The 72,089-nt window shown below is 42.3% G+C and overlaps 1 long non-coding RNA gene and 1 pseudogene across 1 annotated transcript, besides 1 other annotated feature; one reads left to right on the top strand and one right to left on the bottom strand.

The window, feature by feature from the left end:
• Positions 1-16,208: 16,208 nt before the first annotated feature.
• BPESC1 (blepharophimosis, epicanthus inversus and ptosis candidate 1) lies at positions 16,209-37,191 on the bottom strand. Its single transcript, NR_026783.3, has 3 exons — positions 34,955-37,191; positions 32,071-32,164; positions 16,209-17,395 (listed from the first exon to the last, which is right to left on the bottom strand). It is a non-coding gene; the product is annotated as a blepharophimosis, epicanthus inversus and ptosis candidate 1 (long non-coding RNA).
• Positions 51,719-52,443: an enhancer, noted in NCBI's record as "H3K4me1 hESC enhancer chr3:138807775-138808499 (GRCh37/hg19 assembly coordinates)". NCBI's record gives its function as "activates a minimal SCP1, AML or CMV promoter by ChIP-STARR-seq in naive H9 embryonic stem cells {active_cell/tissue: H9 hESC(naive)}" and the evidence as "EXISTENCE:reporter gene assay evidence [ECO:0000049][PMID:30033119]".
• RPL7L1P7 (RPL7L1 pseudogene 7) lies at positions 58,949-59,885 on the top strand (annotated as a pseudogene).

Below are 72,089 nucleotides of genomic sequence, written 5' to 3'. Positions count from 1 at the left end.
ACTGTATGCAATTTTCACAAATTTCTTACGTGTACTTGAAAATAATGTGTATTCTGCAAATGTTGAACACAATGTTTTACCAAAAGACTTTTTTCATATCTTCACTTTACTGCTGAGAAACCTCCAGGAATTGCCATTGCCCCTTGCTTCCACCGATGCTCAAAGATATGCCTTTAAGTATCTTGCGTGGGCCACATAGTTAATAAATGTGAGTCAGATGCAGGTCTTCTGGTGCCAAATCATGTTTCTGTTCTTTTCCCCTTTTCTACCTTTCCCAAGACTTTGTTTGGTGGGAAACATTTTAGAGATGAAGCAAGAGTTCCATAACCAAAGAATCTGTGGTCAAGCAGGTTTGGGAAATACTGCAAGAACCCAATTCGTTTGTTCACTGTGGGACTCTGTAGACCTTACTATGCTATTGTGCCTTGTGGATCTCCAAAAGGCAAACATAGTATAGTTTCCCCAAGTTGTTTACACAGGAGCACTTTTTGTTTTATATAACTGCTATTAGGATTTAGCTATGTGAGACATGCTCTATGATGCCATGTTGCTTCCTGTAGATGACATATGAATGTCTATATGTGGGTTTGTGTGTACACAATGTACTGTCATATATATGGCAGTAACATCATCACTGGTTCAGACTTCAGGTGTCTGACAATTAGATTACTACATACTCCAATTAACTGGTTTACTACATAATCAGATGACCTTTATACATCTGTGTAATTTAAAAACATGGAGAGAGCAGAACAAATGTGACTCTGGTTATAAAAAGGTGACATGAAGGATCCTTGTGATGTTGAAAATGTTCAGGTGGAAATACAAACTTACTCAGATGATAAAATTGTATAGAACCTAATACGCACACACACACACATGCACACACACACACACACGAATACAAATAAAACTAGGGAAATCTGAATAATACTGATGGATCGTATAAGTGTTAGTGTCCTTGTGATACTATACTATAGTTTTACAAAATGTTGCTACTGGCGGAAACTAGGCAAAGTATGCAACAGATCTTCCTTTATTAATTCTTATGACTGCATGTAAATCTACAACTATCTCAATAAAAATTCAGCTTAAAAAATGGAGCCACTGGGTGCAGTGGCTCACACCTGGAATCCCAGCACTTTGGGAGGCCAAGGCAGGCAGATCACCTGAGGTCAGGAGTTCAAGACCAGCCTAGCCAACTTGGCGAAACCCCATCTCCACTGAAAATTTAAAACTTAGCTGAGCGTGGTGGCAGGCCCCTGTAGCCCCAGCTACTCAGGAGGCTGAGGCAGGAGAATCGCTTGAACCTGGGAGGCGGAGTTTGCAGTGAGCCAAGATGCGCCACTACACTCCAGCCTGGGCGACAGAGTGAGACTCCATCTCAAAAAAAAAAAAAAGGAGAAAGAAAAGGTTAAATTATATTCTCAACTTCAAAAAGAAAACGAAAACAAATTATATAAAACATTTTCCAAAATTTCCATCAAAAAAGTCAAACTCATAGAAGCAGAGAGTAGAATGGTGGTTCCCAGGGGCTTGGGAGTAAGAGTAGAGATGAGGGAGATGTTGGATAAAAAAATACAAAGTTGGATAAAAAAATACTGGCCAGGCACAGTGGCTCACGCCTGTAATCTCTGCACTTTGGGAGGCTGAGGCAGGTGGATCACAAAGTCAGGAGTTCAAGACCAGCCTGGCCAAGATGGTAAAACCCCATCTCTACTAAGGATTAAAAAAATTAGCCGGGCGTGGTGGCACACACCTGTAATCCCAGCTACTCAGGAGGCTGAGGCAGGAGAATTGCTTGAACTCAGGTAGCAGAGGTTGCAGTGAGCCGAGATTGACCACTTCACTCGTCTGGGCGACAAAATGAGACTCTATCTCAAAAAAAAAACAAAAAAATACAAAATCTCAATTAGATAGGAGATATAAGTTCAAAAATTCTATTGTACTACATGTTGACTGTAGTTAATAACAATGTATTGTAAACTTGAAAATCACTAAAAAAGTAGATGTTAAGTATTTTCATTGCAAAAAAATAATAAGTATGTGAGGTACTACATATGTTAACTAGTTCAATTTAGCTATTCCACAGTGTATACGTGTTTCAAAATATCGTATTGCACAACATAAATACATATAATTTTATTTTGCCAGTTAATTTTTTTTTACTTCCATCAAGAATGGCTAAATATTTTGGTGTTTTCAAAAGTAAGCTGCATTTCTTTGGGAAATATTCACTTATGCAGAATAAATTTTGCCTTAACAATGGTGGAAGCATGAAATGTCCACTTAATGTTGCAGCCAGCACAGGCCTCCCCAGTCAGCTCCTGCTCAGAAAACAGGCCAAGGAAGATTGTGCAAAAATATCCAGAGCACGGGCTTGAAGAAGGGAAAATTCCGAAAAATAAAGGGTGATCACAGTGTGGCATATGAGTTTATTTATTGTCTGCTTGTCCTATTTTTTTCAAGAGTATAACCTCACTGATAAGAACACAAGCTCAGAATCAGACAAATGTAGAACTGAGTCCCAGCTCCACCACCTACAAATTAGATCGTGTTGAACAATTACTATTCTCAGTTTTCTCACTTAGAAAGTAGGAATGATAATAGTTCTTACACCATTGTGCTATTGTGAAGAGTAAATGAGAACATGAACTTAAACTACTTAGCCTGGTGCCAGACACACAGTTTGTGTTTATTAAAAGTAGCTATCATTATTTCTAGAATCTAAAATCACATTTCTGAGGATGAATACAAGCTACCACGAGAGAAAGTAAACAATAATATAATTATAAAATAAAAAAGGAAACCAAAGAATTTATGTTTTTCTAGAAAAAATATAACCACAATGTTGGATCAGGAAAATATACAAGATATTAATACACCAATATCCATAGAAGCTACAGAAAAGATAGTCAATGATCTATCCCCTTCTCCCAAAAAAAAAAAAAAAAAAAAAAAAAAGGTATGGGCCAAGAAGATAGTATGCGTAGATAAATAGTCCCAAGACTTCAGCAAGCAGATTATTCTCAGGCTATCCAATCAGAGTATAGTAAAGAAAGTTTTGGCCAGGCATAGTAGCTCATGACTGTAATCCCAGCATTCTCGGAGCCAAGGCAGGAAGTTTGCTTGAGCACAGAAGTTGGAAACCAGCCTGGACAACATAGTGAGACCCCATCTCTATAAAAATAAAAATTAAAAAAAAAAGAAAAGAAAGTTGCCCAGCTCTTTTACAAGGTTAGGTTTAACCCATATACCAAATCTGCCCCCATACACATACACTCAAAAATGGACCAACCACATCTGTGGACATAGAAGCAGAAATCCACTGTAATATATTATCAAATCAAATTTGGCAGACTATTAAGAGAATAATAAACAATGGATTCGTGGTAAGCAGACAGCGGAGCTGGTGTAAGCAGAATTGAGAGGCTGTTTTGCCATAAGTCTTCCCATGTCCTGGGCATCAGCTGCTTTGTTAACAGAAGAAATAGAGTGTCAGTTAATCCAACTACTCAGTTCCACAGATTGGTCAACCAAGTGTACTATTAAAACAGAGTTAACGTATGCAGGTGTGTGTATGTGGGGTGCACGGCTTGGGGGTGATAGAGAGAGAGTTGAAAGAATTTATGCTGTATAAAGTAATTCATACCCTTTTTAACATAATATTTTCACATAAGCTTATCTTTCATAAAGATCATTTGAAACAACTGGCTACCATTTCTTCTTCTTATGCATATACCATTATTGATTTACTAATCCCTTCATGTTAGGTATTTAAGTTCTCTTTTTCAATGCTAAAAATTATATTGCAATAAACATAGTCCTGGCTAATTCTTTGTTCATATTTCTGATATTTCCTTAGGACCTACTTTTAGAAGTAAAATTATTATACCAACCATTGCTACACTGTTTGAATTCTTAATACACGTTAAAAATCTTGATGCATTTGGCCTAAGTGCTCTTGAAAAAGTTGGCATCGTATTATACTTCTGCCCGTGGTGCATAAGCATGCCCTTTCTACTACAGACTTAGTAGCATTTAAGTGTTCTCTTTTCTGAACCCGTGTTAATGCAATGGGTCAAAAATGGTGATATCATGTTGTTCTTTTAATTTAGCACTGTTTGATAAGCAGCAGAGGTAAACTTTCTTTCCCATGTTTGACAGCCAGTTTCCTTGCTATGCATTGTCTTTACTTGAGTGAAGACAAACTCTGAAATATGCTGCCTTATAGAAATCTCTCTACAGGGTGATTTTTCTCAGTACGAAGTCTCCAGAGCATACGTGCTGTGACACACGCAGTCCTGAGCCAGCCATCAGCCAAGTACCTGGCTGGTGTAATGATGGAGAGCTGGAAACCCGAGTACCTCTTTGCAAAACCACTTTCATAATGACCAGCCCCCTGAATGGATGCAGATACAGGCAGGATAAGCCAAGAGAAGGATAAAGTGAAAAGGCCATATGTGAGGGCTTTTAATTGCCACAGACTGGAAACACTATTACACTTGTTTTTAATCTCCCTACTCTCTGTTCATCTCTCTCCTTTTAATTTCCCTAAATGGCCCAGCCGCTGCTGTTGAGGAGAAGGTATTTAATATGGGTGAGGATTTAGCTGTTCCTCCAGGAACAGGCTGGGCCACCGCTTTTGAAATGTCATCTTGATTTGCTGCTTCCTCACTAAGTAAGAGACTTAATAAGGCTTAGGAGATGATTCTGAAAACAAACCTCCCTAATGAAATGGCCCAGGGCCTCGCCCACTACTGTAGCTCTAGGGACAGCTGCCCTGGGAACAAGAGCTACTGATAGGAAAGGAGGCTGGAAACTGCCCACCTTGGCTCCAGCCACTCAGAACCACACCAAGTTCCCCTGGCCTGCCCTGTGTCTGTCTGTCTCTCTCTCTCTCCCCTGCTCCTACCTCCCCTCTTTCTCCCTGGGTCAGATGAGTCTCCTCCAAGTTCACCCAGCACTCTATACTTATATCTCTGCTAATATTTATTCCACAATGTTGGAATTATCTGTTGACTCTCCCACTTTCCCTTCCTCCTACATCCACTCCAAACCATGAGTTCTTTGAGAATAGGAATATGTCTAATTTGGCAGGATACCTTGGTACCAGACAGAGTGTTCATTCCAGAATAACTGCTCAATAAGTAATTGGTGAATGAATTAATTAATTACTCACCAGATGACCTTTAACATCTCTTTGTTACAAGTCAGCTATGGCTCAATTTTCTTATCTATCAAACAGGAATACATATTCCTGCTGGAATCCCTTAGAGAGGTACTGTGAACAACTACAAGAGGGCTATGAACAGCTTGTTTTCAAAGGATACAGTCATGCAGGTGGTGTACTTCCCAGAGTATCTGAACAAGATGGTGTGTGGGATCTAGGATCAGGCCTGAGCTCTGCCTACCAAACCATGTGCCCTAGTTCATGGCTGTGTTTGGCTCAGGGTACCACCAAAGAGACACTGAACAATCAAGTGGCAGAATTACTTGGCCATTTTGCATGAACCAGTCTCTGTCATTGGCTGCTTAATTGCTAGCTCCACAGAACCTATCAGGTCAAATGATGCAACTGGCAGGCTGCTTGCATCACAGCCTGGACCTGCTTCAAACCCCTTTCATGCTCTGGGCCCCACTAAAAGCTGTGGGCTTCCCTTATCCCCCATAACTGGATCAGGCTAGTATTCCTCAGTGCACCAAAAGCTACCTCTAGAACCAACAGGAGCCTGCCAAGAATTGTACTGTTTCTGCCAGGAGGTGCAAGAGACAATTGTCCTTTGGAAGGATATTCCAGCATGCCTCTGACCACTAAACCCCTAGAAATTCACAGATGTAGAAGGCCTCTGTACCTTCATAGAATTAATCTCCATGTGTCATTCCAACACCTCCAATCTACTTGCCATTTCTTGCTCATCCAGTTCAATTAACATGTTGTTATCAATACAGTGAACCAACATGATGTTCTTCAGAATGCCCACATCCCTTTGGACTATACTATAACATAAGGTGAGAGAAATAACATCATCCTAAGGCAAGACCATAAATGTATACTGTTGACTGTGCCATGTCAATCCAAACTGACTCTACTCCTGCTTCATGATGGCTATGGAGAACAACATGACTGCCAGACTGATGTTCATACATCACCCACTGTAGACTGTGTTTCTTATCTACCAAGGACAGCACATCTGGCTCCGCAGCTGCAATGGGAACTATACTTAGTGTTGAAATAAAAATAAGACTATCTGACCACAATTTGATGACTGAGTTTTACTGCCAAACAAGGAACCTGCTCTGGCACAAATTCTAGGTGAGTTGTAGGAAAGAAGAGAAAAAGGGAAGATCTGTCAAAGCCAACAGACTGAGAATTGTTTCTGTCCTGTATTAGGAAATCAAAATTTGAGTGAGGCTGATTGGTGGAAACTAACTGGGCTCTTCTGTTGTGCAAGCATTAGAAGTGGTTTGCTGTATGCTCTGCTGAGTACCTGTGGACCCTGCCTCAGGATCATGATGTCCCCTTGCTTTGTGATATTCCTGAGTCAGGATGATCTCATCCCCAGGTCTGACCAGTTTCAACAGGCTAGGTGGCCCGGTCAGACTTTATCATTGGTTAAGTGTGTGGTAACAGTACTGTCCCTCAGAATCCAGCAATCCATACTATAGTAGGTGTTGGGCTGGTGAATAAAATAGGGTATGGCATTTTTTAGGTTCTTTGTCTTAGCACAATCTCAGTCAAATGTCAGTACCTCCCAAGATGAGGTATTTTTTTTAAATATACTATCTTGGTCAGGGAGAAAGGCAGTTTCAGAGCCTTTTACTTGTCTTTTCTCACTAGTTGAGTTGTTACTCAACAGGTCAAGGATCCCATGTGAGGGTTCTGCAAACTACCAAGAGGTCCACTCTAATTATACATTTAGGGCCTGGGGAAATGGCCATCAGCTGGATCCACGGATCCAGTGGACCCACTGTGAGCTAGATCTAGGCAAGGACTTCCTTTATTAGATGGACTTCATGCATGGACCTCATGTGTCCCCATTCTAGAAGAGTTATTATGGCCCACTGGGTCCCTGGGTATCAATGTCAGTTCAGACCCTGTGAAAAGGCTGAAAAATGTTTTCAGGTTTTTGAGAAGTCTGAGTATTCTTCCCAATGCATGGTTACCTCAGTAAATGGCCATAAGCCACTTTGAGAAAGATCTGGCATCATTACTACTGAGTATAGCTGCTTCAGAGTTGCAGGGTCCTTACTCACAGGGACACAGGCTTTCCTTCAGTCAATGGAGTTTGGCCCTGAGAAGTAGCTCAGGTATGAAAAACGGGCAAAATCAAAACTTTTTATTGGGCCAGTTGCTCTCCACCTCCCAATCAACCCCTAAATTTATACTGATATACAGTGTATATACATTAAAGAATTCCTGCGTTTGCTGCCCCTCTGTCTTGGAAGGAAGACCTTGGTCCTTTAACCATCTCCATAGTATTACTCAGGCAGGGCCTTCCTGTGCCACTTGGGCTTTGCCGCTCATTGCCATAGTTAGGTCCATCTTGCTTCTGATAGTTAAGCACTGCTGTTTGGCCTCTAGCATTTGGGATTCTATCCTTCCCCACTGCTACAAGGGGGCCCAGTGCTGTAACAGCATCTGCTAGCCTTAGCCCTGGTCTGGTCCACTGAGCTTTTCAGTGATGCCAAATGTCCCTCTCAGCACATTCCTTATCACTCTGGTAAAGAGAATGTCCTCTTGGCCCTCCCATGGAACATAGTTGACTTTTTCCAACTTTACATAGTACATCCACTCTATTCTGTAAGCCTTTTGATTCCTTCTGCATTGTCTGCCACAGCAGTTTGCCATGTCTACTTAACTTAGTGGGGGTTGTCACTTTTGCCAAATTTCCAAAAGCCATCCTGGCAGCATATTGGCATCATCTCCTGGGTTCTTTGCCAGTATATTAAATCCCATATGTGCTGCCATATCAATAAATTCTCCCCTATCTAGCTATATATTCTGCCTCCCATAATGTAGCACCTTGATCTAATTCATGCACACTCTCCCACCCCCTTCCACTCATGGAACAAATGAGCCAGATCCTGCCACCAGCGTACAGTCCCTCTCCTCCCTTAGCAGGCCCAGCTCCTCCCTAGTCTGGCTCCTCTGAGATTCTACCCTTGTTATTGGTCTGGTTGGAGGAGAAGAAGTGTGGATGAATCCCAAGAGGATTAAGCATTGTTTTATGCAGCATCTGCCTCATTTAACTGGAGGCTTCTACATAAGCCTCAAACAAGGTGTGGGAGGGGAGGGAGGATAACTGCCTTCTAATAACAGAGAGAGGGCACTTCTGCCTAGCAGCTTCAGGAGAATCTGGAAGTTCAAGGTTCTCAATTGTATCTACCCAGATTTCCCCATCTCAAGAACCTGAGGCTTGGTGTGCAAAGCTCACTGGGATTGAGAATTTGACTTCTGTAGTTCTGCTACTCTTATAATTAAGCCTAGTCTTCTGCTTTGTCTGCCCTCTGGCTGCATAAGATTAGTGTTTGCTTAAATGATGCTAACAAGGCTCTCTTGCTTTTCCATTTTGCCTTAAATTTGTAATTAGTTACCCAAAGCCTGCCATTATCTCTCTTCAACAAATGAACGGCACTCAACAACAACCACACAATTCTATAGTCCCCATAGTTATCATTTCCCTCATTCCTCTTAAGTGCCAGAAATAATACATCAACCCAAATTGCCTGCCAACAACATTCTACCCCAGCTCACCAATGTGCAAGTTTTAGCAACTGCACCTCTACAGCACACCAGGGGCCATCTGTGGGCCCACCTGTGATGGGGTCCTCATTGCCAGCCAGCTGACAAGGGACCATATTTTAGAGTCTAAGTCACAGGACCACTCTGGGAGCCAATGGTTTTAGATTGGATTTCCTAAAAAGACTTTGAGACAGAGCTGTATGCAGAAGTTCTCTTGGGGGTGTTCTTAAGAGAGATGTCAGGAAGGATGTAAGGAAGGAAGGCAGAATAAGGCAGAGAAAGAAACTGACCACAGTGCAATTTGCAACCAAGGCCTCAGCTGATCCTATCAGCTGGGCCTTGGTATTTCCATACCAGCTAGTCACTGGCCCATGGGCCACCCTGGGAGGGGACATACCCTTAGATAAGACAGTTTTCTACAGTAGAGGGCAAGGCTCAGTGAGGGATGCAGCTGTGAGCCATGAGCAGCAATATCTCCAGCAGCTGGGGGATGACGTGTCAGCCCTGAAGAGATCTGGGTGGAGCACAATGGCACCCCACAATAATGTCAGTAGGAGTCTGTGATGGCAGGGGTTAATGTGGCTCCAGGGCTCATCCCAGTTTTCAGCCTCCCTCACCCAACTCCCTAAAGGCCCTGCTGTCTGTGGATTCCTGGCCCCTGGGGCCTTGGCCTACAAACCACAGGGTAATTGCACATTTGGTTTTAGGGATTGGTGGGATTTCAGGAACTTATCCCTAAGCAACTGCCATCCAGATGGAGATACTAGGGCCACTGGTCTCTGAGTGAAATCACAGTATAGGTAGGGCGAGAGACAGCACTGGGAGTTTCTGTCCCCACACGTATGGGTAAACAGAAGCTCCTGCCACTAACAGCTCCCTGCAGCGTTTTCACTAGGGAACGGGAAGATCCAGGCTAAAGGCCCCTCTTCCGGGTGTCCTCCCAATGCCTATGACTCTAACACTGTTTGGGTGCTCCCTTCACTATCTCCTACAATGTGACAGGACCTACCCTTCATACAGCACATGAAGTTCTGCTGTTCCCCAGACAATGAGCTTCTACCTTGCACCGAGCCCTAAGCCAAGCACCCCACACATATGATATCATTTAACCCTTGTAACAATCCCTTGAGAGCATTATTATTGTTCCCATTTAGAGATAAAGAAACCGAGGCTCCAAAAAGTGAAATGACTTTCCAGCTAAATTTTCTCCCCCGACTCCCCCATAACCTGCACTGCACTCTGAAAACCTACCTGGTCAGAGTGTGAGCTCCCAGGGCTGAGGCCCTGTCCCTTCACTCTCTTGGTCTTGTGTGGCCACCTATCTGGCTCAGGCATAGCTCAGCGAAGCCCTGGAGGATGGTTTAGGAGCATCCCGATGATTGTGAGGGCAAGACCGCTCTTTTAGGATGACCAATCATCCCAGCCTGCCCAGGAATGATTGAGTTTTTCTGGGACTCTGGACTTTCACCCTACTCTTTTCCCACTCTTGTCCCCATTCTCAAAAGAAAGAAGGCAGTTGGTCTGTGATTATGGATGTGGTTGGCCTCAATGAGGGGACCACTGTCCTCAAACCCAGGCACTGCTCTCCCACCAACAACCTCCCTCTCCAGCAGCCTGACCAACTCTTGCTCTACCTTTCAGTTTCAACACATGTCATCACCCCAGAGGCTGTGTCATCTTCCCCAAAAAGAACCTTGTGCTTCTGTCTACTCCTATACCAAGCATGCACCCACCTCCACCTCCAAACCAGACCATGAGCTCCAATAGGCAGCGCCAAGGACATTGCTGGCCTGGCAGAGAGAAGAGGCTCCAAGACATTTGCTGAGTAGATGAATAAGTGGATGGGCAAATGGTGTTTAATTGCACCTTAATTGTTGTCTGTTCCTTACCTATTTATCCATGTAGTATTTTTTGATGCCCCTCCCCCTAGCCAGACTACCAGCTCAACTGAAAACTGAGGCTGGATCTTTCTTTGGGTCTTCCCCACAGTGCTGAGCACATGCACACAGCAGGGCACACTGTAGGTGCTCAGGAAAGGCTTTGAATGGATGCTTAAGGACACTTGCTGCCTGCAGTAAACTTTCTCAGGCTCCCTAGAGCATAGCAGATACGACTGCAGCTTTTTAAAATACTTCACACCCTGATCTGCATCAGTGGCTGCCTTTGAGCCCAGCACCCAGCGTGGCTGCTTCTCTGCAGGTCAAGGCTGTGCCTGATTGAAGAGGTAGGGGGTCAAGTACACTGGGCAGAGCTGGAGGAGTTCCTGTACTGTTTCCTCTGATCAGGAGTGGAACTTGTGTTGGGAGATGCCAGCACCTGCCATTTCAGCTGGCTGCACCTCTTAAATGATAGTGGTCTTGGCATACCTGTTCATCTGTTCGTCTATCTGTCTTGGGGCATCTCCAGCTTTTTCACCCACTCCCTTCCCCACACATCTCATTGGCCCTCTGTAGGCACCAGGTCCCATCCATATTCACAAAGATGAAGCCAGCAGAGCAGCTGTTCTGTTCCCTGGGGCCTGATGTTCTAAAGGGGAATAATGACTACTCATGAGTGTGCTTAACTGAGTTGACAGATGCTCATAGCAGACTGGACTTACTGTTCCTTGCAGTCTTCACTGACTTCAGTGTATACGGAGAAGACCAAATTCCACCCCTAGGCAATACTCTGGTTTCAGACTGAAATTTGAAGACAGAGTTAAGAACCTAGTTCAAGGGGGGCCACTGGAAGCACCAAAAGTTGTAGCAACCGTTGAGTCTACCTGTTCAGATGGTTTGTTTTGCAGGAACCACACATACACACACACACACACACACACACACACACACACACACACACACACTGCCTTCAAACTCCTCTGACTTGTCTTCATCACCTAACCAGTTTTCAACATACCCCACCCGTGTCTACCTGCTCAGCTCAAGTCAGGGGTGTAGCTCAGCACATTCATGGGTGATCGTACCTCACCATCATTCCCAGTAGTAAGCCCCTGTCTCCTTAAATTGCTTACCTGCTTATCTGGATTAAATCGAGCACCTGAAATGGGCCAGACACCATGCCCATTTAATTTAGTGCTCAAAGTTTATATATTAAATAATTTAGTGTTCAAAAAGAGTACTCTGTGTATTAGCTCCATTTAACAGATAAGAAAATCGAGTCTCAGAGAGGTTAAGTGACTTACTTAAAGGTACACAGTGGTGAAACCAGAATTTAAAACTAGGTCCTCTGATTCCAACCACTGCTCTTTCCACTACACTGCCCTAATTACATTTAAACATCACACATAACTGACCACCACTGCCTCTTTGTGCACCAAGACCTCCTCCCACACACCTCTCACTTTGCTCTGTTACCCAAAGTCAGGTGGCAACTCTAACTCTGAGTCTTCTTCATGCCAGTCATTGAGTCCTTTCCAGACACCTCTCCAGTTCCTCTCCCATCCTTCTCATTCCATTCCTACTGCCTCTGCATGGGAGAGTCCTCACCAGCTCTCCTTGTGTAACCATCACAACCTGCCCTCCCCACCCTTCCAATGTCATCACCCCATTCATTCCCTCCCCACAAAACCTCAGACTTTCTGCCTCTCTGTACTAGTCCTGCCCCTCCTAAGTAAGCCTTGCTGTCTCACAACTCTGCAGATGACAACAATGCTGCCCACACACTCTGCCTGTGAATTCCTAGTCATCCTTCAAAATTCAGTTCAAATGTTACCTCTGCTGAGAAGCGCCCGCCCCAGCTCTCCCAGGCAGAGATGGGTGCCCATCCTTTGACCTTTTTCAGTATCCTTATACTTAGCCCTCCCTGTCTCATGTCCTTTGCCACACACTAATGCAATCATTTAGTGTATGTGTATGTGTCTTCCCTATTACTCTCTGACTATCTCTTATCTGTCTTTGGCATTTTGTTTTGTGTGTGTGCATGCAGGCATGCATGTTTGACCTTGGGTGCAGACAGTTGTGTTAAACGTGCTTCTTGGTTTCATGGAACTCCATCATCACTGGCCCATGAAGGCCTCTCTTTTATCCCTATTCCCACCCTCCTTCCCCTCCTCCTCCTATTTGTCTCTGTGTGCCCAGGGCCTAACACAGCACACAGAAGGGTGCTCAGCAAATGCTGCTGGGTGCAGGAGATGGATGACAAATTAGTCATACACCCCATTTAATCCCATCCCTTGGAGATTTCATCAGTCAGCCAAAGTGGAGAATGGTATGGTTTAACTGGCACAGCCAAGGAAATGAGAGTTATTGAACAAGATCAAGTCTTTGTTGTTTGAAGTCCTGGCTGTTGCAGAAGAAATAAAAAAGGTCAAGAGTTTGAGACCACCCTGGCCAACATGGTGAAACCCCGTCTCTAGTAAAAATACAAAAATTAGCCGGGCATGGTGGCATGCATCTTATAATCCCAGCTATTAGGGAGGCTGAGGCAGGAGAATCACTTGACCCTGGGAGGGAGAGGTTACAGTGAGCCAGGATTGCACCACTGCACTCCAGCTTGGGTGACAGAGTGAGACTCCATTTTTTAAAAAAAATGTACACATCAGAGGCCAGTTTATCATTTGGGGACTGCAACGTAAAATTTTTGATGCAAAATTATTTCAATCCAACAAGCCCAAGATAGAACTCTCAGCTCTTCATCCAAAAGGGCACTGGCCTCCCCAGGAGTCACCTGAGAGGTCATTCCCTTCCTTCTAAAGATGCTGCTATTGTCCATAGATCTTGCTATTGATCTATAGACGCTCGTTATCGTCCGTGATCTTGGCTCATTGCGACCTCCGCCTCCCAGGTTCAAGCAATTCTCCTGCCTCAGCCTTGAGTAGCTGGGATTACAGGTGCCCGCCACCGCGCCTGGCTAATTTTTGTGCTTTTAGTAGAGATGGGGTTTCGCCATGTTGGCCTGGCTGGTCTCGAACTCCTAACCTCAGGTGATCCTCCCGCCTCAGCTTCCCAAAGTGAAATATGTCCCATAGTTTAATCAATGTGGCAGACTGTAAAAAAAAAAAAAAAAAAAAAAAACGAAAGTCACAATTCTTCACTCTTCCTTGTATCCTTTGCCATGAAACCTGTTTGGGCCAATAGGATGCTAGCAGGAATGAAGCACAGGCTTGAAATGAACTTGCAAACTGGAGTTTCCTTCTCTTTATGCCTCTGCCATTGCCAAAAGAACATGCCCCAGCTAGCCAGCTGGAGGATGAAAGACAAATCAAAGAAAGCTGAGTAGCCCAGATAACCCAGATGAGGCCATCCTTGCCTGGCATCATCCAGCTCCACCCTAGATATCTCAGCAAGCTCAGCCAAGATCAGCTGATAGCAGATGCATGAGTAAGTCCAGCCCACATCAGCTGAACCACTGCAAACTCATGAGCTAAATAATGTTATTGTTGTATGTCCCTGAGGCTTTTGTGGTTTCTTTTGCATCAATACTGTGGTAATTGATACCCAAAACAATCAACACACACACACACACATACACATACACACACACACACACACACACACAGACTTAATCGATCTGACCTTTGGGACTTCATAAAGGCCAAATCTGCCAGATTTGCCTCAATTAAAGGCACTGAAATGAATTTGTTAAAGGTTCTGAAGGTGGTCACTTAGGGGAAACCACCCAAAAGCATAGCATAATGACAACTTCTTTGAACAAGTGTAGAGCCTAAGGGGAACTACTTTAAAAAGGCAACATGTAAATGCTGGCATTTTTGCCTGTTACCTGTGAAAATACCTCATATTTGCTGAGTATCCCCTAGTGTGACTTCTGGAAGCACCATTTTTTTCTGTACCAGAGATAGCCCAATACGGAAGTCTATGTGAATACAATTAATGAACATCACCATATCTAAACCATGGGCTAATGTTTTTCTCTTTGGAAATACTAGATGCCTATGGATATCTGCAGAGGACTGCTGGATTAGTGGAAAATTACTTGAAAATCTGTTAACAGGCTACTGTGAAACTCAACTAACCATTATCTTTGGGGTTTGGGGCACAAGTGACAGAAACTAAGGCATATGTTTTCCATCCCTGCACCCCATCACACACACAAAAAAGGAAGGTCCTTGTGACCTAAAAATATAGTCTGCAAATGTTCAAAGCCTGCTTGTCTTTACATCTCCTCTGAAGATGTGCAGAGCTTTCACTTTTAAGTGCAAATGTCTAAAGGGTCTCCAGCCTGGGAAGAGCCATATCTCAGTCAGGCTGGGTGCTGGTGCCTGCACACTCTGGCTGGTGCCCTTCCCAGCAGGCAGCTGTACCCACAAGCTGGACTAATGAGGACCTTGTACCACCATCCCAAGACCAGGTCCACATACTGGGACAAGGAAGGTACTGCTCTTGAGGAGCCAAGGGGGGGTCTTTAGAAGGTTAGGGGACCACTGGATAGAGAGCTGATAGAGTTCTGTGGCCATGCACATGGGCTTTGGAATCACACCTGGTTCTAAACTGGTCTGCCACTTACTTGCTGTGTGACCCTAGGGAAGTCACTACATCCTTTCAGCCTCAGTCTCCTCAGCCTCAGTGTCCTCAAACATGAGAACAGTGACACTTTTTGGAGGGTTGTCACAGTAGTTAAATCAGAAAATGGATGTGGAGTAATTAGCATTGTCCCTGGCACACAGTAAACACTCCATAAAAACTGTTATTAGAATTATAGACACATTTTGGCTTGACTGCGATGAGAGCTGTTTTAAGCAAAGAATTACTAACCCACCAACAGTGTTATTGAAACAAGCCAAGGACCCACAGGATATATCCTGTAGCTAATGATGCATTGACTGTGCCAATCCATAGGTCCCCACTTCTGTCTGCTCAGCAGGCCCCCACCTGTCTCCTGTCCATTTCTCAAGAGCCGCAGACTGAGAAAACGGCCAAATGAACAAAAAACACACTCGTTAGAATTGTGTCAAAAGTAGGAATAAAATTGTTCTGAATGAGGTTTGAACTTGTGAGGATCATGCTCAGACCATGGACTCTGAGGCTCAAAGCTGTACTTTCTACTTCTTTCTTGAGCACATTCCATTTATTAAGCACCTGTTACATGGCAGGCGCTGTGCTAGGTGCATGACAAGCATTATCTCATTTAATTCTTCCAAGGACATTTTAAGATGTTTTGTATATGAGGAAATGAGGCACAGAGCAGGTAAGTCATGTGCCCAGTGTCACACAGCCATTATATGGCAGAGTCAAAAATTGAAGAGAGGTCTGTGCATCTCCAAAGCCCACACTCTCATTTCTGCCTCTTGCTGCCATGACCCCCACGCTAAACCGTCTAGATAAATGACCCTGTAAGGCCAACACAATGTGCACTCAGAGTAATGAACATGAGCCCTTTCTCATCAGTACTTTAATGATGTTTCCTAAGCTGTAGCAGTCCAATTTCTACCTCCACAATGTTTGCAACATCCACATACCTTTTCCTTTTACATTATCTCCCAATTGCTTTCATCAAATCATCTCACTTTTTTGACTGAACTTTATTTTAAAAGGAAACCTTCTGCATTATCACAGTTCATATCACTTGCTATAATTAATTAAATTTTAAATACATAATAATTAAATTTAAAAGGCCATCTGAATATCACTTAAAATCAGCTTGTGCACTACATGCTACATACCATGTCTAGTGAAGCTCTGCTATAAACATCATTTTCTCATATGTATGTATATATTTATATATATATAGAACTTTTATTATGGAAATTTTTATGAACAGTTTCAAAGCAAATGTGAAAAGAATAGTGTAATAAACCCACGTACTGATCACTCAACTTCAACATTATCAACTCACACCTACTCCTGTTTCGTCTGTACCCCAACCCACTTCCCCAACCTCCCTATTATTTTAAAGCAAATCTGAGACATCGTATCATTTCATTCACATATACAACAATCTTGATAACAGCAAACATGTGAAGAATGTTTGCTAGATGCCAGACAGGTAAAGCATAGCAAATGCACACTCATATATCTACAGTCACCACAACCTTGAGACTCTTAACCCATCTTCATGGTGGAGGGAAAAGGAAAGTGGAAGCATAGGCACAAAGGCAACTTGCCCAAGGTCCCACAGCTGGTAAGTGGCATAGCTGGCACTGAACTCAAGCAGTCCATGCCCTTAACCTACAACACTGTTTCTTGGCCTAGGTGAATGCAACATGCTTTTCCCTTTGCATAGAGCTGGCCCAGAATGAGTTTCCTGGAGTTGGTGTGCAGAGCCCATCATCTTTGCTGTCCCATCTCGGCACCCTGGCCACATCACCATCAGGTTACCAGAGAGGAGCTGCTGCCTTGAGACATGAGGCAGGAAGGGTGGACACTGAGGTCCCTGCAGCTTCTGCTTGGGGCAGAATGTGGGCCCAGCATGTAAGGCACGAGCTCCTGGGCTGGGGGTATTAAAGACAGTGTGTTGCAGCTGATACAGATACAGAAGTTGACCCTTGATAATCATTTAGTACTTGACGCCATTGCTCTTCTTTTCAGCCGACACCATCTTCACACAGGCACTGATTTCTCCAAGGCCTTGTTTCCTGAGAAGGTGGCTGCTGCCTAGGTTGGCCTTGACTGCACTGGGATTGGGCAGGGAGGAATGCCTTTTGTCTTGTTTGAAACCCTCCACATTCATTTGCTTTCAGCAGCATGCAGAGTCCTGGTTTAAAGAGGGGGTGAGAGGGCTTAAATGTCTCCGAAGGTTTCTGAGACACAGGATTTCTCAAGAGAGAAAGGGTGATGATTTCAGAGTAAAGGAATCAAAAGCACATGTACTGCCTTTCTCCACGCATACAGAGTGGCTTAAATACGAAGGGAAGAAAGCGTTAGGAAAAACAGTTTTGAGTTTCGTTGAACCAACATTGGAAAAATGCAGCAAGACCCTTTCCAAATCCAAAGCAGAACCGTGTCCTTCCACCTCTGTGGAAAACTCTTCTGGTCTGGAAACCAGGTCTCCTGGGGCTGCCAAGAGTCTCCAGCCTCGGCAGAGTACCTCCCCCTACTTCCTCTGACAGAGAAGCAGATGGTCTCAAAGCCACCCTCCCTAACCCAAAAGCCCATTGAAGGGGGGCAGGGAGACTGTGCCAAGGCTGGCAATTCCCCTCGGCAGAATCTTCTCTTTCCTTGTCTCTGGTGCCCAACAGAGGCAAGAATGTGTGCGGGCCCTTGGCTGGGTAGGTTCCATTAGGAAGCAAGGAGCTAAACAGGTTCAGAGGCTCTCCAGGGATGTGTGGGGTTTTGGGGAAGGATTTCGTATTCTGGCTTTCTAAACCAACCTCTCCCCCTCCCTCTTTCTCCTCCCTTTTCCAGACACTAGTAACCACTATTCTACTTTCTGCTTCTACGAGATCAACTGTTTTAGATTCTACATAAAGTCACCAATCAAACTCGACCCAAAGAGGATGAATGTTTATTGTAAGGCTGCATGTAGGTGCTCAGCCAGGCCCCATAAACAACAAGAGTTACCTTCAGGAGGCCACTGTTTTCCCATGGTTCTGACATTCTCATGACCTGGTGTTCCTCTGTCTCCTCTGGTTGCTATCAGCTGCCCTCTCAATAGTCCCTACTATCCTGTTATCCCATTGCTTCTAAAACTCTTGATTTCTGCCTTTTATCTGCCTGCCTGCTCTCAACTATCTCTCTTAGGTACCACAGAGGAGAGGATCTGATCGGGCCCATTAACCACAATACCAAACACTGAGTTTCTATTAAACAGCATCCTGCAACAGCCCATCTCGCTGGCCTTTGAGGGGCTGCCTTTGGCTGGGCCTCAATGCCTGATCCAATCAGTTGTGGCCAGGAGGCAGAGACATACAGTTAATCTCAAGGCAACCAATACACAAGCAGCTACCTCCAGCCACTTTGTTTAGACCAGGGACATGGAGGCAGAAGGAGAATGGAAAGTCCACTTCAGCACCCTATGTTGCCCTAAACCTTGAAACAAAGGCCCAGTGGTCCTTGGCAGAGTATCAGAGGCTACCAATGAAAGGGCATCAGAGGCTAACAATAAAGCCTCAGCCTAAGAGAGGGGTGCGTGTGCGTGTGTGTGTGTGAACAGCAATGCTGAGTTTCAATTAGGTAAACCTGTTTTGTAACATGGTCTAGCCTTTTAAATCCCAACTGTCATGGAGGCCTCTGCTTTCCAGGAAGTTATTCCCATCAGCAGTTATTTCTGCAATCGTGATTGTTATGAAACCCTTTATTTTGAAAACACATTTCAAAACAAGGCTTCTTTCACATTCAGCTTTCTCTGGTCCACTAGGAGCAAAATGGTGCAGATATTTCCCTGTGGCCCATATACTTGTGTGTTATCCCGGTGGGCCATTCAAGTCCCAAAATCCATCTTGTAGTCACCACGGAAAAATGCAGAGGCATGCTGTGGGAGGATGCATGTCAACTCATCCCAAACACTCCCTTCAGCCAGCTCCCTGCCCCACACGTGGCAGAGCCATGACACAACGGCCTGTTCCTCTGAGAGTAATTTATTATGTAATTAAAAGCTTTTTCATCAAAGTCAATTTCTAAAGCAATCACTGGGATAGTATCAATTAGGAAACACTAACAGAGAAGGAGCTGGGCCCTGATGTCAGGGCTCATGCCCTTAAGAGTTTACATAAGTTTTCAGATGCTCGTGCCAGGGACCCTGACAGAATGCTGGGTAAGAAACAAACAGCACATGCTCTTCAGGCTTCAGTGGACCTTTCTGGAGAAGGTCTGTTCCCACAGGCCAGGCTCACAAAGAACCAGGGTGAAGTGATGGAAAGAAATGGGCTTTGAGATGACACCAACATGGATTCTAATCCCTGCTCCAACTGTTACCAGCTGTGGGAACTTGGGCAAGTCAACTAACCTCTCCGAACCTCAGTTTCTTCATCGGAGGAATGTTTATGATACTACCAACCTTCCAGAGCCCTGTGACGGTTAGAGATAAGATGTGCAAACATTGCGAAACAGTGCTGGCACACGGTAAGCATTCTGTGTGGAAGCTTAATAGTGTTATCATCTGCCTTCCAACTTCAGTGTGAGTTTTGACTCTACTGGCTCTTCAGTGGCATGGTCTGCCCAGGAGTCTCTGGAGAAGCAAAAGTCCTTTCCTCAGGCTGCTCAGCAATCACCAGCCACAGAGGGTTTTCCCCATCCCTCCTGGGTCCCGTTCACAATGGGTTTGGTTCAGAAAACTCCCCCTAAGCATAGGGCTTACTTGCTGAAAGAGCTCACTCTGAAAAGAGGTGATAGACAGGCAAGTCTATCACCTGATCAGGGCAGGTGATATTGCACCGCCTGACCAGGGCAATGAGAAATGAGTGGCACTGATGTTTTGGGAAGCACAGAGGCAAGATCAGGGAGAGCCTCCTGGAAGAGGAGACAGAGGGGTGAGAGGAGAAGTTTCCAAACAATGGGATGGGAGGAGCACAGGCTGAGGTGATGAGGTGGGAGCTGTGGGCAAGACCAGGTCTCCAGCTGCAGAGTTAAGGAGCTCACTCTCCAGGTGCAGGTTTGGGAAGATGACTCCAGCCCAAGTGAGGAAAACAGACTGGGCAGGTGAAACTCAGAAGAACGCAGAGGCAGCCATCCAAGGAAGGAGGGCAGCTTGGTGGCCCACTGACAGTTGAGCCAGGCTTATCTGTACTGTGCAACCAGAAGGAAAAACCAATTTGACAAATGGAAAAACCCTCACGTGTAGGAATCAAGTTACCTAGCATACCTAGCACACAAGTTGGATATCCCACAGCCCTTCCCCTGGCTGCCCTCCTAAGGCAAGCCCCCATGGGCCAGCCAAGCTACCCCAGCCCATGCTGTGGGCCACTATACTGTATACTGCAGGGGCAGGATGTGGTCAGGAGAGGCCAAGATGGGCCTCAGGAAACAGCAGGGGAAACACTGCCACATCTGACCCAACACAACTGTCAGCTGGCTGAGCCATCCACTCCGTCAGGCCCAGGCCAGACCTTCCCCCATCTCGGAAATGACACAGAACTCTCCTTGCTATCCTTCTGCCTGCCACTACTATGGGCTGAGCGAGCCCCCCGCCCCTCAGCCAGATGTCCACTCGCTCCTGCCTGATGACAGAAGTGCTGACCACAGCCATCTAGGTTGTACACTGTGTACCCCAATGCCCCACCCACGAACTTGGTGTTGGAAACTAGTTCCCTGGTGTCGATTTTCATGACTGGTCATCTAATGACTTCACTGTGCCTCTAACCATGCTGAGATTCCAGAAGGTTGCCATGGTGACATGCTACAGGCCTGGCCTAGACTGAGAGGCCTTGGGGACAGAGTGGGTTATGAAGCCCTGATGAAAACAGAGCCTAGGGTGGAGCACTGAGCAGCTCCCACCGGCTGGGCCAAGGAGTGCTTTGCACTCTCCAACCCTGCTCTCATCTGTGGCACAGTGAGATAAGCTGTACCCACTGCCCATGCAAAACCAAGCTGTCTGCCTCAACTCATGATGCAAAAGGGAAAATGTACCCAGTTGTCCCTCCACCCCATTAGAACCAGAAATGCATAATTTGTACATTGTAGACTTTAGAGAACATATAAAGAAGCAATGCCAGACCTGTGCAATTTAAACACACACATGTAGCCACTCTTCTCATTGCTCACTCCTGGACCCTGCCTTTCTTTCACCATTCCCCCATCCTGGACAACACCTCCCTTTCCCTTACTTTATATGAGCATTGGACAAGACTTAAGCTGCTCCTCCTACCTGAGACCTCCTTAACTCTGGTCCACACTGCCTTTCCCCTTTCCTAAGCTGCTACCAAATACACTTCTGAGCACTGGGTGTCAGCAGTTGGTCTCCTAGTGTATCCTGCCTCACAGCTTGGTTTCCCTATACACTTCACAGGTGTTGCATCTCCCTCTCTCACTCAGAACCCAGCACAGGGCCAAGCACATAGTAGGCACTCCATGCAGATTTTTCTGACATGTAACTGCCAACCTTTAGACTGCAGCCACAAGGTAGCAGTTTAGAAAATATCTCTGAGAACAGCCAGGTCAGCCCCCTTCTGGGAGATGCAACAACCCCTGGGGCACCAGAACCAGGAGTCAAGGAAGAGGTCTGAGCCCCTGCAAAGGGCATCCAGTCTCCGGCCCCAGTGCCCTGGCAGAGTTATGCAGCCTCAGCTGAACTTGCCCATCACCACATTCCCACCCACTCATCCCTGGGCCAGGCCCCCAATCTCAGGCTGACCTTGGGGCTGTGTGCCAAGAAACTGACAATGGCACTGGGCAATCCTAGCCAAGTTCAAGTTCATGTGATGGGCTATTACAGTAAGGGGGCTCATGGGAACTGGATGGGAGCCTCAGAAAAGGGGAGCCCAACACCTTTGAAGAAGGTGGTGGCCTTTCCATTAAAGTAGCCCCCAAGCTAGAGACCTGGCCTCCATCATGCTTGGCCCCTCACTCCTCATCATGCTGCACATTCAATCATCCAACCAATACATCCTGTCAGTGGCATCCAGTTCTGCACCCTCCACCTGACCTCCATGGCCACAGTCCTCCTTTCAGTCACCCGGGTAACGACCACAGCCTCCTCATGGCCCCAGCCCCCAGCCTCACTCCCTCCATTCCATATTGTCAGCTCTCAAAAACTTAAAGCTGCCCCATTGCTGTCCATAGGATGGAGTCTGAACTCCTTAGTCTTGCTCACAAGCCTGGCCTGTAACCTGCGAGGCTAAGAACCTGCCTCTCTGTGCTGCCTCCCACTGCCTCCATCCACGACTCAAGGTTCCAATCACACTGAACACTTGCAGGGCCTTGACTGGGCCATATTCTGTCTTAATTTGGGACCTCTGCAAAGGACACATAGACACTTAGACACACACAACTTCACCAGGTACTATCCTGATGTCTCCTCAAATGTCCTTCCCTGAACCCCTGGGTTGCACTAGATGTCTCCCTTCTATGTGTTCCAGGGTTCCCCATGCTACCATACCCTTTCTCCGTGAGTTGAGCTCACAGAGGTAGAAACAGATGACGAGATGACTGGTGGGCTGTGCTGGTCTCTGCCAGATGAGGACACAATCAAGCCTTTGGTCAAAGACATGCCATCTGTGTGACCAGGCCTGTCTTCACTGGGCTCAGAGAACCAAAGAAACTGGGCTGGTCTAGGCAGCCAGACTGCAGGGCTCCTTGCTCCATAGAGATGCCACGACTAAAGCTTCTCCCCACTCCTCAGCGCCTCCCTTTCTACCTGGAGGACCCAGCCAGTTCCCACAAGGGTGTAACCAGAGCCTGCAGGTTCCTGCAGGAACTCTACTAGATGAACAGTTACTGACAGGAAAGGCTTGAGAACATTCTGGAAAGAAGACATTCCTGGTCTAGAAATCCTATGTACTGTTAACTCTCTCTGGGAAGAAGAAAGGGCTGCGGGTCATGCCAACACCCAGGAGTCTCCTTTGGACATCCCATTAATAGAGTGGGGCTCCCTAGGAATGCATTTGCTGCTCTGCTGATCCAGAGGGATATTCCACCAAACCACCCACCCCATCCACCCCCAAGACAGCAGCCCCAGTCCAGGGGACCTTACAGTGTGCATGCCCCTGTGAGTGGTTCTTCCTCCTGACCCATGAGTATGGCTCAGCTCTGTGCTGGGCAGGGGGAAGCCAGCATGCTGGGTTTTTGTCTGCAGGAGAAATCTCCCCACTGCCCACCCATGGTCCACAAACAAGAGGCTCCTAAGCTTTCCAATGACCAGGATGGAGAGACGTCAGTTAGTCTCTGTGACGGTTTATTTTATGTGTCAACTTGGCTGGGCCATGGTACTCAGATCTTTAGTCAAACATGTCTGCTTGTTGCTGTGAAGGTATTTTTAGAATGATGTTAACATTTAAATCACTAGACTTTGAATCAAACAAATTACCTTCCCCGATGTGAATGGGTCTCATCCAATCAGTTGAAGGCCTTAGACTGACATCCCCCAAGGAGGAGAAAATCTGCCAGCAGACTGCCTTCAGACTCAACTGAAACATCACCTCCTCCCTGGGTCTTTAGCCTGCAGCCTACTTGCTCTCTCTTGTCTGTCTCTCTCTCTCCCCCTGTGTGTATGTGTATACACATACACACACACACACACACACACACACACAGTCATGCATTGCTTAACAACAGGGATACTTCTAAAGAAATGCATCATTAGGCAATTTTATCATTGTGTGAACAGCATCGAGTGTACTTATACAAACCTAGATTGTATAGCCTGCATGGTGTATCAGACATCTAGGCAATGTGGTATAGCCTATTGCTCCTAGCTACAAACCTGTATAGCATGTTACTACACTGAATACTGTAGGCAATTGTAATGCAACAGTAAGAATTTATGTATCTAAACATAGAAAAGGTACAGTAAAAATACCCTATAAAAGATTTAAAATGTTTGCTTACCCTGAACAGAGCCTGCAGGACTGGAAGTTGCTCTGGGTGAGTCAGTGTGTGGGTGGTGAGTTAATGTGAAAGGCTAGAATATTACTGTACACTATTGTACACTTTATAAACACTGTACACTTAGGCTATACTAAATTTATTTTTTAAACTGTTCACTCTTCAATAATAAGTTACCCTTAGCTTACTGTAACTTTTTTACTTCATAAACTTTTCAATTTTTTAACTTTTTGACGCTTTTGTAATAACACTTAGATTGGGCTGGGCGCAGTGGCTCAAGCCTGTAATCCCAACACTTTGGGAGGCCGAGGCAGGTGGATCATGAGGTCAGGAGTTCAAGACCAGCCTGTCCAAGATGGTAAAACCTCATCTCTACTAAAAATACAAAAAAATTAGCCAGGCATGGTGGCGGGTGCCTGTAATCCCAGCTACTCGGGAAGCTGAGGCAGAGAATTGCTTGAACCTGGGAGGCAGAGGTTGCAGTAAGCCGAGACCACACCACTGCACTCCAGCCTTGGTGACAGATCGAGACTCCATCTCAAAAAACTGTGTATATTATATATAATGTAAAATAGCCTCAAGCAGGTCCTTCAGGAGGAATTCCAGAAGAAGGCATTGTTAATGTAGGAGATGACAGCTCCATGCATGTTACTGCCCCTGAAGACCTTCCAGTGGGACAAGATGTGGAGGTGGAAGACAGTGATATTGGTGACTCTAACCTTTTGCGTGTGTTCGTGTCTTAGTTTTTAACAAAATAGATTAAAAGGTTAAAAAAATTAAAAACAGAAAAAGGCTTACAAAATAAGAATATAAAGATAGAAAATATTTTTGCATCGCTGCACAGTATGTGTGTCTATGTATATTTATATATATTTATATATTATATATATTATTTTTTTCTATTTATATATTATATAAATATATATATTTATATATTATATATATTATATTATATTATATTATATTTAACATTTAATATATTATATTATATATAATATATAATATATTATATATATTTATATAATATATTATATATTATATATTTATATTATATATTATATATTATATATTTATATTATATATTATATATTATATATTATATATATTTATATAATATATAAATATAGAAAATATATAATATTATAAAATATATTATATATTTATAATATATAATATATTTATAATATATAAATATATAATATTTTATATATGATATATAAATAATATATATTTATAATATATATTTATAATATATATTATATATTTATAATATATAATATATATTTATAATATATATTTATAATATATAATATATATTTATAATATATATTTATAATATATAATATATATTTATAATATATATTTATAATATATAATATATATTTATAATATATATTTATAATATATAATATATATACAATATATATTTATAATATATATACAATATATATTTATAATATATACTATATATTTATAATATATATACAATATATATTTATAATATATAAATATACAATATATATTTATAATATATAATATACATTGTATATTTATAATATATAAATATATAATATATATTTGTAATATATATTTATACATTATTTATATAATATATTATATATATTATATACAATATATATAATATATTATATTATATATAATTATTATATATAATTATTATATATAATTATTATATATATTATATTATATATATTATAAATATATATATTTTTTATTTTATATATTTTTATATTTAATATATATTTATATATATTTAATAAATATATAAATATATAAAATATATATATTATAAATATATATTTTATATTTTTTATATATTTAATATATATATTAAAATACATATATTTTTTAATTTCTATAATATATATTATATAATATATTATATAAAATATAAATATAATATATATATTATAAAATATATAATTATATAATTATAATATAATATATATAATATATAATATATTATATATAAATTATATGTAATATATAATTTATATATATTTATATATATAAATTATATACATTATATGTATTATATAATTTATATTATATATATTATATCTATAATATATATAATATATTAATATATTATATTATATATAATTCATATATATAATATACATAATATAATATATTAATATATTATATTATGTATATTATATATATAAATTATATATAAATATATTATATTTATATATTATAGAAATATAAATTACATATATATTATATAAATTATATATTATATAAATTATATATTATATAAATTATATATTATATATAAATATAAATATATAAATATAAATATATAAAAATTATATATTTATATTTAAATATACATAAAAATATAATATTTTTATATATAAAATATAAAAAAATATTAAAATATATAATATATAATATATAAATATATATTATATATTTATTATATATTTATATATTATTTATATAATATATTATATATATTATATAAATTATGTATATTATATAAATTATATATTATATATAAATATAAATATATAAATATAAATATACAAAAATTATATATTTATATTTAAATATATATAAATATATATATTTTTTAAAAAAATAAATAAAATATATAAATATAAATATATATTATATATATTTATATTATATATAATTTATATTATATATATTATAATGTATATTATAATATAATATATAATATATTATATATTTATATATTATAATATATTATATATTATATATAATATATTATATTGTATAATATATAATATACTATAATATATATTTTTATATATTATATAATTTGTTTTATATATTATATATAAATTATATATTTAAATATAATTAAATATATTATATATATTATATATTATATATAAATTTCATATATAATATATAATTTGTATATATTATATAATTTGTTTATGCCAGTGTCACCACAGACACACAAGTAATGCATTGTGCTTCGACATTATGATGGCTACAGCATCACTAGGCAATAGGAATCTTTCACCTCCGTTATAATCTTATGGGACCAGCATCCTATATGCAGTCCACCATTGACTGAAACATCATTACGCAGCACATCACTGTGTGTGACACACACACACACACACACACACACATTCTATTGACGCTATTGTTCTGGAGAGCCCTAATACAATTTCTCTCCCTGTTCTGGATTCTACCTTGGCCACCCTTTCCTAAGGTGCATGGGTGCATAAACACACACAGATGATACCCACCCAGAAGTAAACTTTAGGTCTTTATTCACCCACAGACACCTGTGGTAAGTCCAGATGATACATACAGTTGGAAATGGGTACAAGGTCCTGGACAAGGTGACCTCATGCCAGTCCTCCCTCAGACTAATTTACAGATGGCAGCCTCCCTGACGGCAGGCAGGTGGGGTAAGTGCTCTGCCACCTACTGAGTGCATATTCTTGGACATGCAACTTGACTTCTCTGAGCCTTAGCTTTTTCTTCTGGAAAATGGGGATAATAATACTATATGTGTCACTGGATTATTAGAAGAATGAAAGGAGATAGAGTGCCTAACGCAGCTCATCGCTACTCCCAACAGGACAGTTCCAGTAATTCAATGTTATTCCCTCTTATGGTACACACCCATGTCCACACTGTCCAATCTATAAACAAAAAGACTGTTAAACAGGGCTTACGGTTCGCTTCACAGAGGCCTCAGGAGAAGTCTCCATGCTTGCTTTTAAATCAACTCTTTGTTCCCACACAGACTGACCACCGTTATCTCCTTTGACTCTCACTGCATCATGCAGTAGCAGGTGGCTAACCCCATGCACCAGGAAGGAAAGTGAAGCACAGGCACAGCCCATGACACACTTTGTGTGAGATGAGCTGGAACCTGCAGCTCCTGGCTCCAACTCCTAAGAACTCCTCTACTCAGCAGGGCTCTGCAGGTTCCCACTGGGTCCACTTGTGCAGAAGGGATTGTGAGGCCGCCCATGCCAGAGGCAGCTCCCTGCACCCTCAGGAAAGGCTTCCTTACCTCTAACCCAGACCTTCCTGGTCTGCTCAGCCTGCTTCTTTGGACTTAACTGGAGCTGCCACCCTTAACCACATCTATTCCATGTCTCTGTTCTTGTATTCTCCCAAATATCCAGAGCCCAGTTTCTTTCCTTTCTTCTCTCTTAAGATTTATTCTCCAAGCTTCAGCCTTACAAATCTGCCCTAGCCAGAATCTTCTGGGGACACAATAAAAACACAAACAGTTCTTCACTTGAGGCTTTCTCTTGGCAACCATGTGTAAAGACTCCCAAACAACAGATAAAATAAGTTAATCTGGTATTTAGGACATTGTCTGAACATGGAACTGGACCAACTGGAGAGGCAGGGTGTGTCCAGAAGGACACAGGCAGGGTGTGTCCAGAAGGTGGTCAAGAACCTGCCTTCTACTCTTCTCTCTGCTACTACCCAGGTGGGCTTGGGCAACTCATTTTGCCTATTTGTGCTTCAATGTCTCCAGTTATGAAATAAATGAGTGAGTTGGATAGAGTTGGATAATTTCTAACGTCCTAAATATCTAGGATTCTCTGACATACTGGTTCATCCTCATATATAAGTTATCACTTACATAAGGAAGAAATCTATATCATGGGTGTTACTCTTGTCCCAAGCCTCTGGCAGACATCACTGGTTGACAACAGCATTCTTTCCTTCTAAGACAGACCCAGCCTCAGAAGCTTTCTCTACAGAGCACTCCAGTAGCTACTACCAATCAACCAGTACAAATAAATACAACTATTTGTATTAGAAACATTCAAGACCCTAAAAGCTTGTCCTCATCAGGATCCTCCAATACTGCCCCACCCAGGTGTGGGGCCTGCTGGGGCTCTGCAGTGTCTCTGAGGCTGGATTTCAGGACTCACTCGTCTCCCACAGATGTCTGGACCATCAGGCAAGCTGGACCTGTCCTGGTCACTCCATAACTCCCTGGCATCTGGTGCCCACAACCCAGGACCCACAGAAGCCTTGGAAGATGTCTCAGAAGCAGAAACTTCTGTCCTAAGGAAAAATTCCAGAGAAGTGGAGGCACAAAGTGTGGGCCAGGGCATTGCCAGACCCACCCCAGGGCTGCCCAACACACACACGCACACCACACCCACGCTCTCTGTCCAGCTCAGGTATTCACGCGTGCACACACACACACACCCGGAGAAGAGCTCCGGGGTGAAAACGTCCTGCAACAGTGCCATCTAGTGGGAGCCGGGGTCTGTCCTGCCCTCACAGGTTTCCTCCGCGAGCCCCAGGGAGATGGTCTTAAGATCCAGAGATGTGAAAGTTGTGGCTGCTTCTTGTGAAGAAAAATACAAAATAAGCAATAACGGGAGACTCTGTCTACCTTGGGATGTCTCACTGCCCCCCTCAATTCGCACCTGTACACAAGGCTAACTGGCCCAACCACCACCATCCCTCTATCTACAACACATCCCCAAATCCCTGCTCTCTGCCTTCAGCCCTGTGAAATTCTGGCCCCCTGGGGTCCTGCTACAGCCCCTTCTACCCCAGCATATGGTCTCTGACTCAGTCACACATTTCCAGGAAACATGGGGAGGACTCTAGCCAGATTCTAGCTCAGCTATTCCCCAGTTTTGTAGTTTCCTACATCCGAACCTCAGTTTACTCTTCTGTGAAATGGGAGAATGTCTTTGTGACTAGGTTGCTGTGAAGATTAAACAGCCTTTTCCAGAAGGTCTCTGGCTGTGATGCCTGAAAAATCCCAGCAGCACCAAGGAGGTTCACAGCTCTAAGATGGTCAGGAAGGCTATTTGCTAGAGGCCAGGATAGTTCTCAACCCTACAGGGGATGGAAAACCCAGACAGTCCCTCTCCCTCAACACTGGGAACTCTGCCCCATCCCTCTTACATGGGTGGGGTAAGACCACATCCTTTTAAATAATTAAATACAACATAGGATCCCAAGCAGGAGAACCCCTCCTTGCCTTTTAGAGACTATGGGAAGATCTGTCAGAGCTTAATGCTTTCAGGCTGGGCGCAGTGGCTCACACCTGTAATCCCAGCACTTTGGAAGGCCAAGGCAGGAGGATCACTTTGAGCTCAGGAGCTTGAGACCAGCCTGGGCAACATGGCAAAACCTCATCTCTACAAAAAAAATTCAAGCTGGGCATGGTGATGCACACCTGTATTTCCAGCTACTTAGGAGGGTGAGGTGGGAGAATCACTTGAGCCCAGGAAGTGGAGGTTGCAGTGAGTTGAGATCGTGCCACTGCACTCCAGCCTGGGTGACAGAGTGAGATCCTATCTCAAAAAAAAAAAAGGAAAAAAAGAACTTAATGCTTTCAGGTTCAAATGTTTCCAGCCAGTGTAACAGAGCAGAAATACTATCACTGATCATGGCAGAGGACTTTAAGAGGAGGAAGAGCATTACTAATCCCTCCTCAGCAAAGGAGACTTTTCCCAGGGGTCTGGGAGACTAGCTGTACACAGAGGGCTTCTGTAAGGAAGCCAAGGGACAAGGAGGCCCTGGAAGCCAGGAGGCTGCTGTGGCTGAACAGGAGGAGATGGAACAGTGTTGCTGATTCTGCAGCCTGAGGATGATGACACCCCAGGCTCCAGAATACAGTGTCCAGCCACGCTGCCTGCTTGCAGAGGAAATGAAACCCTGCCCATTCTTCATACCTGTAGGAAGGGGAAGAAGCCTTAGGTGGTGCTCCTAAATGGCCTGTGTTGCTAGGGAAGGACCGCTGGATACTGAAGCAACCACGTCCAAACTCAACTTCAACGCTCATTCATTCGCTGCATGGGTGGGGGCCCAGAACACAAGCAGCTTCTCAAAAGGAAGCTTCGTGGCTAGGCAAAAGCTGAAAGACACCTCCTGAAAGTGAAAACGTAACCAGCAAATCTAATAAAGTCGGCCCCAGTGAGAAACCTGCAAAGCAACCAAGATGACATGAACAGCAACAGCCAGGCCCTTCCTGCGCCGGGGGCAGGTGCCAACAGCATCAAAGTCCTGTGGGCCAAGGGCCAAGAGCATCAGAATCTGGCAGAAGAGACAATTCCTCTCTAGACTTGGCAGATCCAGTCTCCCAGTGTGAACCTGCCTTTTGGCCTGAGAGCCAGCAGCCCCAGCCTACAGATACAGTGTCCTTGCCTCTACCTGAACTTAATTCAAACCATTCTGCTCAACCCTAATTTGGAGCTTTTATTAGGTTTTAAGTTACACTATATATGGCACAATAGAAATATTTTTTCAGTGTTAAATTGGAAACATACCACAAGAGGATTTTTTAAAGCCTTTTACAACATTGTAGACTGAAATGTCTTCAACTCTCCAACCAAAATCTAACCAAGGTAACCTTCACAGGAAAAACTTTGATATCAAGAGAGGTATGTATCCTCTGGAATGTGCTTTTCTTCCTCTTTTCCAAAAGCAGTCAACAATATTCCTCTAATCAGTCTGCGGTGTGTTAGCATTGAAAGTAGGCATACTCTGGGGGTATTCCCAGGAGAAATAATGGCAGATATAGGCAGAATAAAATCACCATGCCCCCTGGCCTTTCAAATGAACATGTCCATCACCACCATCTGTCATATAAAGTGAGGCCTGGAGAGCAGGTCGTGCTCCGAATGGATCAGGCTAGGGTTCCTTGCTTGCCTCACACTTGAAGCACTCTGTACAGGAGACCATTTCCGTGGCAAGAGAGGGGCTAGAGACCAGGACACAGATGGTCTAAGCTCCAGGTGGCCCAGAAGTGCTTATGCTAAGAAATGCTTGGGCTGCCCCGCTAAGAGCAGCTCCTCCACCTAGCACTCCTCACACTCTTAGATGAGGAGCTCCGGGAGCTCATTTGCATCCTGGCTGTAGCCCTGCTGAACATCATAAGGACAGCCTGTTGAAGGACACAGACTCAGGCATATGACCTGGCACATGGCAGAGTCCAATACCTACCTTTGACATTTTGGACCCAACTTGGAATTTTTGAATGATTATAGTTGTCTTTTGAAGAAAATCAAGGCAATGAATAAGCGGCAGCTGATAAATGCTGGGAGAAAGAAACATGACAATCATGAGAATATGCCTATATTTGACCCATACAGAGCAAACTAATTTCCTTTAATTATACCAAGAAACCCTGAACTCTAAAGCCAGAGCATCACTCTCCAAGGTTGCTCTTCACCCCTGTGATCTGACCCTTTTCTCAAGGGCAGAGCAGCTGGCCAACTTGATGCCACTGATACCACAATAGAGGCACTGCAAGCACAGGTCCAGGAGGACAAATGGCCCCTCTGGAGAACTGGGACAGGGTGGGTTCATTCCTCAGTGCACTGGGTAGGATGGGGCTGTGTTTGCTACCAACCCCATAAGCCAACTGGTCAAGTGACAAATGCTGAACAGAATAAAAACAATCTGGCCCCTCCAAGCACGGGGCCTGAGGTTGCACAGGCACCTCTGAGAGGTCCCATTTGAGGATGTGCCCAGCCCACAGCTCTGCCCATGACCCCTCTAATCCTGGGGCTTCCCATATGCCACAGTCAGCACTGGGTCTGGTCCCTGCTCACTGCTGTGGGTATGGATCTTGGTGCTGTGGGAGGCTCCTGTGGGGCTATGGAAACTACACCCTCATGGAATGGCAAGGGATGTGCACAAGCCATGGGCCCGAATGCTGTATCATTTGGACACACATTCCAGGAGGAATTCCAAGCAGAAAAAGGCTTTGGGCTGGGAAAGGCATAAAGAGCTCCCAGAAAGACAGGCCTAGAGTTGGGCCTTGACTGATGGGCAGAAAAGGGAACGTATTTAAGGCAAATGGTATCCGGCCACTGCTAAGACATGGAGATGGGGATGACACAGTGTGTTCAGCAACAGCCACTGTGGGACAAGGCTTGCCCTTGGAGAGGAGCAGGAATAAGTAAAATTTCATCCTCCCAACTTCACTCCCTGGTGTGTCTCCATCACTGAGAGTCCCTTGAGGGTTATCTTCAGATCTAAATGCCACCTGGCAGAGAGAGCAGGCTGGGCTGCTGGAGGAGTGCTGAACCTCCCCTCCTGGCCCAGGCTGAAGGCTTTCACAGCGACTGAAGACTTGGGAGAAGCCGGCTAGTCCCACTGCCCTCTCCCCCACAATCTCGGGTGGCTGCTTCTCCCATTGATAACTCCCTGAGATCAGGTTCGCTCTGCCCTGCTTCCAGACGTAGGGGTCAGAGTGAGCCCTGGGCCTTGGGCACAGCCCCCAGATGCTGAGCAGGTTGAAACCAGACTGGGGCCCAGCCCCCTGCCTGCCCTCGGCCTTGGGAATATCACTGCCCAGGATGGAAACCCAGGGAGCCCCACTGCATTAGAAGGCGGGGGATGGAGCAGTTCAGACCCCTAATGTCAGGAAAAAGTGCTGGTCTGGCTTTCACCTGACCCCTACAAGAGGAAAAGGCCAAAGGTCTGAAGTGGCCCATGGCAGGCACAGCAGCCCCCCAGCTTCTGGGATCTGCCGGGCCTCAGTCTCTTGCTACAGCACCAGTCTCCCTTAACCAGACTCAAGCGGCATATCTGTTAACCCAGCTCACACCCCTCCACTCAGTCCCTCCTACCTCCTTCTCTATCAGCAGAAAGGGGCACCTGGGAGCTCATCTGGGGCTGCCGCACATGCTGGGTTCTCAGCCCACCTCCTCCACCTTGCTCTGCCCTAGGCAGGCGCTGCCAGACCCCACTGCATGGAGCGAAGGACAAGAGCGCAAGGGCCCAGTCCCACTCAGCTCATAGCCCCCAGTGACCAGCACAGGACACTAGGAAGGAACCATGAGCCAGATGAGACCAAACCAGCTCCTGCCCCCAAAAAAACCTATCTGGGGAAGCTGTTGCTCCTTTGTGTACATAATGAAGGATGAGCAGATTCCCACTGCCCAGGACAGCACTGGCTTATACCTGTTATCTCTGTCAAATTCACTCTCAAAAGGATTCTACTTGAGATGCTAAATTATGTGGTTACCCTGTTTTACCACTTGCAAGGCTAGCGAGTGCTCAACACAGGATTAGAACCCAGTTCTAATTAGAACCCAGGCTTCAAAGCTCAGGTCCTACCCACTTAGATGTGATGACTAGCAAAGGCTTGAGGGAGGAAGATGGGAAGCAATCTGGGTGGTGCTTCCATAAAGAGGAGCCTACAGGCAGCACAGACAAGAACAGGAAAAATGCTAGAAAATCTCCTATGGCCTGTCACATGGCCACAGGCTGACAGATGAGCAGGAGAAGAAAGAGCCTAAAGGGCAGAGGAACAGTGCTGCAGAGGTGGCAAGCAGCCTGACCCTCAGGGCCGGGAGAGACAGCCTTAAAGACTCTGCCAGTGATCCCTGGCTAAATGCTAAGATGAGAAGAGATGTATTTTCAAGTAATGGTCTGTTGTCTAATGTCTGTTCACGTTGGCATGAACGAAGAGGTTTGATCTCTGGTTAGAAGCTGGCTATCTAGGACAGCAATCAAAGCCGGACATGACAAGTGCTTAAAAAGACGCTGGGTGGGTGGAGGACGACCCATTCTTCCTCTGGAGCACCATGGACATCTGCTGGGCAGGTCATAGGCAGGCCAGGGTGAAATGTGCAGCCTGGAGACTCGGGGAGGCCTGCAGTGGGGCATGCCACTGCACCAGGAGTTTAGGCATTAGCCCCTGCAGCTTGCAGTGCTGGACCCCATAGTAAACTGTGAGGGCTCCCAGGGCAGGGGCACCATGTGGGCAGAGCCCGGGGCACAGGCTGGAGGTCTTGGCCTGAGAGGGAGTGTCACAAAGCCCAAAGAGGCCCCTAAGCCATCTTTCCTGCCCCACTCTGCCTCCATCTCATCTTACCTTAGCTCCTCTGAAAGGTCCTCTGAAATCCCACTGCTAAGTGGCATCAGGATCCCCTAAATTTAATTAGAAGCCCCTGTTATACAGTATCATAGACTCTGCAATATTCTTTTAGCCAAGGAATTTTATCACCATTTATAAATAGAAATGTGTTTGTTTGCTTATTAACTGATTGTCCCCACTATACTGGAAGTTCCAAAGGGCAAGGACTGTGGCTGTTTTATCCAGCAACATATCTCCAGTATCTAGCACACAAAATAAATGTTTGCAGAGAGGCTGAAAGCATGAAGACATGACTGAAATTCCACCATTAGACATTGTTCCTTAGGTTCTTTCACTTATTCAGGCAACCCACCTTTATTGAGCACCCTACTATATGCCAGTTGGGAAAAATAAGATTTAAAACAAAAATTCTTCTAAGATACAAATAAAATGCCCACAGGAGAGTTCACCTCTAAGATACTACCAGTTACATTAGTGGGAATTTGTTTGGTCAGCTGCATTCCAGAGGGATAGCTGGTTCAGAGGAGGGCTTGGAGAGGAAGAACCCTGGCAGAAGAAAGAGAGGATTCTGCATGCGGGGACATGGAAGAGGAAGACAAGCCCGAATGTGGCTCTGGGCAAAGGTGAGAATCTGGGGGCTCGGGGAGTAAACAGGAGGTGCCAAGAGGCTGGGCAGGGGCACACGAAGGGAGGGACCACACAGGGAAGATCCACCTCACCATTACCTAACATCACCTCCAGGACAAGCCCTGCATTACATATTTTCTACACATCAGCCCAATCAATCCTCATAGCCACACCAAGAGGTAAGCAGTGTTATGTCATCTCACAGAGGGGCAGCTGTGGCCGGAGGAACTGAGTGACCTGTCAGAGAACACAGGTGACTTGGATTCAAACACAGGCCTGTTGACACTCAGCCCTTTCCCAGCCCGGGGCTGCTTCCAGGGCAGCCTCCATCCAGACTCTGTGTGGGGACCTTCATGTCAGTAATTACAGGCTACAGCACAGCTTCCGACGCTGGTTTTAGGAAAGTGTGCTTGGCTTTCACCACAGAGAGCAGGAGGGAGCCACCACCTCCCGGGCTAATCTCACCAGTCAAGGCCTCGGGCCTTGCTTCACAATCAAAAGACCTTGAGAATAAAGGGGCAAGGGTGAAGAAAGTAAATAGTACACACACTCTTCACCAATTGCTCTTCCCAGCTTGGGATGGTGGTCAGTGCTGGTCACTAGCCATATCAAAACCAAAGGGCCGGAGGTGGGGGAAGACCCCAACGTGAAGGGCAGAGCCTAGAGGCCCCATTGGTCAGAGAGGGAAGGTTGCTGGGAGGAACTGTGCATAGCAAAAAAAAAAAAAAAAAAAAAAAAAACTCTTTCCCTCCACTCTCTCCACAGAACTCTTGCCCCTCTCAACCCCATCGGTCACACATAAGCAGCTGTGGTGGCAGGGGCAGCAGCAGGACAAGGTAGCTCTCCATTGTCCTGCCTGTCTCCAGACAAGAGTGTTTGTTGAGAATGGGCAGAAAGGCCAGGCCCCAGCTCCCAGAGGGGCTATCAGGATGTGGGGACAGCAGAGGGGATGCTCAGAGAAGCTGGAGCTCAAAGAAATCAACCCAAGGACTGAGCAGCATGGCCAGATCCCATGTTTTGGGATCCCTGCTAGGGAAGCCAAGGCCACACAAGGAAGAGATTTTGTTCCAGCCACAGAGTGAGGAGGGGAGCTCTGGAGCAGGGCCCTCAGGCCTGGATACCTCCACACAGTCCTGCAAATCGTGTTTCTCGTTGTCTGATGGTATCCCAAGCCCACTCCCTCCAAATCCACTGGGTAGAAAAGGGATAAAGAAGGTATGCAAAGGATATGGGGGGCTTGAGTAGCCCCAAGGATGTGTCTCTCCCTCACTCCCAAGATTTGTGATTTGATCTCTTCCTCCCATATTCCATGGATGTGGTCATGGACCGGAAGCTGAGTTCCTAGTCCCACCCACCCTTTCTCAGTCACTGACAGAGAACAAATGGGAGTCCAGAGGAGGGGTGGAGAGAACCCAGGTGCTTGCAGTATGCAGACCTGCATTTAAATTCAGGCTCCATACCTGCTGGCGCTCTGCCCTTAAGTCACCTTGGCTGTTTCCTCTTCTGTAAAACAGGGGACAGTAAAAGCAACTGCTTCAAAGGACTGCGAAAGGACCCAACAGGCCACGTGCCACGAGCACACAGCAACGTGTTCCTCTTCTTCCTTTCTGTGAAGAAACTCCCCTTCCCACCCACCCACCCATGCAGTCCCTTAGCTTTCAGCAAACACCTCTACAGATTCTTCCATCAGTCACAACTTGGCTTCAGCATATAATATCAAGATCCAATAACAATAACAAAAAGAATCCAACACAAGCACATCTTTGATGAGCCCCTCTGTGGGTCAAGTCATACAAGGGGTGTGAGGATGCTAATAATCTGGTTGGGGAGACCACAGCATCAGCGGGCATATAGCAGACCCTTCAGAAAACTGACCAATGGCTCACATAGCCAGTTGACAGTCACTCTTATCCTCATTCTCCTGTTTTCACAATAGGCTGTCACACCCAGAGAACGTGGGGCAGAGAGACTTTAACGGACTTGCTTGAGGTCACCACAGCAGGCTGGTGCCAGAGATCAGGGCAGAGTGGGTTTATTAACAGACTTATCCCTGGCTTGGAGATCAAAATGGCTTGAATTCTCATCAAAAAGGCTGTGTGACCTTGAGCAGGATACTTAACCTCTCTGAACATCAGTTTCTTCTGCAAAATGAGGTGACACCTTTGTCCCAGAATAGAAGTGAGGTCAAGTGTGGTGTGAGGCACTTGGAGGGGCTTAGCGCCTGCCCACCCTAACCCCATCTAAAGTAGCCAGAGGATGGTGACGCAATTAAAAAGGCATGAAGTGCCAGACAGCAAGGTTCAGTTCTAGAATATCCTTAGAAGAGCAGCAAGAAAATAGAAAACCACACAGGAGCTTGTTTTCAAAGACAAAGAAAAATATGATTAAGCAGTCCTGAGAATGGTGTTATAAAAGAATGAAAATATTTTCCTTACTAGGGCATTTGTAGGTTAACAGCTGATAGGGAGGTGGGAGCGGCCACCACAAGGCCACCAGGCACTTCCAGCACCACAGTGTGAGGATCCTTGTGGAGGATCCAGAGCTAGGACCAAGCAGCCCCAAAGGCCAGCTGTGTAAGGGAGCTGTGTTGTTTTAGGGCCTCTGTTTTCCAGCCTGTGAAATGGGACTGCCCCATGTCCCCACGTCTGTCCAGCCATGGCTCCTTTCTATTGATAAACTGGACTACAGCCACTGTAATTGCCATCTCAAGGTCAGGTGGAGGGAGATGGTATAGCTGATATAGGCTCAGAAAGGTTAAGGATTGCTCCTGAAGTCACACAGCTGAGAGAGGTATGGCGAGACTGCATCAAAGCCAGAGTGGTCCCACTCTGCCACATGGTGTCCCCATCTGGGGGGACTTCGCATTCATTCCGCCCCATGAGCAGTACTGAGATGAGCCAGACATCCTCTGGCCCATAAGCAAGCTCTCCCAGCAACTCCAATCCCACCTCTCACTTGGGGGCCAGCATACCTAGTCCTGTCAGCTCTACCTCTCTCCCTGCACCTGACATAACATGTGGGAATTTCCTTTTGGTCCTCACCCTTGCTCCCTCTGCTCAGGCAACCATGACTGGTTTCCTGCTCCTCTCAAATTCCTTTCCTTCCTCGCACCTTCTCTTTCCCACTGCTGCTGGCCTGACCCAACTCCCCACATCTGGTTCCTGGGTCACAGCAAGCACCCTCCTGACCTTGCACACTCTTTCTGCCCCTCCATGATTCCCCCACCGAAATCAGCTTCTGCAGAGCACCACTAAGCTATGGCCCCTTCCACCCACATACCACCCCTCCCCTTGGAATCCTCCTGCACATCCCCACACCCGCCAACTATCTGATACAGTTCATAGCTTTTCACATGTGCTTACAGCCTGTCAGTGTACCAACATTCTCCCCAGATGCACACAGTAGTTGCTCAATATGCACGTTGATGATATCTACTTTTGCACACTGGTCTGATTTACATCACTGGGATACCCTTTTGCTTGCAGGTTCTACCCAGAGCTCTGAGGGTCTTTCACCCAGCAGGGGCCAGTCCCACAGCGTGTGCCCCCACAGCTCACTCTGATCCATCCTGGGTCCTGCCACTCCTGGGTCTTCCAACCAGGCTCTCATAACGGATCATACCTGCTCTGAGGGGAGTTCACAGTTTAACTAAAGGGACTCAGAGAGGGCCCCTCCCTTGTCCCAAGAGGAGAGCCCCACTCCCCTTTTCCCAGACTAATTTACTGACCTCTGAACTGTAGGAGTGCAGGGTGCTCCACCCCCACTCCACCTTAGGACACAGGCTTACAAAACTTAAAACACTTCTGTGTCCTCAAGATAATCTTGGGGAGGAAACTGAGGCTCTGAGAGGGGTGTGCTCTAGTTGCCCAGGGCCCCAGTTCAAATCTTGGTTGTTGGTTGTTCTGACCCTTTCCATTACACCATCCCATTCCTCTCCATCCAAATCTCCTTGGAGGGGATGGCAATTAACCCTCAGTCCCTCAGAGGACCACCAGCTGCAGATCCTAAGAATCAGGAAGGTACAGTACCAAAGGCCTTTCCATGACATCTCCAGTTTTCCCAGGTCCACCTCAGAGGGACTCTGTCAGGTAACCACCACCCAGGAGCAGCTGCAGGTGCTTGAAAAGGTCTCCCTGCTGGTGTGATGGTGACCAGGGGACAGGAAAAACACTGTCTTCTAGGAGCACAGATGCATTCCCCTCCCCTCTCTGCAGGTGGCCCCTGGGTAGCACTCCCAGGGGGCTAGGGGGAGGATCTGTGAGAGAAGCTGCCTGTTAAAGTGAGCAGGGGCCATGGGCAGAAGGTCTTTTGTCTACCCTCTCTGTGCTGCACGTGCAGTCACAGGCAGGGGAGGAATTGGGAGACGCTCTGAGTGCTTTGAAATATTCAAGCAATGAGACCTTCCTGAGCAACAGCTGCCACTTTGACACTTATAGAAAGTGCCCAGGCCTAAGCTGCGCAGATCAGAGCTGGGCCCCTGACGGCCTACAGTCAGGTGGGCGCAGTCAAAGCAGGCATTTCTGCTTCAGGCAGCAATCTGGGTCTTCGAGGAGCTGGCTGGAGGATCTGCAGCCCACCATGCAGCAATCTATATCACTGCCATGGTTTTCAGGCTACTCATGTGCTGTGCTCCAGACCCTGTGCTAAGCACTGAAGATCCAGATGTAAATGAGATGTGGGTACCACTCCCACAGAGTCTAGGCTGGTGAAGGAGCCCAGTCCCACGTCCATGTGCAGAGGGCTGTCAGTGGGTTAGAGGTGCAGATCACTGAGCCTGCCCACTCCATGCCCTTCTGTGGGACTTGGCCAGCACAGATCCTCTGCTGCCTGGGCTGCCACATGGCCTCACCAGCCCAGTCCCAGCTGATTGGACCAGGGTATACACTGGCCCAAAAGTGGCTAGTAAAAAAATTAAGGGTCCAAGAAGAGTCTGGCTTAGAGAATTGGGGTTTGAAAAGCAAGTAAGTTAGAGTGGAGAAGGCTATGGGGCCAGTTGAGGTCAGAGAAGCCTTGACAGCTACACACAGGCTGAAGAAGCAGAACCTGTGAAAGGCCTGGGCTTAGAGAAACAGAGGGCCAGATAGTGCTGACTCTAGGACCAGAGAGGCCAGAGGGGTCAGGGCAGGGCTGCTGAATGTCTGAGGGGCTGTTGAAACCTCAACAAGTCTGAGGCCAGACTGGGAATATAAAGCATCTTCAGGACACAGGCCAGAGCTCAGTATCATTCAATCCACGGGAAAAACATGACCTGGCCAGTTCCAGGCCCCATGCTAAGATGACGACAACTTGGCCTGTGCCCTAAGGAGCCCACAGTCTGAAGGAAGAAGTGAAGGTTAGTCTGATGATGGCAGCACAGCGACCAGGGCTGGGAGACAAGGAAGTCCCAGAGGCTGGGGTTGGGATCTGGAAGCTCATGGCAGGTAGGCAGGTCAGCCTGCTTTCCACAGGGAACTTCATCTCCAAGTCCAAAGCTACCTTGACAATGGGGTAGTCCTAGATATAGACCAGGTTCACTAGGTAATAAATGGCTCTGCTTGCACGGCAGAGCCCAGGGATGCACTCAAACGACTGGTTCATTCAGGCCCCCAGCAACCTCAAAAGGCTGGTTTGTCCACTGCCCTTTCCTGTCCAAAAAGACTCTGCTTGCATACCCATTCATCTGGCAGTGGCCAAGGCAGCTCCTCAAACCAGCCTAGCTCCAGCCTGCACACTGACTGCAGGCACAGGAGTGGATGAGCATTTGGAAAAACTCAATCAAAATGATCTCTACAGGGCCTATGGGAGAGGAGGAGGAACAAGTGACTGACCCTTTTGCATTCAGATTCTTAATCTGAAAGGAAAAACAACCTGCTCCATGAGGTTGTTCTCAGCAGTACATGAGAACATGCAGGCAGAGCTAGCTTTCAGGGCCGAGCATCCAGTAAGTGTCCCGCTGCCATTAGGGGGCTGGCCTGGCAGTTCTGCCCTCTAGACTAGAGGCTGTGTCTTCTTCTTCTTTGCACCCCCACCCCAAAGGTTTGTAGAGCTATTGAGGTATGTATTTATTTGTTTATTTTCTGCTTTGTTCTGAAGACAATTGGTTAAATTATTAGAATCAAGTGGCTACAATAGTCTATGTTTTGTTTCTTTTGTGATTGTTGTTGTTGTTGTCTCACTTTACAAAGAACTAACATTAACTGAGCAAATTTGATTTGACAAACTAGATGGCTTACATACATTACCTCATTTGATTCCAGTATATTGTAGAAAGAAAACATGTTACTTCAAAACACATGATAGAATACCTTTCAGGAAGAGAACTGTGTTGGCCTAGGGAACTAAACCTCCCTAAGCCTTAATTTCCCCATCTGCACAAAAAGAATAATAACTGTACCTATCTCATGCAGCTACTGTGAGGATTAATTTAGATAATACATGGGAATCAATAAGCACTGCACTTTCTAGTACCAGTGCCTAGAAAGTACTGAGCCTAAAGTAGAAACCCAATAAATATTTGTTCATTGACCCATTGATTGATTTGCACATAGTAAACACTCAGTGATCACTGTTACTTTCACCATTTTTTTAGGAATACTTATAAATGGGCAGTTTAATAATAAAGATGAGGCTCTCTAGACATGGTTTCTGTTTCTGGGATGAGATAAAAAGAATAGTTGAGGAAACTAGAGAAAAATTTCCTAAGGTTACAATAATCAAGGGTCTTTCAAGAGTAAGGATGCCAAAAATTCCACTTGAAGCTGTTTTCTCTGTTTCTTCAAGATATAATTTCTTTCCCCCGACTAAATCCTTCATTAAAATCTACCATACTGCTTTGGGTGGGTAGTGCTGTCAGGGGTGAAACGACTGGGGTAATGGCCATCAGATTGACATAAAGAAAGCTCCACAGTGACTGCAGTAAGTACACATACACACACCGCAAGCAAAACACAGATTGCTGATTAAGAACTCAGCCACAGCAAGCACTGGGGACAAAAGAAATGCACAGTGCTCATGGCAATCTATATGATAACCATTAAGAGAATAGTAGAAAAGTACGTGGTTTCTAAACTAACCAGCAAAATGGAATAATTTTTAAAATCCAAAAGAGAAAGTTAAGAAAGGCAAAAAAGGAGAGAAAAGAGAAACCAAAGTCATATATGACAAATAGAAAGCATATAATTAAATGGTAGATTTAAATACATTAAGTGTAAATGGACTAAATGCTCCAATTAAAAGACTCTAGCTAAAAGATTGTCAAAAGTATTTTTAACTTAAACAAATATGTTTAAAAAGAGAAACATGTAAAATATAATAGAATAGAAAGGTTATATAAGTAAAAGGATAGTAAAAGATATATTCTGCAATCAATAACCCAAAGAAGCAGTGTAGCTATACCAACATCAGACAGTGAAAACCTTAAAACAAAAAGCATTACTAGAAAATAGGAGAGCCAGTTCACAATGACAAAAGATTCCATTCATCAGCAAGATAAAACAATTCTAAATGTATGTGCAGTTAATAATATGCATTCAAAACATGTAAAACAAATTTAGGTAAATCTACAAGGAAAAGAGATATATTCTCAAAGTGAGAGATTTAATAATCAGTAACTGTTAAAAACAATCAGATGAAAAATACTTGAGGATAAAGAACATTATAACAACATTTGACTAATGAACATATACAACACTGCACCCAACAACTGTAGAATAAAAATTATTTTCAAGTACACAAAAAATGACAAAACTGACCATATACTAAACCATAAAATAAATCTCAACAAATTGAGAAGTATTAAAATCATGAGCATGTTCTCTACCTATATGCAATTAAGTTAAAATCAGTAACAATAACAAAAAATACTCATATGTTTGGAAATTAAATAATTTTTAAAAATAATCAGTGGATCAAAGAAGTCCCAATAAAAAATGACAATATTTTGAAATGAATGCCAACAAAAATACATCAGAATTTGCCAGATACAGCTAAAGCAGTGCTTAGAGGAAATCTTATAGTCACAAATGCCTATTTTTATAATAAAAAAGAATAAAAATTAATGAACTAAGCATTGTTTTCAAGAAGTTGGTAAAAGAGATTTAGCAAAGATGGCAGCAGTGGTGAGAGCATAGTTGTTTAATCTTCCCAGGTCCCCGCATAAAAACAGGCAGTGTAGGTAGTTCGCAAAACCAAAAATCTATGAACACTTACAACAAAAATAGATAAGACCTAAATAAATGGAGAATGTTGATGTTCATGAATTGGAAATCTCAATATTGTTAATAGAGCAATTCTCCCCAAATGGACCTATAGATTCAATAAATACCAATCAAAATCCCAACACCTTTCTTTAAAGGATTTGCCAAGTTGATTCTAAAATTTATATGGAAAACCAAATGACCTAGAATAGCCAAACATTCTGAAAAAGAACAAAGTTGGAGGCCTTACACTCCCTGATTTCAGGACTTCTAGGAAGCTACAGTAATCAAGGTAGAATGGCATTGGCATAGAGAAATACAAATCAACAGAACAGAATGGAAAGTCAAGAGACTGATGCATACGCATATGGGCAATTGATTTCTGACAAAGATGCCAAGATAATTGGACGGAGAAAAATAACTTTTCAGCAAATGGTGCTGGAGAGATCATAAAGCTATGAAGAGCAGGGATCAGAATGCAAATCAGTCCAGCTCCAGATCCCACAAACTAGAAACTATCAAACAAGAAATGAAACTAGAGAAAAAGGTAGAGAAAAGCATAGGTGGCAGTTGATTCCTCTATGCCACCCTTGTCCCTCATGACAGGGGATGGAAGAGCATCTCATCTCTGAGTCTCTGAGGAAGAGGGTCTCTCCACAAACACCAAACTTGTGCCATGAGAAGTGATCAACACAGCAGGAAAGGTGTGCTTGTTCTGAAAATGCTGTCTCAGCAGATTAGGCTGCCTCCAAAGGAGGAGTGTGGGTGGCTCAACTGCCCCCTGCTGTAGAGCTCCTGGAAAGAATTTGGGCCCCAGGCACCATGGTGGGGTGGGGAGAGATATGAGGACAGAGAGGAAGAGAAGAGGGAAAAGGCCAGAGAAGGAAAGTGGGCTCCAAAGTGAATTCTACAGAATGAAGTGTTGCTCAGTGCTCGATTCTAGCCCCATCCCCTCATTATATGGGTGCAAAAACTGGGGCCCAGAAAGAGGAAGGTACTTAAGGGAGGATGCACAGCCAAGAGGCAGACCTAGGATTCCAATTTAATGTTTTTCTCTGCAAATGCAGCTAACTCTGGTAAGTGGTGAATCACAGGGACAGACAGCAACTGTGATTGCCATAATGGAGGGTGGTTGTTCTAACATTCCAACAGAGGCTCCTGTCTCCCCTTTCCACAGAGCCCCAGGTGAAAGAGCCTTCTACCTTCTGCCTAGTGACCTGCCTTACTAGGGAGCTTGCTTAGGAGCTTGGGGCAATCCCCTGGGCCTATACTCATCCCAGGACTCTTTGGACCCAGGCTGTGCCCCTCTGTGTCCAGGCCACAGCCCTACCACCATCTCCTATGCTAACTGAGCCAGTGAGAAAGCAGAGGCACCCCCTGCCCTGATTCTGCAGTCTCAGACTGTCCAGGGAGGCTGCCTCACCAAATCTATGGTCGTCCCTCCAGGCTCCAACCACAGATGGTTTCCTCTTTGCTGGCCCACCTGAGGGAGTCCTGCCAGCCTTGGGAATCCCGGGAGGGAAAGCTTAGTGCTGGCACAGACTGGCTCAAGTCAGGCTTTCGTTTCCCAAGGTTTTGACCTTTTCACATCTGGCTGACCAGTAAATCCAGAGGAGCCACTGCAGGCTGGACATGTTGGGGGGCTGGATCTGTGGCAAACACGACAAGAAGAAAACAATCTCCCTCAACCCCCACCTCATCTGGGCTGCCCACCATTTTGGCCCTAACAGACCCTGACCATGCTCTACCCTAAGGCTGCCTCCTCTCTCAGTCTCTCCCACTAGCCTGCAAGCTCCCAAGGGCAAGAACCTCTGGGATTCATCCCCAATCTCCTAGAAGCCAGCTAGTTATAGGGATTCAGGAGATGCTTACCAAATTATAATTACATGAAAGAATCTGCATTCTGAACTCTCTTTTTGCAAAGGTTATGTAATTTTTTGGTTGATGTTGGTGAGTTGATTCATCTTCCATTCTCCTTAGTTTCATGATCTAAACTTCCTTTAACAGAAAAACACAAACCTTGCCTCAGCCAAGCTAAGTGGTAAAGGAGGCTGCTGTACTTTGGCCAGGCCAGGATCACTCACTGGAGGACCTGAGATTCCCAAAGCTGGAACTCTAGAGGTGGCTGCCAATGGGGAGGGGAAGGAGGGAAGAATTCACGCAGCTGGGGGCAGAGGTGGTGAATAAAGAAAGTGAGGGAAGCCAGGAAGCAGGGGTATCTGGAGCTGGGACAGCTGCTCCCCAACCCACCTGACCCAACCCTTCATCCAACCCAACAGCATGTTCTGAACATTCTACCTTGTGAACATCTCTGGAATCCTCCACCTCTCTCCTTTACCTAGTCCAGTCACTATTTTCTTTCCAGTGAACAACTGTGCCCACTCTTTCCAATGCCAACTCTGTACAGGAGCCAGACAAATCTTTTAAGAACAGCTCTGATCACATACTCCCTGCTTTAAATCCTTCAATAGTTTTCCACATACCCTGAAAAAATCCATACTCACTTCCTTTGCTAACACGTTTGCACATGATTGGGCTCCTGCCCATCTCTATCCATTCGTCTTGCATACCCCTTTTCATGCCCCACAAAACACCAAGTTCTTTCTGTCTTCAGGACTTTTGGACCACTCCTACTCAAGGAACCTCAACTGAATCCTGCTCATCTTTCTCACCTTAGCTGGAAGATCTGTCCCCAGCATCTAAAGTATATCCCCCCCGTCTGTTTCATTCACAGCTCTCATCAGCATTTGTAGTGATGCTATTTATGTTTGTTTACTCATTGGTTAATGGTCTCCCTCATAAGAAGGTAAGCTTCATGAGGACAGGAGCTGTTTCTCGTCCTCACCACCACATCCTTGCACAGACACAGTGCCTCCCACACAACAAATGGTGTTGAGGAAATGGAGACAGAGGCTCTCCCACCATCCTGTCAGAAATTCCCAGAGGGCTGGACCTCCCCCCCGCCAGAACCTTGGAGCTCCAGGGAAGCCCTAGCTCCAGGGAAGCCATAGAGAGATACAGACACTGTGGGCTACAAGGCAGGTGAGCATCACCCAACAGAAATGACAGTCGAGGGCTGGAAAGATAAATATTCCAAGAGAGTAAGGAGAAGTCCTGGAAGGCAGCCTCAGGACAGGACCCCAACCTAGCTTATCCCAAACTGTTCCACCATCTACAAGCCCAAGTTCATGACAGCACCTTGGGCCAGAGGAGTGTGGAGTCAAGATGGAGCATTTCTAATGTTCTCCTACTCTCAGATGGGGCATCTAGTGGTCAATGAGAGCAGAGCCTGGGTAGCCGAAAGAGACAGGTTTCTGGAAAAATGAGTATAATAAGGCTTACCTCACTAGACTGCTATGAGGATTAAATGCTGTAATATATAAAAAGCAGCCAGCACCTTAACCAGCATCCAGTAGATGCCCTTAATTCCCTTCTCCCATTCCCCCACCTCCCAAGGAGAACAACTGGGGGTGTATGCTGCATAATTCCTCTCCTTGCCTCCTCCATGTCTACCCTGAACTGTGGTATCTGGGTGGGAAACAGCTTCAGGCTGCAGATGCTATGACAGCGCTGGTTAAATTGAATTACACTGAAACCAGAGAAGCCTTCAGCTCTCCCAGGGAGTTCAGAAGTGTTCACCCTGAGAGTAACTGCACACTGCACAGGAAAAGGCATTCAAGTTGATAAGAAGTCATTCAGATCACCATCTAATGCAGCTTTTGCCTTTGAAATAAATTCATTCCTTATTAGCACATACTTGGGATTTCCAGGATTGAATTTTATTTCTATTACAGAAAGCCCATTTTTAAGACATTTTTATCATGTTGTCATGGTCCTATGTAATTTCATCTCTCCACAATGTTACTTTCATTCACATGCATAGAGCTATAAGCCCTAGTGAGAAAGGTAAAGAGAAAGAGAGAACAGGAACAATAGTCATTGATCCAACTAGGGTAGAAGCCAGTACCACTACATAACACAGATGTGTCCACATCACTGAGGGTCTGCAGTCACAAAACAGTATTTAGACTTCTCCTGAAAGCAAAGTGAAGTCACTGAAGGCCAACTAAGGATTTGGAATAGGTAACAAATGATAAAATTTTCTTTTTAAAATACTTACTTTGGTTATAATGGAAAAGACAGATGCAACAGAAGGGAAGTAGTTAAGAAACTGTTCAAACATTCATTCAATTTAGATGTGACACCAAAAAAGCTAAGTGAAAAAAGAAAAAATAGGTAAATTGAACATAATGAAAATGTAAAACTTTTGTGCTTCAGAGGGCAGCCTCAAGAATGTGAAAAGACAAACCACAGAATCAAAGAAAATATTCATAAATTATATATCTGATGAGACTTGCATCAAGAATACAAAAACAACTCTTACAACTCAACAATAAAAAGAGAATCCAATTTAAAAGTTGGCAAAGGACTCGAATAGACATTTATTTTAAGAAGATATACAAATAATCAATAAACACATGAAAAGATGTTCAATATTATTAGTCATTAGGAGAATGTAAATCGAAACCACAATGAGATTCTACTCCACATCCACTAATATGTCTATAATCATAAAGACAGACAATAAGTATTAGTGCAGATATGGAGAAATTGCTGGTGGGAACGTAAAATGATGCAGCCACTTTGAAAAATAGTTTGGCAGGTCCTCATCGAGTTAAGCATAGAGTCACCACATAACCCAGCAATTCCACTCCATTCCACCTAAGAGAACTGAAAACATGCCGATACAAAAACCTGTCCATGAATGTTCAGAGCAGCATTATTCATGATAGCCAAAAAGTGGCAACAACCCAAATGTGCAACAGCTGATGAGGAGAGAAACAAAATGTGGTATATCCATACAAGGGAATATTATTCAGCCATAAAAAGGAAGAATTCTGACACATGCTACAACATGGATGAACCTTGAAAATACCACGTCAAACAAAAGAGGCTACTCACAAAAGATCACATATTGTATGATTCCATTTATATGAAATGTCCAAAATAGGCACATTCATAGAAACAGAATGTAGACTGGTGGTTGCCCAGGGCTAGGGAGAGGGGAGAATGGGGAGTAACTACTAATACTGCTAACAGGGATGGGGTTTTGGGGGAGGGGGATTAAAATATTCTGGATTAGGTAGGGTAATTGATGCATGATGTTGTGAATATACTAAAAATCATTGAGCGATACACTTTAGAAGAGTGAACTTTATGGTGTATCAGTTATATCTCAATGAAGCTATTATTTGAAAAATAAAAGGCATTCATTAGTAAAGTTTCCAGGCGTTGTTCTAGGCAGTGAGGAAACAGTGAACAAAACCAACACAAATCCCTGCCCTTAAGGAACTGACATTCTAGTGGAATAATCCTAGTGAGAGATAATTCCATCAAGAGATCATCTTAGTGAGGGTCTTAGTAAGTTAATGTCACTGAAGAGAGAAGCAGATGGATTCGAGAGAGGCTCTGATGCAACAATCAACATGGCTTGCTGACCAACAGCAACAGGAGAGATGCCTGGGATCACCTTCCCCTAGAGAGCTCACAATAATTCTTATTGTTACTCTCTGTGGCCTCCAGAGTCACTGTTCCCCACTTTAAAAGCACTAGAAAATTAGACAAAGTGGTCTTTGTAAGCCAGAGATTTCAGGAATCCCTGAAAAATAAAAGACAAGGGGAACTTACTTGGTTTGAAAGAGAAAATCACAGCCAAAACTCATGCACAAAAGAACCTGAAGCATAAAAACAGGCAAGACCCCAAAGCTACTCAAAGCTCAGAGGTAGTGGATTCCAGAAGCAGGAAAGTGTTGGAACAAAGTTCTCCCACATTTCTGCAAATCTTGTAAAAAGAGGCAATGATAGCTTTTCTTCCAGACTATCCTTTCAAAGATGTTTGAATAGAGATAGCCATAGAAGATAGAGATAGTATCTCCCTCCAGGAGCAGGGGACACGATTAGTTTCTGTCTAGTACAATAAAAATAATGTCACCCTCAAGGGCAAATTTTGGGTAAGTTTGCCTGCAGCCCGTTATAAAAGATTGGAGTTTCCTAAGCCTGAGGTCCTTCAGCTTTGACAACAACTCAGTGCATATGCATCCACATGAGCCAGCTCTGTGTCACTCCTGTGGGACTTGAGGGTGTTGGGAAGAAGCAAGGGGAATTGACATGACAAACAACTTCATGCTGCCTGATGAACCATGAGTAGTGAAATCCTTTGTCTCCAACCCAGAGGTCTCATGTCTTCTGCCAACATCTATGAAACTGTGGCAGACTAACTTGTTAGTTTGCAAGTAAGGTAAAATTTCAGATCTTAACAGTTCCTAACAAACAGGCCTTGAGACAACCTGCTAGGTAACTGGTCAGCGAAACCACAGGAAGAGCAGCCAGATGGGATCATCCTCTCCTTTGACCCTTACTTGCTAAGACCAGGTAATGATATATAGCCCAAGTGGGGTCAGTAAGGGAGACCACAGAATGAGGGTAGTACATGGAGTGCCTGAACACACCCTGAAGAACAGGGTGCTCCCACAGCCAAAAGACAAACTAGTGGCACACTCTGTGAAAAGTACTCTTCCCCACATAATCACAGAGTGTAGTTAACAAATTCAGCATCCACAGGCTAATAAACTCTCAGATACAAAAAATCAGCCCATGAAAGAGAAGTGCACATACAAACACACACATGAACACCCAAAGAAGGAGACTTAATACAGCAGAGTAAGTTTTTACAATAAGGGTAATCACTATGTACATAAAAGTGCAAGAGAAAATCATAGCCATAAAAAATTAAAGTTCTTGGGATCTTACAATGGAATCATAAATCAGAGCTGAATAAAAGGCTAGACACAGCTAAAAGCAAATCAAGTAATTGGAAGACTGACTCAAGGAATTCTCCATGAGCACAACACAAAACAACAAAGAAATGGAAATTTTTTTAAAAAGGATTAGGAGAAACAGAATTCCAAGAGATAAAATATTACCCAAAAAAGTGGGTCTCAGAAACAAAGATTAGAGAAGATAGAAGGAGAGAATACACTCGCATAAATAATCAGAAAAAAGTTCCCAAGGTTGAAGAAAGACATAAAGTCTCTGAGTGAAAAGGCCCATTGAGTGCCAAGAAGAATGAAACCAACAAATCCACAGTCCTAGTGAAAGATTTTTAAACACCTCTCAGAAATTAAGAGATAAACTAGACCAAAATTAATTATAAAGAGAGGTGCCATCCATACAGTAGCCTATTTAAACATGACTGTTTAAATTTAAATTTAAAATAATTAAAATTAAATATAATTTAAAACTTAGGTCCTCAGTCCCAATGGACACATTTTAAGTGCTTGATAGTCATATGCAGCTAGTAGCTACTTTATTAGATGGTGCAGATACAGAACATTTCCATCATCTCAGAAAGTTCTATTGGATACTACCAAAAGGACTTAAATAACACAATAATAAATTGGTTATAACTGTAAAACACAGAAAATTGCACCCAACAAATAGAAAATACACATTTTCATAAAATACACATGAAACATTGAAATATTGACTACGTATTAGGCCACAAAGGAAATCATACAGTCCATATTCACTAACACAATGCAATAGAATTAAAAATAAAAATTATAATGAGAAGTTTGAAAATATCTGTGTATTAGAAACTATAATTTCTACCTAATTCTTAAGTCAGAGAGAAAATCAAAATAGTTATTATCAACTAGAAATGAAATAGAAGTTACAAACTATAGGGTATAACAAGCAAGGAGCTCAAAAGATTTGTATCCTTAAATGCTTTGTTGGGGTGGTGGTGAGGGGAGTTGAAATTATGCTTTTCTCAGAGACCAATAATGACAAAAAATATGGAAAAATACCCTAATGTTTACGAAATTTAATGAGCAAATGCTGCCAAATTTTCAAAGAAGAGAAAAATCCTAGGTTGTGGAAACCATTTCAGAGCATAGAAAAACGAAATAGATAGCTACAACTCATTTCACAAGGCTAGCATAACTCTTATACCAGGAAGAGCATAAACAAAGAAAGCTATGCCAACCACATTTATGAACGTAAATACAAAATACCTAAAGAAAGTACATGCTAATATCACATGATAAATTTGAACATCCATTCTTGATTTTTTTAAGAAAATAAAAATATTTCTTGACAAACTACCAACTGAAGAAAAATTCCTCAAGTTGATAATCTAACAGAAACCTACAACAATAATCCAAGTTAGGGGAGAAAATTTAGAGACATTCCCTATAGTCAAGGCCTAGCTAGTGGTGAGCCATCTGGAGTAGCCACTACCATCATGCTGGCTGCACCAGGTAGGCGTGCCCGGGGCTGCACACTCCATGGAGCTGGTAGGAGCTGGGAACAAGAAGGAGCCCCACTCCTTCAGAGTTAAGGCAGGAGCTCCCCAGGTGCTGCTGCAGCCACCCAAGCCATGGCTCTGGGTCCAGGCATTCCTGTGCTCTTGGGGCCTAGGAACAGGCAGGAGCCCTACCCTCCCAGGCACAGCTGCAGCCACCCAAACAGAGGCTGCAAACCCAATTCTCCCACTCCACAGAGCAGGCAGGAGACCTGAGCCCCTGGGCACAGCTGCAGCTGCTCAATCCATGGCTGCAGACTCAGGCATCTCTGCATGTGCCTGCTCCCAATACCATGTCTGAAGACCCAGGCATCTCTGCAAGTGCCTGCTCCCACTGCCTGGCTTCTCCCTGCTGTCAGTGCCCACTCCAATCTCAGAGCAAAGTTGGGGCTGAGCCTAGGCACTGCTGCAGCCTAGGTGTGCACACACTTGGAGCAGTGCTGACACACCAGCTCCTTCTTGCCACCTCAGCCCGCTCCAGACTTTGGGCACTGACAAGCATAGGAGGGAAGCCGAGGAGAGTTTGAGGGCATCTCAGCGCTGGCCTGCAGGCACCCCTTGGCACCTACAGCCTGGATGCCATGAACAGCGGCAGAAGGCAGACAGTTCCTGGGTGGAAGGGGGCAGGTCCCCAGTGAGGCTCTCACCTTCAGGTCAGGGAGGGCCTGAAGGCTGGGGGCCAGGCTGCCAGTCCCGTGGACTGGAGTGGGAACTTGTGGTGCCTTTTTTGGGCTTGCCCGTGACCACCCATGGGCCAAATGGCATGAACTTCCTCCCCTCTGAGGCCCATAAAAGCCCAAGCTCAGAGCTGAGCATACATCAGGATGACCAGCTGCAGAGAGGAGCAACCCACTCTAGGGTCTCCTCTCTGCTGAGAGCTGCAGAAATGATGGGATGACCTGCCTGCAGAGAGGAGCTACCCACTCTAGAGCCTCCTCTCTGCTGAGAGCTGCACAGACGATGGGATGACCAGCAGCAGAGAGGAGCTACACTCTCCACTGATAGCTGAACACTTATTGGGATGACTTGCCTAGCAGAGAGGAGCTATCCTCTATGCTAGGAGCTGAATACTCATTGGGACACCCTGGCTGCAGAAAGGAGCTGCTCCCTGTGGGTTTCCCGTGAGCTGTTCTATCGCTTGATAAAGCTCTTCTTTGTCTTGCTCACCCTCCACTTGTCTGCATACCTCATTCTTCCTGGGCACAAGACAAGAACTTGGGACTCACCAAATAAGGCTAAAAGAGCTATAATAAAAACAGGGCTGAGACATACCCCTTGCTCGCTATGTTGTGGGCAAAGAGAAGGAAAGAAGAGCTGTGGTCCTTCAGGGAGCCCAGACTGGGAGCTCCTGGAGCCAGGGCTGTAACTCCCTCTTTGAGGCCCTGCAGTTCCTGGCATCTCCAAGGTGTGAGCCACAGCGCCCAGCCTTTTACCTACTTATTGAGAAAAAAAATTTAAGGTTGATAAGCAAGTGTCGTGGAAGTTATGGAGAAACAGAAACTCATGTACTGCTGGTAGAAATGTGAATGGAATGTCTTTAAAGTGCTATCATATTTTAACGTGAATGCTGACTTTCAGTTTGAACATTCCCTCCTTCTTTTAATGGAAATTATCCCAAAGGCAACAAGAATAGAAAAGGGGGAAAAGCCTCCAAACTCCATTTTCAGTAAAACTAAAAGCCCCCTAAAACTCCAAACCACTAAGTAAGTGCCAAAAGGTGGGAAGATTAGGCAGATGTCACTAAGAATCAGCAAGGTATATCTCTGCAATCCTTTCTTTGCAAAAGCTGGAAAGGAGTCTCTGGACTAAAATTAAGAGCACTTCTGAATTCACATTGGTTCCAAGAAACACGGCAAATTCAGCTAAACAAAGAATCACACAGACAAGTCATATTACTCAGGCAATGAGACAAAGACAAACTTTGCTTTGTAAAAGTTCTACAGCTGCTTATTTTATGGACTAGAATGAAATAAATGTTAAACAAACTCACAAATAAAAGCCTTAATCATAAGAAAAATTCTACCTAACCTGTAACTAAGCCCTGGCCATTCTTCCTCACAAACCTCTCGAAAATAGCTAGTCTAGTAAAGCCTCGTCATCTTCAAAGATGAATAATTTAAAAGGAATCAGCACAGGAACTATTCAAAGATGCTACAAGAAACAAATGAGAAAAACAGATGGCAGACAACAAATATACTTAAGAGAAATATTAATGCAAAGAAGATTAAAATTGTGAAGGAAAATAAATTTGCCATTAATTTAGAAATCTTAATGAAACAATCACCTCTATGCAACAAGAGTACCTAGTAAATGTACTAAGAGTTCAAAGAAGAAATGGTGAGAAAATAAGAGAAGATAAAATTTGAACTGGAAATCAATTAAGGCAAAACTGGAACACAGACGAGAAAGAACAGACATTTTCTAAAACCCTGCAAGGGGCATAGTATGTATATATAAGTCAGAAAATAAATAAAAAGGAAGTATTTTGTTAATTGACAAAACATTACAGATACAGAAGACAAAGAAGATGAACAGTGTATAATTAGAGTCTTTGGAGGACAGAAAAAAACAATGCAACTTAACAAATATTTTAAGATACAATTATAGATAATTTTCGTGACATAAGAAAAATTTTGACTTTACATATTGACCATGTGTTGGGGAAAACAGAGAAAAAATATTTAAAACTAAGCCATTTTCTAGCAAAAATCTCTGGGCTTCAAAATTTAAAGAAAAAAAAAAACCTGGGTAGGAAGGCACAAAGATCAAGTCACTTTTGAGGTGGAAATAATCAGGCCATCTTGAGATTTCTCTACAACATGCAAAGCCAAAAATTTTTTTAAGTTAAAATAAATAAATAAAAATTTAAAAATTAGAGTAATTCCTGTAAAATTTGCAAAGAAAGAAAAGGCAATTCTAAAATTTTACACTGGCCAAACTGATATTCAACTATAAAAGCAACAAAGAGTTTTAGACATGCAAGAATTAAGGAACTATTGCTCCCACTAATACTTCTGGAGATCTGAACCTCAACCAAAATCCCGGCATGGTGTGTGTGTGTATATAAATTTAAAAACTGAATCTAAAATTTATATGGAAATGCAAAGGGCCAAGAATAGACAAGGAACCCTTGAAAAAGGACAAAGCTGAACTTAAACTTTCAGATTTCAAGCTATGTAAAACAATAACAATTAAATGTATGGTTCTGGCAAAGAAGAGACAAATAGCTCAATGTGACAAACTAGGGATTCCAGAAACAAACGCACATATATACAGTTACTTGGTTATGACAAAGATTAGACTACTGAGCAGAGGGGGATGGACAGATTTTCACTCAATGGTACAGGATCAAATAGATATCCATATAAAAATAAATAAATTTTTGCACCCTACCTCACACTAAACACAAAAACCAGTTCCAGATGGATTGCACATATAAAAATAACAGCCAAATCAGTTTAAATTTTAGAATAAAACATTTTAAAATATCTTCATAAACTTGGGATAGACAAGATTTCCTAAAAAAGATACAAAATTGCTAATCATTAACAACTGATAAATTAGAATATATTACCACTGTAAAGTTTTTGTTCATCAAAAAATACCATTAAATAAAATAAAATGCAAATAGCTGAGTGGAAGAGGATATTTTCAATAGATGTGTCCAACAAATAACTCATATCCAAAATATATAAATAACTCCTACAAATTAAAAAGAAAAAGGCAACTGAGTAGAATTTAATGACATAAATGATATAAATAGTATATAACGATTTTTTTTTGAGACAGGGTCTCACCATGTAGCCCAGGCTGGTTTCAAACTCCTGGCCTTAAGCAATCCTCCCAAGGCCTCAGCCTCCTGGCACTTCATAAGAGTTCCTGAAATTAAACACATGTAAGGGTGTGCTGTTTCATTAGTCATCACAGTTACATAAATTAAAACGCAATTAGTTACTACTACTTACCCACCCATGGACCATAATGGCTAAAATGTAAAGGATAAACAATACCATGCATCAGTGACAATGTGAAGCAATTAGAATTCTTACACCCTGTTAGTGAAAATATAAATTGGTACAACTACTTTGGAAAACTGCTTGGCAGTATCTACAAAAGCTGAACATCACACATTCTACAACCCAACAATTGCACTCCTGGGTATACACCCAACAGAAAGGCTTACAAATGTGCCTCAAAAGACATGTACAAAGAAATGTGTAACAGCATTACTTGTAATAGCTCAAAAAGTAAAATGAAAATGTCTACCAACAAAAGAATAAAAAACTGAATTGTGATACAGAGTTACAGTGACAATAGTCCCTCCATGTCCACACCTAGTAGATGCCTAAAACTGTGGATACTACTGAATCCTAAATATACTATGCATGAATTTCTTTTTCCTTCTCAATTTCACAGATAGAAGATTCGTTCTTACTGTAGATCTTGGCAACCTCAGCAGACAATTTTTTCTTTCCTTATTAAGTTGAGAAATTGCATCTTTCACTTAATGGAAGTACTTTCAGCTTCTCTTTGGCATGTCTGAATTACCAGCATCACTATTCTTGCTATTATTAAGTAAAATAAGGGTTACTTGAACACAAGCACTGTGATACTGTAACAGTCTATCTGACAACCTGCTAACCTAGAGAGTTACTAAGTAAGTAATGAGAAGGTAGTATATATAGCATGGATATGCTGGAGAAAGGGAGGATTCATGTCCCAGGCAGGCCAAAGCAGATAGTGTGAGATTTCACCATGCTAATCAGAACTGCATGCAATTTAAAACTTAAGCATTGTTTATTTCAGGCATTTTCCACTTAATATTTTTGAACCACAGTTGACCCTGGTAACTGAAACTGCAGAAAGCAAAACCACAGTTAAGGGAGGACTATTATAATACTAGTCAGCAATGAAAATATATTAACTACTACTTCACCCAACAATGTGGATGACTCCTAAACATATGCTGAGCAAAATAAGCCAGACATAAAAAGAAAATACATACTGAATGATTTCATTTATAAAAAATTCAAAAATAGGCAAAACTAATTATGGTGATAAAAGTCAGTATACTGATTATCTTTAAGGAGGAGTTAGCATCTGTAAAGGGGATTTGGGGTGTTGCTGGTAATGTCATGGTTCTTATTCTGGAGGCTGCTTACATGAGTATGTTCACATTATAAAAATTCATAAGGGACTTCTGGTTTCAGCTTTGATGTTTAGTGCTTGGAAGCTGTCACTTCCATCCTCACAACAACAACAAAAAATGCTGAACAAACTAAAAATCAACAACCTTCTTAGACCCATCAGAGAATTGAGGTCACAGGGCAAACTGCTACCTGAAAAACTGGAGAAACAAGTGAATACAGAGAATCACAGCTTACCAAAAGCAGAAGCTACTAGAGCCAGGAATTGATAGGAACACTTAAATGGGAATTGACAGATTGCCAGAAGCTGAGTGTGGACTACCTTGGGGGTTAAATACTCCCAGGGTCGGGGGTTCAGCTTTGGAGAGGACCACACTTCCCTGAGTTCTATTTAAAGAAGCCCCACCTGGGTGAAAATCTAATGAAAATCCTCTCATGCTCATGGCAGGGGGTGGGGGTAGGGGGCTAACGATCTGAAATATGCCCAGGGGTAAAGTAGCCTTTTAGAAATACTCCCAGGATTGTTCTTCTCTGTTCTCCAGTGACAGCAGCCTGCCCTCAGAGGAAACGATATAACCAGAGCCTAACCAGCATGCGGGAAGGAAAATACCCAACTCCAGTCCTCTCTAGTCTTCCTGTCTCACCTAAGGAAGGAATACAATATCTGAGGCACACTTGTGAATGTCAGAGACCAGGCGCTCACACCCATTAAAAGACTGAGACCTAACCATAGGAGTATTGAATATGTCCCCTCCCCATATAATTCTACCATCTATAACATCAACAGGGTTCCTATCTAATAACAGGAGATTACAGCTGAAAGAACTGCAAAGCTCAGATTCTACTTAAGAAGGAATTTCTAGGGAAACTCAAAAACAGGAAAGACACTAGTGGAATCTGAAGCAACTATAGCAAAGTTGAAGGATATAAGGTTAATATTTTTTAAAAGTCCATAGCTTTCCTATATATCAGCAATGAACAACTGGAATTTGAAATTAAAAACATGATACTCTTTACATTAGCATAAAAAATGAAATATTTAGGTAGAAGCCTAACAAAATACGTACAAGATCTATGAGGAAAACTACAAAACTCTGATGAAAGAAATTGAAGAAGATCTTTTAAAAATAAATAGGTATTCCATGTTCATGGATAGAAAGACACCATTATCAAGGTGTCAGTTCTTCCCAACCTGATCTATAGTTTCAACACAATCCCAATCAAAATCCCAGCAGGTTATTCTATGAATATCAACAAAATGATTTTAAGGTTTATATGCAAAGGCAAAAGACCCAGAATAGCCAACACAATGTGGAAGAAAAACAAAGTCCAAGGAGTAACACTAACTTCAAGGACTTACTATGCAGCTACAGCAATCAAAACAGTGCGGCATTGGTAAAAGAACAGACACATGAATCAATGGAACAGAAAGGAGAGCCCAGAAATAAACCCACATAAATATATTCAACTCATCTTTGACAAAGAAACAAAGAAACAAGAGGAATTCAATGGAGAAAGGACAGTCTTTTCAGCAGATAGTGGTGCAATAACCAGATATCTACAAATAAAAAAAATTGATCTGGAATGATATGGCAGTGCCATGGAGCCTCAGTTGGTCTCATATAGCTAGTCTCTTGCTGTCCCTGCCGGCAGACCACTCTGTCTCCTACAGGGCATGCATGTGCAGGATCAGGTGATATGCGTGATCAGTGGCTGCAGCCTAGAAAGATGGCAGAGCAAGAGCAAAGAAAAAAATTCCCTTTGATTCCAGAATATCTCCTGAAAAAGATGAAGACTTTTCAAGCCCTCAAAGCCATCCAGGCAAAGTAGGCACTTCTGGTAAAGAATGAGCAGAGGAAAGGAAGAAGGCTCAGGTTTAAGCGACTGGAATTCGTCCTACATGATTCCTAGCAGCAGAAATGTGGCAGGGTGCATCTCCTATGACTAGAAGTGAAGCCTCATGCCTTAGAATTGCCAGATAAACTTTTCTTGGCCTCTGTTGTATACATCCAAAGGATTAATGGGGTGAGTTCACTGGTGCAGAGGAACACTGCAAGAGTTCTGAAGATTTTCTGTGGTGTCTGTCAAAGTCATCCCCCAGAGCCTAAAAGTGGAAACTTATGTGACCTGGGGATTTCCAAATCTGAAGTCTGTCCAGGAACTCATTTTGAAACGTGTGCAAGCCAAGGTTAAGAATAAGACCATCCCTCCATCAGACAACACAGTGACTAAGGAGCACCTGGGGAGGTTTGGTGTCATTTGCTTGGAAGACCTCCGTCATGAAATGGCCTTCCCTGGGAAGAATTTCCAAGAGATCTCATGGTTCTTGTGCCCCTTCTACCTCTCAATGGCCCATCATGCTACCAATAATAGAATGGACTTCTTCAAGGATATGGGCTCACCTGGCTATCAGGGTGAACACATCAATCAGCTCATCCTCCAACTGAAATAGACACAGAATTTCTGAAAACACAGTGCATTGGAAGCACATGTTTTTGTTTTTTGAAATTATCAAGTATCTTGAGAGATTATTTTCTGCTCTGTCTTCAAAAACTGGAAGGGAAGGGCTAGACAAAAGATAGTAGGTTGTGTGCATGGCAGTCACCTCTCATCACAGTTCAGTTCCAAGGAAAATTTTCAGTGTTTTCCAAGTTGGCTGTTGCCTCCTCTGAAATCAGCACATGCCATGAAGGAAGGAGTCTTGCTTTGCCTCATCTTCTACCCTAGGGTTTAATGTTGGTGAATAAATAACTCAAGGACCCCTTTCTACAAGGACCCCTAAAACTCCTGCAGCAGTGGACCAAGCCCAGGGGCATACTTACAACTGGGAAGTCCTAGGGCCTTATTTTGAAAAGACTTGAAATACAATTAGGAAGACAAGCACAAAAGCAAGTGTTCACTTCTCTCTGCTGTGAGTCCAAGTTCCAACTTTTCAGTCATGGCTTTGAGAGCTCTCAGACTTGCCTGGCTCTAAGTCTATATGGTGGCTTTTTAATCCTAGCCTGCAACTGGCTTAGTCCTTTTTGCTGGCTCAGGATTTGAGAATGAAGGGTCCCTTCACCAGGAAAACATGCATATACTCAAAATGTTGCTTGCAGTTTTAGGATGTTCATAACCCCTTCTCCTCAGGGACCTTATATAAGGGAGTCCTGCTCTTATCAGGATTGGTCACCCAGGCTTTGATGTTGCTAGCATCTGGTTACCAAGATAGCTTTTTCCCTTCACAGTGGCATGTTGTGTTGCCCTCTGCACCATCTATGATACTGGGAAATGCCCACCATTATTCCCCCTGGGCTTCAGGATGGAATTTTGGTTTCCCTGATGATTATACTTCTCCTTAAAACACAGATCTGGATGGAATGAATCATTTTCTTGGTTTGCATAGATGAAATTAGCTTTATTTGGCTTCCTAGGCCCCAGGCAGGCAGCTTAATTGACCTTCTCCTTGCATATTCTGGACTCCAGAAGCATTGCCCTCTGTCTTGCTGGTAATGATGTAGTAGTCCAGCAACAGAGCTTCCAGGGATTTTAATCCTGAAAAAGGGGTCTGAAACTGCTTGTATTTTTTTGACCAATATCCACCTCTATTAAATGGACCTGCCCTCTATTCCATTCACTTAGTTGCCTCTGCTTGCCATCAGAGCAACTGGTGAGGATGTGCCAAATCTAGATTAAACTTGAAAATATGCTTGACCATTGTGTTTCCTGGTCCTTTCAGATCAGCTTGCTGCAATTTTGATTCATGGAGCCCTCAAATATAGCTGTGAAATTAAGTTAGAGGTATAACAATGCCTTAAAATGTGCCAGGTTATGAGGTAATTAGGTTGGTTGTCTCCAGAGTTAAACTGCCAGGAATAGATGTTACTCTTATACTGTAAAACACTATGAAATCAGATTACTTTCAAATGATGTATCACAAAGTCATGGGATTGGGGGGAAGCAGTTGTGAGTATGGAAACCCAAGGCTTACATCACATCACTGTCTTGGTTTTTTAAGAGACAAGGTCTCACTCCATTGCCTAGGCCAGAGTGCAGGGGCATGATCATATCCCAGCTTGTCTTATACTAAATATGAGAACAATGTTTCCACTCTCGCCTGTAAAATGGAGCTAATATCCTCTAGTCTGTCTGCCTTACTTGGTGGTTAAATGGATTAAGCAAAATAATAGTTTGTAATTTATAATTCTATATAAATAAAAGAGGTTATCATTTTAAAAAATCTATCAAGCCGTGAAAAGACATGGAGGAAACCTAAATGCATATTGCTAAGTAAAAGAAGCCAGTCTGAGGAGGCTACATACTGTATGATTCCAAATAAGTGACACTCTGGAAAAGGCACACTATAAAAACAGTAAAAATATCAATTGTTGCCAAGGGGAAGGGAAAGGAGAGAGAGATGAACAGTTGGAGCACAGTGGATTTTTAGAGCAATGAAACTATTCCAAACAATACTGTAATGGTAAATATATGACATTGTGCATTTGTCAAAACCCATAGAACTGCACAACAAAGAGTGAACCCTAATGTAAAAAATAAACTTCAGTTAATAATCTATCAATAATGGTTCATCAATTGTAACAAGTGTACCACATTAAAGCAAGATGTTCATAACAGGGGAAACTCTGAAGGGAGGGTAGACACAGGAACTCTGTACTATCTGCATAATCATTCTATAAACCTATAATATTCCTAAAAAATTAATTAAGTCAACTAATATCAAAAAATTACTTATATATGTAAAAGTAAAATCAAAACAGATGTCAGATTATAATTTAAAATTTTTCAACTAAAGTTGGGAAGAAGAGGGGTAAAAAAAATGGCCAGTAGTAGAAGTACATTAATTTCCTTTTCTTTAATAGCTGGTGAAAAAAAGCAGTTAAAGTAAACAAATCAATAAATAAAGTTATAAATATATCTAAAAGCACTAAGATAAATGTCAATTATGACAATACAACCTGCTAGAAATCACACCTATATAATAGGAGAGGAAGAAGAGGATGTGGGGAGGAAAAAAGAATAATTTCATCATTGCTCATAGTGGAAAATGAATAGATACTATCTACAGAAATAGATGACTAAAACTATTATATAAAATAATAACTATAACCAGAACAAAATTACAAACTTTTTTAATTCTTAAAATACTCCAATGAATAAAGAAAAATAAGCAGATCACATAGTGAAATTTTTTTAACATAACATGTCAGAACTAGGTCCAAATATATTGTTAGCAACCTAAGTAAACAGGCTAAACTCACCTATTTAAAACAAAAAGACGTTCAGATTGGATCCTAAACCCAAATGCAACTCTTATTTTATATGTAAGAGTCACCTCAAATCAAAATAATTCAAAAATGCTAAAAAATAAAATAAGCAATGGTATACCAAGTGGAAAAAAAACAAAAAACAAGATATCAATGTATTGTACAACCAACTTTAATTCACAGCAAAAGTATTAAATTAAAAAAAGAAGCCTCCTTCACAATGTAGAAAAGTATAGTTCACAATGATGATTTAACCAGTACAAATATCTATGCATCGAAAAATACACTATCAATGTTAATAAAATAAAACCTTCAAGAGAAACAGAAACACACTAGAAGCTGAAGATTTTATTCATTTTTACACTTTGTTTTCATGATAGATCACGAAAAATAATTAAGAATATAAAAGACATTAAAAACATAATGAAGAAAATCTAATTAATATATATCAAACAACATATCTGAAAATAGATAATATTCCTTCTTTTCACACATCCTTGTCGATTCTCAAAAACTGAACAAATGTTGGGCCTAAAAATATTTTTTAAGTGCCAAAATCTAACAATAAAACAAAATACAATCTGCCACAATGCATTTAAACTAGAAATTAATGACATGATCAGAAAATAAAAACCCCTACTCCCATGAGGATACATGTAAGAACTTTCAAGAGACAACATAAGCAGTGCTCAGAGGAAAATTCACAACCTTAAATATTTATCTTAATAAATAAGCAAGAATAAAAATAAATAATGAAGCATCAAACTCAAGAAGTTAAAATTAACTGAAACATAGAAGGGCAGGTGCGGTGGCTCACACCTATAATCCCAGCACTTTGGGAGGCCAAGGCGGGTGGATCACAAGGTCAGGAGATTGAGACCATCCTGGCTAACACAGTGAAACCCTGTCTCTACTAAAAATACAAAAAATTAGCTGGGCGTGGTGGTGGGCGCCTGTAGTCCCAGCTACTCAGGAGGCTGAGGCAGGAGAATGGCGTGAACCCAGGAGGCGGAGCTTGTAGTGAGCCAAAATCGCACCACTGCACTCCAGCCTGGGCAACAGAGCAAGACTCTGTCTCAAAATTAAAAAAAAGAAAGAAACATAGAAAATAGTAGTATAATAAATCTAAAAGCTGACTGAAAAAAATAAAAGCTCTCAATGGCACTTATGTATCAGGCACTGCAATAGATGTTTCATGAATATTAATTTTTTAATTTTATCTGTTATTGATACATAATAGATGTAAATATTTAGGGGATACATGTGATAATTTAAAAATGGATATAATTTGTAAAGATCAAATCAGTGTAATTGTAATATCCATTATGTTAAATATTTGTCTTTATGCTTTAAACATTCAAATTATTCTCTTCTAGCTACTTTGAAATATATGATCGATTATTGTAAGCTATAGTCACCATACTGATCTGTCAAACACTAGGTCTGATTTCTTCTATCAAACTATGTACATACATACCCATTACTCAACCTCTCTTCATCCCCTCCTTCTCTACACCCTTCCCAGCCTCTAGTAACTGCCAATCTACTCTCTATCATAAAAGAATCACTTTTTAAAAGTCCCACATATGAGTTAGAAGATGTGATATTTGTTTTTCTCTGTCTGGCTTACTTCACTTAACGTAATAACCATCCATAGTCCCATTCCATATTGCTACAAATGATAGGATTTCATTATTTTTATGGCTGAATAATATTCCCCTCTGTATACATACTACATTGTCTTCATCCATTCCTCCATTGATGAGCACTGCTATAGATGCTTTGTGAATATTAATTATTTTAATTTTATTTTTACTCCATATTTTGGCTATTATGAATAGTGCTGCAATAAACATAGGAGTGCAAATATCTCCAATATATTTATTTCCTTTCTTTTGGATATATACCCAGTAGTGGAACTGCTGGATCATATAGTAGTTCTTAGTTTTTTGAGAAACCTCCATACAGTTTTCCATAGTGGCTGCATCAATATATATTCAGAAAAACTGTGTATGAGGGTCCCCATTATTCAAATACTCAACAACATTTCTTATTCCCTGTTTTTTTATAAAAACCATTTTAACTGGGGTGAGGTGATATCTCATTGTGATTTTGATTTGCATTACCCTGATGATTAATGATGTTGAACATTTTTCATAAACTCATTGGCCATTGGTATGTCTTCTTTTGAGAAATGCCTATTCATGTTCTTTGCCTACTTTTTAATGAGTTTTTTTTAACTGATGAGTTGTTTGAGTTCCTTGTATATTCTGAATATTTGTCCCTTGTCAGATGAATAGTTTGCAATATTTTCTACCATTCAATGGGTTGTCTCTTCACTCTATTGGTTGTTTCCTTTGCTGTGCAAAAGCTTTTTAGTTTCATAGAGTGCCACTGTCTATTTTTGTTTTTGTCACCTGTTCTCTTGAGGCCTTGGCCATAAGATCTTTGCCTAGATCAATATCCTAAAATATTTTCCCTGTTTTCTTCTAGTAGTTTTACAGTTTCAGATCTTACAATTGAGTATTTAATCTATCTTGAGTTGATGTTTTATATGATGAAATATAGGGGTCCAGTTTCATTCTTCTGCAAATAAATGTCAGATTTTCCCAGGACCATTTTTTGAAGAAAGTGTCCTCTCCTCAGTGTATGTTCTTGGTTGCCTTTGTCAAAAATCCATTAGCTGTAAATATGTTAATTTATTTCTGGGTTCTCTATTCTGTTCCATTGGTCTATGTGTCTGTCTTTATACCTATACAATGCTATTTTGGTTACTATAGACTTGTATGTATTTATAAGTTAGGTAGTGTGATGCCTCCAACTTTGTTCTTTTTGCTCAGGATTGCTTTGGCTATTCAAGATATTTTTTGGTTCTATACAAATTTTAGGATTTTTTTCTATTTCTGTGAAAAATGACATTGGTATTTTGATAGGGAACACATTGAATCTGTAGATTGCTTTGGGCAGTATGGTCATTTTAGCAATATCAATTCTTCTAATCCATGAGCATGGAATGTCTTTCCATTTGCTTCTGTCCTCTTCAATTTCTTTCATCAACTTTTTATAGTTTTCCTAGTAGAGGTCTTTCACCTCTTGCTGAGAATGGGGTGTTAAAGTCCCCCACCGTGATTGTATTGTAGTCTATCTTTCTCTTTAGATCCAATACTATTTGCTTTATGAATCTGGGTGCTCCAGTGTTAGGTGCATAGATATCTGGAATTTTCACTTCCTCCTGCTGGATTGATCCCTTTATCATTATATAATACCTCTTTTGTCCTTTTTTAATGTTCTTAACTTGAAGCCTGTTTCATCTGATACAAGTATAGCGACTCCTACTTGCTGTTGGTTTCTGTTTGCATGGAATATCTTTTTTTTTTTTTTTTTTAGACGGAGTTTCACTCTTGTTGCCCAGGCTGGAGTACAATGGCACAATCTCAGCTCACTGCAACCTCCGCCTCCCAGATTCAAGCAATTCTCCTGCCTCAGCCTCCTGAGCTGGGATTACAGGCATGCACCACCACACCTGGCTAATTTTGTATTTTTAGTAGAGACAGGGTTCCTCTATATTGAGGCTGGTCTCGAACTCCCAACCTCAGGTGATCTGCCCACCTCAGCCTCCCAAAGTGCTGGGATTACAGGCATGAGCCACCGCACCTGGCTGAAATATCTTTTTGAATGCCTTTACTGTTGTCTATATGTGTCTTTATAGGTAAGATGGGTTTCTTGTAGGCAGCATATAGTTGGGTCATGGGTTTGGTCTTGTTTTTGTTTTCATTTGTCCTGCCATTCAGCCACTCTATACCTTTTAAGTAGAAAGTTTAATCCATTTACATTCAAAGTTATTGATATATGATGACCTACTCCTGTCATTTTACCAATTGACAATTTGGTTGTTTCATATATCCTTTGTCCTTTTCTTTCTGTCTTAATGGTTTATCATTGTGGTTTGGTGGTTTCCTATATGAGTAAATTTGAATTCTTTCTCTTCCTTATTTGTATGATTGTTCCACCAGCTGACTGTATCCTTTCATGTGTTTTCATGGTGGTAATATCATCTTTTCACTTCCAGGTGTAGAAACCGCTTAAGCATTTCTTCTATGACCAGTCTAATGGTGATAAATTCCCTCATCTGTTGCTTGTCTAGGAAAGACTTTATTTCTCCTTCATTTATGAATAATAACTTTGCTGAGTGTAAGTTTCTCGGCTGACAGGTTTTTTTTCTTTCATCATTTTGAATATATCATTTCATTCTCTTCTGGCCTATAAGGTTTCTACTGAGATCTGCTGTTAGTCTGGTATGAGTTCCTTTATAAGTAAATAAATATTTTTCTCTTGCTAATTCTAGGATTATCGCTTTTACTTTTGATAGTTTGACTATGAAGTGCCATGGAGAACACCTTTTTGAATTGCACCTATTTGGATATCGTTGAGCTTCCTGTATCTGGATGTCTAAATCTCTTGCTAGACTTGGTACATTTTCAACTATTTTCTCATTATATAGGTTTTTCTAACACTTTCATCTACTCTTGACCTTTTGGGATTCCAAAAGTCAAACATTTGGTTGCTTTATGTGTTCCATTCAGTCTGGGCACATAAAAATGTGTGGCAGCTTGGCTGCTGGTGGCAATAGAGTCACTGCTGGTTGCCCACACCATGGCCCTGGCAGCAGCAGCCATCTGTGACAGTGGCTGCAGGTAGAGGATGTCGGTGGGGCTCCAGGAATATGGAGATGCAGGCTTTGTTGGACCCCAGGGCAGGGTGCAGTTTGTTCAGGCCTGGGCTCTCAAAATGGCACCTTGCTGTAGCTGCCTAAAGCTCAGTGTTGTATGAGAAGCATGAGTTTCTTCTCGAGAGCAGTGCTGTTGTAGATCTCCAGGCAGCTCCCTATATCAATTTCAGGACCCATGATGATCAAAGGGCTTTCCTGTGGCTAGGATTGCAGGAGTCTGCAGCGAGGACATGGGGATCTCTCATTTACTCTTTCCTCATATTGAGTAGCCTCTCTGGGCTCTCAGCCAATCCTGGTTAGGCAGGCTGCCTCACTTCCCTCCTGTTTGCTGCTTTAGATGCTTCCTGTCACTTATCTGTTGGATTCTAGCAATTTTTTTAAAATGATCTATACAAAGTGTGGTTATCTACTCACTATTTTGTTTCTTTGTGGAGAAGGTGAGTACAAGTCCCCTCTAGTCAGCTATCTTCAAGCTCCTCCCTTCAGTCAAATGTTAATTTTCACTTGTCATTGTACTATGAGGAAATTTCCCCCCTCCCTCTTTATCCATTCATATATCCATCCATTATCAATATGTACTCATGTATTCTTATTTTGTTCACTAAATTTATGACTCATTATTTTGATGCTAAATTTTTTCCAGATTTGGCTGATGGGAGCCTCTTCAAGCTGTTCCTTGTGTCTTTTTGACAGATCCCCATCATTTTTGGAGGGGAACACTTCCTTACTTTCTAACACAAGATGTTCTAAGCTCATCTTATATCTTAACTGCCCCAGTTTTACAAGTAGCCATTCCTCTGAGGAGTCTGTTTCTTAGTGAAGATAACTGTGAACCAAATATGGTACCTTTAATTGCCATGAACCACTGCCTTCTCATTTAACTTCTTCCTTTTCATATTTGTCTCCTTTCTTCCATAGTGACAATCCTGGTTTCTAGCAATATTAATATATTTACCAATAGGTTCAATCATACAGCACACAAAATACTTTTGGAATTGATATACTTGCACCATTTCAACAAACGTTCTAAGAAGGGTCAAGATTTATTTACATTTTTCCCTACTGACTCAGGGTCTATAGTTACAATACAGTGCTTAAAATTTATTTGGATTAGTACTTCTGATCCCTTCTGTGTGGTTATTCTATTTATTAGAAATACAGTTATAGTCACCTGTTTTTATTTATATTCAGTTTTAGCCCTTTTTCCTCTGATGCTTGTTGATTTTTTTCTTGAATTTTTAAACATCAAGAATGAATTTTGACTTTTGACAAATACATTTTCTGGGTCTGTGAGGAGGACTATATAATTTTTTTCATTAATCTATTAATATGATTTCACAATATTGATTTCACCTCCTATTCTTGGAATAATCCCATTTGGTCATGGTGCATTATTTTTTCATGTGCAATAGAATTGTTTGCCAATATTTTATTTAGGATTTTGAGTTCATACTGAACTCTGTCTCCAATACTTTTAATGAAATTTTTGTCAAGTTTTTGTGTCAATATTGTAATGCTTTTTGTAAATAATTGGGAAGCTTTTTAATCCATGAGCTACAACAGTTGAAACTGCATTTGAATAATTCATTTGTTAGAGATCTGGGAAATTCTGTAAAACTATCTGGACCCGGTACTTTTAGCATGACAAATCTGGTGTTTTATAATTGGTCTATTTATATTTTCTTCATGTTCTAGGGTCAATTCTGATAAGTTACCTCTTCCAAGAAAACAACTATTTTTATCCAGCTTGTATTAATAACATTTACTTTTCCAAGTAAAGGCATCCTTATGACTGTATTTATTACTTATGGACCTGTAATCATTTTTTCTTTATAATTTCTTAATTTCTTTAATTGTATTTGTTCCTTTTTTACTTGATTAATTGTGTTAACTCGGATTCAAACTGCCTGGATTAAAATCTCAGCTCTGCCAATTACTACTTATGTGCCTTCATGAAAGACTCTTTGTGACTCATTTAGAAGATAATAACTGGTTGAGTGCGGTGGCTCATGCCTGTAATCCCAATACTTTGGGAGGCTGAGGTGGGTGGATCACGAGGTCAAGAGATGGAGACCATCCTGGGCAACATGGTGAAACTCTGTCTCTACTGAAAATACCAAAATTAGCTAGTCATGGTGGTGAGCACCTGTAGTCTCAGCTACTCCGGAGGCTGAGGCAGGAGAATCGCTTGAACCCGGGAGGTGGATGTTGCAGTGAGCCAAGATCTTGCCACTGCACTCCAGCCTGGTGACAGAGCAAGATTCCATCCAAAAAAAAAAAAAAGAAGATAATAACCCTCAAAGAGTTGTGATGATTAAACAAACTACTGTTCATAGACTTCCAGTTCCAGAATGGTGATATAGTAGTAGCATGCTGGCTTCACTCTCTTTCACAGAAACCCCAAAACAAATATACAGCACTGAAATTATAGCCAGCAACTTCCCAAAGCTCAAATATAGAGTAAATCAGTTTCCAAGGCCACAGAGAAGTTAAAAAAAAAAAAAAAACTCTGAGAAGACGGTAAGAGAATCCGATTTCCATATCCATGACATCCCTTCCCCCAATCTAACCAGCACCAAGCACATGAAAAATATTCCCCTGACTCATGGTTTCCACCCTGGAAAAAGTCAGATCTAGGTGGACAACAAACTTCCCTACCATCCTGAGATCTTGAGATCCCTGGCAGGAGACCTGTCCCTACCTCAACCCACAGGAGGCATAGAAAGTTCCCAAAGGGAGAAATATCCCTAAGGTCAGATAGAGATAAGTGAGGAGGTGGGACTACCACCCCCAGCCCTGAAAACTCTGTCCTGTAACTTGGCTAAATGAGGTGCCAAATCAGAGTGATTGCTCAGCAGCATCCCTCCGTACAAGGTTCATTCTATAGGTTTCCTGGGCACAAAACCATAGCCAGTCATCCCATACTACTGGGATTTTTCCTTTGGGACCTCCTCCACTGGGAATTGGTGGCACTCAGACAGTCTACTAGAACCAAGGTAAACCTGGGCTTTAGACACCATTCAATATCCAATTCCAAAAGGAGGCCATGACCTAGAAAAAGAAAGAATGAAAGAAAAGAAAAGAAAAGAAAATCAGTAGGTAAATTACAAAGAATCTCTAAGCAAATATACCCGACAAAAACCAAAACAAGCCAGACAGAGAAGACTAGAATAAATAACTAATTCTTCAGTGCAAAGACGCAGATGCACAACCACGAGAAACAATAGCAAAGAGGGAAATGTGACCTCCCCAAGTGAACAAAGCAAGGAAACAATGACTGACCCTAACAAGAGGGCAATTTGTAAACTTTTTGACCAAGAATTCAAAATAACAGTTCTAAGGAAGCTCAGTGATCTCCAAGATAGCACAGAAAAGCAATTAAGAAATTTATCCAAGAACTTTAGCAAAGAGATCGAAATAATGAAAAAAATCAAATAAAAATCTTAAAACTGAGAAAAATATATTTGCTGCAAAAGATTTATCAAATGTTGTCAACAACAGAATGGATCAAGTAGACGAAAGAATCAGTGAGCTTGAAGATATCTAACAATTAATATTGTTTGAGGGGGAGTTCAGCAAGAGCAAGAAGTAGAAAACTTATTTTAAAAAAAACGAAACACAGAAAACCTTCCAAAATTTGAGAAAGAGATAAATATCCAGGTACAGGAACACCAAACATAGCTGACTCAAATAAGACTATCCCCAAGGCATACAGTAATCAAATTTTCAAAGGTCAAGAACAAAGAGAAGATCCTAAAAGCAGCCAAAGAAAAGAAGCACATAACATCTAAAGGAGCTCCAATTTGTTTGGCAACAGACTTTTCAATAGAAACCAAACAAGCTGAGGGAATGGGTGGTAGAACAACATTTTCAAAGTGCTGAAAGAAAACAACTGCTATCTAAGCATACTGTATCCAGCAAAGCCATTCTTCAAATATGAAGCAGAGATAAAATCTTTCTCAGAGTAACAAATACTGACAGAATTCACAACCATCAGACCCATCTTACAAGAAATAGTAAAGAGTTCTTCAATATGAAAGAAAAAGAAAACACCTATGTGCAACAAGAAAACACCTGAAGGTACAAAGCCTACTGGTAAAATTAAATACATAGGCCAGGCATGGTGGCTCACACCTATAATCCCAGCACTTTGGGAGGCCGAGGTGGGCAGATTACCTGAGGTCGGGAGTTCGAGACCAGCCTGACCAACATGGAGAAACCCCGTCTCTACTAAAATAAAAAAATTAGCTGGACATGGTGGTGCGTGCCTGTAATCCCAGCTACTCAGGAGGCTGTGGCAGGAAAATCACTTGAAACTAGGAGCCAGAGGTTGCAGTGAGCTGAGATTGCACCATTGCACTCCAGCCTGGGCAATAACAGTGAAACTCCATCTCAAAAAAATAAATTAATTAATTAAATACATAGATGAACCCGGACTACTCTGATATTGTAATTGTCATGTGCAATCCACTCATAACTCTAGTATGAAACCCAAAACTCAAACCTATCAAAAATAATAATAGGTACAGCAACCTGTTAAGGGATAGGCAACCTAAAAATATGTAAGTTAGACAACAAAAAGTCAAAATGTGGGGGGGTGGGTAGTTAATGTATAGAGTTTTAAAAATTTGTTTCCTTATTGGTTTCTACTCTTTTCTTTGTAATATACAGTAAGTTGTAATCTATTTAAAATAACATCTTATATCTACAAGACTTTTTTTTGTAAGTCTTATGGTAACCACAATCCAGAAACCTATAATACATTTACTAAAAAGATGGCACATTATAATCAAACTGCCTAAAGTCAAAAATAAAGATCAAATCCT

Source organism: Homo sapiens, chromosome 3 (genome assembly GCF_000001405.40).
Source record: "Homo sapiens chromosome 3, GRCh38.p14 Primary Assembly".
In the NCBI taxonomy this organism is placed as follows: Eukaryota; Metazoa; Chordata; class Mammalia; order Primates; family Hominidae; genus Homo; species Homo sapiens.
The sequence above is the reverse complement of the archived record's forward strand: the minus strand, read 5'-3'. Positions and strand labels throughout refer to the sequence as shown.